The following is a 72089-nucleotide window of genomic DNA, read 5'->3' on the forward strand; positions in this document are numbered from 1 at the left end:
TCTGGTAAGGTAGAGAGAATGAATAGAACTATTAAGAACCAGTTGGCTAAAATGTGTCAGGAAACCCAACTTAAGTGGAACGTTCTCTTACCTATAGCTCTATTGCGAATCCGCAGTACCCCTACCAGAAGGATGGGCCTCTCTCCTTTTGAAATTATGTATGGACGACCACCTCCCGTACTTGGTAACTTAAGGGGGGATTTGAGTCAGTTGGGAGAAGGAATTACTCGGCAGCAGGTTGTAGAATTGGGTAAGACTATGGAGGAGGTACAGAAATGGGTACAAGATAGATTACCTGTGAATATTTATCCCCCTGTTCATAGTTATCATCCAGGAGACCAAGTGTGGATTAAAGAGTGGAATAATGTACCGTTAGGGCCCAAGTGGAGAGGTCCTTATGTTGTTCTTTTGTCTACCCCTACAGCGATAAAAGTAGCCGAAGTGACTCCGTGGATACATCACTCCAGGGTTAAACCAGCAGCAGTCGATTCTTGGCAAGTTACAGCAGATCCAGAGAATCCCTGCAAGATCCGGTTGAAACGCACTACTCAGTCGGAGTAACGAGGAATTATTGTGGATTACAAATTTTATTGTTACAGGTGTGAGTGAGAAGGCCATAATAAAGCCTGTCCTCTTACCAACACATAGTGTATAAGCCAGGAAAGTCTCGAAGGGACACCTGTGAAGACGAGCAGGACTCCATTCCCTGCAGCCCTCACATCCTGGAAGCTGAGGTTCCATCGCACGGACGAAGACTGAGGATGACGGCGAAAGATGTGCTTTTGATTGTGTTTATTTACATGTGTTTTTATATTCAGGAAGGTAGAGGTACCGACACTCCTAGCTGTGAGGTATGCATTAAGACTACGAGAACAGGTAACCATATTTCCCAAACCCTAATTTGGCATTCACAATACGAGTGTAAAGGAGATGTATCGAGATGTAGATACTTAAATATAGACTATAGTGTGTGCCATTTAGGAGTAGGAGAACCTAAGTGCTTCAGTCCGGAGTATCAACCTCGTACAATTTGGTTGACTCTCAGGAATGGAGATCCTCAGGGGACCCTAATTAACAAGACGGTGTTAGAATCCGTACATTCTTCGGGTGTTCTGCTATTTGATGCGTGCAAAGCGATATCGAGTGGTAGAAAGCCGTGGAATGTATGTGGGGATCTTAGATGGGAGAGGACGTATGGGTCTAATGATAAATATATTTGTCCCAGTAGTAAAAATAAATATGTGAGTCCTAGATGCCCAAATAAAGACTATAACTTTTGCCCATATTGGTCTTGTGTGGGGTGGGCGACTTGGGGACAGACAGTAGACAAAGACATGATAGTGACTAAGTTGCCGACTAGCCCTTATTGTAAGTCTATGGAATGCAACCCAGTCCATATACTTATTAATAACCCCGACAAGTTCCTAGATAAGTATGGCAATTTATTTGGGTTTCAGATATACGGGACGGGTTTAGATCCTGGGACATTATTGTTTATAGGAATAGAGACTGATACGGTATCCTCCCAGACTCATCAAGTATACCATTCCTTTTATGAAGAGATGAGTATAGATAATAAGATCCCCCATAACGCTAAAAACCTGTTCATTGATCTAGCTGAAAGTATTGCCGGTAGTCTTAATGTTACCAACTGCTATGTGTGTGGAGGTACTAACATGGGAGACCAATGGCCTTGGGAAGCAAAGGAGGTAATGTCCGGTTCTGAGGCAGTTGACCAATTAATATCTACACAAGCCGATTATCATATGAGTGTTAGAGGTAAATCTGAGTGGAGATTAAAGACCTCCATCATAGGTTATGTTTGCATAGCAAGGAAAGGAATAATGTATAATACTTCTGTAGGAGAATTAACTTGTCTAGGGCAAAAAGCTTATGATGATGATACAAAGAATACAACTTGGTGGTCGGCTTCAAATGTCTCAGAACCATCAAACCCGTTTGCTAGATACGCCAATTTAAAGGATGTGTGGTTTGATCTATCTATCACATCTACCTGGAGAGCCCCAGCAAATTTGTACTGGATCTGTGGTAAGAAAGCCTATTCGGAGCTGCCACAGGACTGGGAAGGGGCATGTGTGTTGGGTATGCTCAAACCATCCTTCTTCTTGTTACCGATTGAAACAGGTGAGACTTTAGGTGTTAAAGTGTATGATGTGAATCATAGGAAGAAAAGGGGACCCATAGAGATAGGCACCTGGGAAGATAATGAATGGCCTCCCCAGCGTATTATAGATTATTATGGGCCAGCCACGTGGGCTGAGGATGGTACCTTTGGTTATAGAACCCCTATTTATATGCTCAACCGTATTATAAGATTACAGGCGGTGGTTGAGATTATCACAAATGAGACATCACAAGCGCTCAATCTTCTAGCGAAGCATAACACCAGGATGAGGACAGCAGTCTACCAAAATAGATTAGCCTTGGATTACCTTTTGGCAGTAGAGGGAGGTGTATGTGGGAAGTTTAACCTAAGCAATTGCTGTCTTCAAATAGACGACGAAGGGCAAGCAATAGCTGAGCTTACTAGCCATATGGTTAAACTAGCGCATGTGCCTACTCAAGTATGGAAAGGGTACAATCCAAGTAGTTGGTTTGGTAGCTGGTATGGGTGGTTTGGAGGGCTTAAGGCAGTGGTAGGTGGAGTCCTACTGATTTTACTGTTGTGTCTACTCCTACCGTGTCTTATACCCTTAGTAGTTAGGTCTGTGCAAAGCCTGATAGGAAGTATAGCAGAGAGGAAGGCTGCTGCACAGATAATGGCGATATATAAGTATAAGGCTCTAGATCAAGGAGAACCAATGCAGGAAGATGAGTGTTAAAAGATTCACATCATAAGATAAGTCTGGTCTGGTTCAAGGTAACTTGCGGTGTAAGCAAAACTAAGGTTATGTGATGCCTCAAGTAATTGTAAAATATCAAGAGGCATCAAAGGGGGGAATGTGGTGGAATCTCGGTAAAAATAAATTTAGTAGGCCGAGATTACCACGTGGCATGTGTACGTGCATATGCTGACGTATCGATCAGTTGGTTGCACGTGGCAAGATACGATCAGTAGTGTACGGAGCATGTGCAAGAATACAGGATATAGTATTCCCCCTCCTCCATTGTGCTGGACAAGCCATGCGGTCAAACAGGAAGTTAATTCTTATTTGTGTTGATTGGTTAAGAGAATGTGCGGGTGGAGCTTAATATGGGAGGAGTTATATGCCTATATAAGGAGCCTGCACTATTGTCCGGGGCTCAGACTTTGCTGTATTTTGGTGACGCTAGTCCCTCTGAGTCCCGATCGGTGATCCAATAAAGAATCTCTTCCTTCCTGAAGAAACCTGTGTCCATCTCTCTGTGCTTGGCTTCCGTCAGTTTCTCCGGTATCAATATATTGGTGAAATAATGGGGGCATGTTAAGGCACAATATGCACCTTATGAGATTCCCTAGAGTGTCTACTTTTACCAATGGTAGGCCTTTGTGGGTTTTTATTGAACAGTCAAACTACTAAAATACCCCAAATGGAAGCATAGGCTCATTAAATCCGTCTCTCAAAATTCGACTGTGAATACTGAAAAGGACAGGTCTCCTATATGGCACTGTAGCTTCACAAAATAGTTCCAAAGACATACAATAGGGGTGTCATTTTACTCAGCAGATGTAACTGAATACAAAATAAAACTTTGTACAGGAATAGCACACACCAACTTTACAAAATACACATGAGAAGTTCTTTGTTATAAGTTTGTGTGCCAAAAACCCCCCAAAATAAAATTTTACTCCAATATTTAGCAGAGGTTGGCGGTGAAATGGCTAGAAAGTGTCAAAACAACCTTAGGTAAATAGCCTGTGGTGTCTACTTTATATAAATATATACTTTTGTGTGCCAATTTTGTTTTCTTTTATGGCTATTAAGCTTACAAGACAAACATACCAAATTCTAAAATCGCTCCATATTAAAAGTTTATTTTACTCCTTGTGCTTTGTGACCTGTAACTACCAAAAAAAAACTGAAAATCCCAGACACATTATATATTCTGTAAATCAGGACAACTAAATGAATTTATTTTTAATTACTTTCCTTAACCTGCACTAATTGTGCACACATTATTATTGCAAAAACTGTAAAAAAAAAATCAAAATTTTTCATTTTTTTTGCATTTTTCTGTATTTTTTTTATAATAAATAAGCATTTATGTATATATGTGTTACATCAAATTAAAGCCCTTTCTGTCCTTTAAAAAACGGTATATAATATGCATCGGTACAATAAATTAGTAAAATGCAAATTGCAGTTGAACGCAAACAGCAAAAAATGCAAAAAATGCCGTTGTCATTAAGTGAAAGACAAGCTTCTGAAGCTCTGCCCTCAAGGGGTTAAGGAATGTAAAAACCAAAGTAGGAACCCGAAAACAAAGAAACACAACAAAGAAAGGATTGGCAGATGGATGATGTATCCCATAAAATATCAGTCTTTAAAAATAAACAATAAAAGACACGCTCTAGATTCATAGTGGAGGATTCCAGTATCTTCATTGATAAGGCCTATTAACTCCTGTGGTTCTATACTCCAGTTCTTGCAACCACCGATGAGTCACACGCCCTTGGAATGTGGTTGCTGGGAAGAGTTCCAGTAAATGGATTATAGAGGGGGGAATGATACTGCACATTCCACGTCCAGACGCATCCGGGTTGCATCTTTATTGTTTTTACACATTTCATTTGTCATATGCTAATGATAGCTTTGTTAGTTAGTAAGGATGAAATTGCCAGAACACATGGTAGTTATTTTTAGCATTATATAGTGCAGGAAGAGTTGCATTTCTGAGGTATCTGAGGCCATGACACTATTAATTGACCTAACAATATATCGATTTGAACTGGGTTTTAATATCTAGACTGCCTGCTCTTGTTGATATTAAGATCATGGGTGGTATGACCTATTTGTTAGGCTGCTAGCATCAACTTATTCATTAATCTTACTAACACTTGCCCTGCTTCCAAACTCCTGCCTATAACTTCCACTTTATGTCTTCCTCATCCCGAATTCAAACTTCTCCTGACCCTCATTCCCAGTCATGTAACTGTTAATTACTGCATTCTTCAATATCTAGAAATGTAAATCATCCCTTTTGGTTTATTTTGCATAAATTGATGTCTTTTTTTATCAGCACCACTGTTAATTTCTGTTCTGGCCTGGATAGTGTTTCCAAAATTCTGTTTTCTTTTCTGATTATATAGAATGTTTGCATTTATTGAAATTCAAACCAAAATGTTTCTGTCTTTATTCTGCTTTTTACAGCATTAGTATTTAGTTAATATTAAACTCGGGGCCGGTGCTATCATAGAGAGGCACAGGCACCCTGGCAGGGGGCGTAAAAATCAGAATCCTGGGCCCTTGGCTTGAAACTCCATTTTGAAAAATGTAAACTGCCCATGGCCTGCTTCCCTGTTGCCCATTCCGTTCTGCTCCAATATGACAGCAGAGACTGTAGAAGTCTGTGACGTCTATAGGGCACAATTTCCAACTCTCTGCATCCAACTCGCAGGCTGTCCTAGCTGTACTGAACTCATGCCCACTGTTGCATTTGATAAGACATAGCTATTGGGACCCGGCAGCATCACCAGTGGGAATATACGGAGAGCAGCATTTTAGGAATTTTAAATATTTAAATTAACCCCCCAATGCCCCATTCCTCTAGCCGTATTTTACTCTGTTCCCATATAGTTCTAACAGGGGTTTAGGGGGCCAGGTGACAAAGGGCTACTGTGGAGGCAGCCCTGTCACACTGTCTCCCTAATCCCCTGTCCTCCTAGCCCTGTGTCACTTTGTCCCTCTAGCCCTGTGTCACTCTGTCTGAGAGTCACTCCCTCTCCCTCTCCCTAATTCCCTATCACACTGTCTCCCTAATAGCTGGCACCGTAGCCCTGTGTCACTATTTTTCTCCAGGCCTGTGTCACTTTGTCTTCCCTGTCACTCTATATCCCTAATACCCAGTATCCCTAACCCAATGCCATTCTGTCCTACTTGCTCAGTGTCACTCTGTTCCTCTAATCCCCTGTCACCCAGTCTCACTAGCCATGTGTCACTTTGTCCCCCCTAATCTCCTGTCTGCTAAGCTTTGTCTTAATCCCCCAGGCCTTTGTCACTGTCCACCTAGCTCTGTCTCTTTAACCCCTAATTACCTGTCCCTCTAGCTCTCTGTCACTCTCACACCCCCATCCTAAATCCCCCCATAATTCCCTGTTAGTCTCTCTCTAGCCCTGTAGTCACTCTCTCTTCTCCAACCTTTTGTCACTCTGTCCCCCTAGCTCTGTGTCACTATAATGTCACTTTGTTCCCTAGGCCTGTGTCACTCCACCCTACTAATTGATTGTTCCTCTTGTAATCATTTTTCCCAGTAATTAGTGGAGAACATGCAATACTTGCTGTCATGACTGAAAATATAACTAAAATCCTTCTAATACAGATACATAAAATCAGTAGAGCATTGTGCTAACTTGTTTCTGAAGATTTCTGCATTTCATAGTGCTTAGACACAACTCGGGATTCTGGGTAGCTATGAGGATATTGGAAGCTCTGTGATTATATTCATTCCACATGATTCTAAAAGTAAAGGGAAAAAAGTTCTCTATGAGAAAGAAAAAAAGGTATGAATTTCAGGCTGATTTAGATTGGCTAAAATTTTGTTCAGTCTTTGCTCGATTTCAATTTGGAAGATACTAGTAATTGTGACTTGATGTTATAGTGAAGGTATGCAAATCACTAAAATGGTTATGCATGAAACTTAATTTTTTTGAAAATTAAATCTAAATGCAAAAACTAAGGCAAGTAAATCTGACTTGCCTATAGTCGTATAGGGCCACCGAATATCTAGGCGCTATCCTGTTTTCAGTTGATTGGACAAGAAATAATTATTTTATGTGGTCCTACAAATTGAATGTTTCACCTTTTACACCATAAGCAATAGTATGCGAAAACTAAAGGGACAGATTTGTTTCATGGGCACATTTAGAAAGCCTTATTTGTTCAATAGTGTTTATAATCTAACCACTATTGCAAAACAGTCTTAGTATTCATCTGTTTGAATTTTATCAAACAGAACTTCATGTATAGTGCAGAATTTGTGTATGGTGAATGCACCTTTCTGTATGGCATTCCTTAGATACAGTTGTCTTATTTTCTTACTTTCGAGGAATATTTGACATGAGGTCTCCTTTACGCACTGTGTAAACATGTAGCATGAATGCATTGTACTAATGCTGTAGGCATGTGTTAACTTTATCAACTCCTGATCTCTTTCAGCCTTGAGCTGAAACACTGGATTCCTTTTAGTCATTTCTGCTGCTTAAGATTTTCTTTTTACAAGGCTATATACTAATGCAGGTCAAGTAAATAGAACCTCAGGGTTTATGGTGGAAGAAGGATCAAAGTCATTTTACTGAGGGAACCGTTCACAGCATTTGCACAGCAGCTTTATCTGTAGAGGGTGGTACTGGGCAAAGTGACTCGGGTTAACTCCTTTTCTACTGGTACAACAATGGAACAGTAAAGTCAGTGATTTCCAGTAAAAAAAATCTTTTAAAAAAATTATAAATATTTTATGTCACCATGCTTGACAATTAAGTTGAAATTCCATCAATAATATTTGCCAGATTTTCCAATGTAATTTTTTTGCATACAGTATTTAAAGAAAGCCTAAAATAAGTGTACTTGTTTTTTGTTTTTTTTCTTTACATATGCATGCTGTATGTATGGTGAGCATTTTCATTTTAGTGCCACCAGCCTTATATTCACATGTTGGTGGGTATTTGGGCTGATGACTGAGGATAATCTTCCAATCTGGAACTTTCAGGATACTGAATGATCTTTTTCTTCATTTAAACCAGCAGATTACTGCCTAAGGGACTGGAACAGGTTGGCACTTGTTGGTTATATTGTGTTTTCTGGGTATGACTTGTGTCCTCATGCTGAAGAGATGGGTAACTGGTGTTGGTGGTGGTATCTTTTTGTCAGCCACAATGCCCCACAGAAATTAGGATGACACATACTGTCAACAGCAAAAACCAGGAGAAGTGCTAGAAAGGCATTTTATTGTGCATAATAATTCAAGGATTTTACTATTACCATGACGTAAAGTCATGATTTTATTAATGACACGGAGGCGAGTATTATGCTGCACTCTTTCTTTATTTCCCTCAGCAGCAAAGAAAAAACTTTATAAATATAACAGTAGTAACATTAACAGTCTTAGGTGTATTCTTCCTAGTAACAGGAACAGCCAATCAGGAACAGCCAATCAGGTTCCACTTCTCCAGCATAATAGGCTCTGTCAGCCAATCCTGTTCCTCTTTATTTGCAGTCCCGAAGTAGTAAAGTGTCCAACCGAACATGAAACTGTACAGGAAGGAGTTTTCCCTTTCGATGTAGGGTAGATTAGGCTGTAAAAGAGGAGAAATATGGTAATATCTTAGCATCAAACTGGGTGTATGCATAATCATAGGTATTTGAGCTAGTGTTTGGTCAATGTTTGTCCAAGGGGATATTATTTAATCTGTACATACTGGTGAACGTATAGACAAAAGACTATCATAGTGAAGACTCACCTGGTTGCAACAGACTGTAATTTAATAGTCTGTTAAAATGACTTACTGTAGGTCAACTTACCCAACTCCTGTCTACCTTTCCACCGTCGCCGGGTGGGAGGGAGGGATAATACTCGCCTCCGTGTCATTAATAAAATCATGACTTTACGTCATGGTAATAGTAAAATCCTTGAATTTTATTAAGACACGGAGGCTCCTATTATGCTGGTTTAAAGCTGAGGAAACTACCGTTCCTGCGAAGTGTTGTATTGGTTTGAAGTAGAAATCACGGAAGGTGGTTTCTGAGGACCAGTCGGCCTCTTTCAAAATGTCTTCCAGGCGACAACCCATGGAAGAGGCCTTGGAAGCCATTGCTCCTCTTATGGAGTGAGGAGAAAATATGGAGGTGTCAATTCCTGCCGTAGTCATGATCCATTTGACCCAGTGGGCCAGGGTTGTGGTAGACACCGGTAGGTGTGGTCTTTGGAAAGAGATGAAGAGTTCATGTTTATTTGGGTCCCGCAACGTCATGGTGCGCATTTCGTAGAGTTGTAGGCATTTAACCGGGCATAAGAGAGGCTTGTCAGGAAAGGCTGGGTATGTCACTCTCTTTGTCGAGCTTTTTGTTCTCCGTGATATATCAAAAGTGACCCCTTCTGGCGTGTAGGACCGTGCGGTGATGTCTAACGCTCTAACGTCTGAGACCCTTTTGCAGGATATGAGGCATAGGAGCATGACCAGTTTTGCCGACAGTTGTTTCAACGATAGTGATGCATTATCCGGCCAAGATTCGAGGAAAAGGAGGATAGTGGAGACGTCCCATAGCACTGAATAGCGTGGTAGCGGGGGTCGTGCAAATCTGATGCCGCGTATGAGATGGCATACCAATGGGTGGCGTCCTATCGGTGCGCCATTGATGCCTTGGTGTGCGGCCGAAATGGGCGATCTGTAGAGGTTCACCGTACGGTATGCTTTGCCGTTTTCAAATAATGAAGTTAAGAACTGCAGGATCTAATTCAGAGGAGCCGATATGGGATCCAGGTTCCGTTCCATGCTCCAATTGTGCCATTTGCTCCAAGCAGATTTATAAGCTTGTCTCGTGCCGGGTGCCCATGCGCTCTTGAGAAGTTGGAGAGTTGATTCCGAAACCCCTTCGATTGAGTAGGGTTCCCGGAAACCAGCCATGCCGTGAGATGCAGTAATTCCTGTTGAATCAGGGGGTGAGGGGACCCGTCCGGGTCTTGGAGAAGATAGTCGAAGTGTGGGAGAGTGCGGGGTATGTCTACCGCCATTTCCAACGGAGAAGGAAACCATGGTTGAGACGGCCATAATGGTGCCACGAGCACTGTCGTTCCCATCTGTTGCCGTAGGTGTATTAGGCATCGGGGAATCAACGCAAAGGGAGGAAACACGTAGTTCCTTGTGTAGGACCAGTCTTAAATGCATCTGTTGCCAGTGCTTCTGGGTCTGGTTTCCAACTGAAAAATCTGGGGAGTTGTTTGTTCAAACGGGAGGCGAACAAGTCCTTGTCCAGAGGGCCCCATAGGGATTGGATGTCTTGAAAGACCCTGGATTCCAAGTGCCAGTCGCTGGAATCCCTGAGGTGCCTTGAGTACCAATCCGCCGTTGTATTGCAGAGGCCCGGGATGTACTCCGCTGTGACCGAGATGCCCTGTGCCAGGCAGAACTGCCAAAAGTCTCGTGCCAGATTCGCCAGGACCTTGGATTTCGTCCCGCCCAAGTGATTTATATAACGGACTGCCGATATGTTGTCCATTTTCAATAGGATGGCACATCGGGCTTGAGTCGTTGAGAAACTGCGGATTGCAAAAGAACCGGCCAGGAGTTCTAGGCAATTGATGTGAAGCGTAGATTCCATTTCGGACCATCTGCCACCTGTAGAGATATTGCCACAGCGTGCACCCCAACCGTGCAAGCTCGCATCGGATTCTATTACTATGTCTGGTGTGGTGCCGAAAATGGCCCGGCCATTCCATGCTTCCATATGGGAGAGCCACCATCTGAGTTCTGTTTTTGCCTCTGTGTCCAGAGAGATCATGTCCGTGTATGAGGACCCGTCTCTCAGATGAGAGGCTTGTAGGCGCTGTAGCGCTCGATAGTGTAGAGGGCCCGGGAAGATGGCCTGGATGGAGGCCGCCAAGAGGCCAATCACTCTCGTCAATTGTTTTAGGGAGATCAGGGGAATCTTCAGAGTGCGTCTGATTTCCTTCTTTATGGTGGCCAATTTCGCAGTCGGCAAGTGTAGTGTCTGTAGAGTAGAGTCCACTACGAGGCCCAAGAACTCTATGCGTTGTGTAGGGGTCAGGATGGACTTTTTCCCATTGATAAGGAAACCCAGGTTCTGCAAGAGATTCTGAGTCCATGTCAGATGGGTCTTGATAATGTGGTTGGATTGACCCATGATGAGGATGTCGTCTAAGTAGATTATTAGACGAACCCCTCGACTTCGAAGTAGAGCCACCACGGGTTTCAGGAGCTTCGTGAAACACCATGGGGCTGAGGATAGTCCGAATGGGAGGCAGGCGAATCTCCATTTTCTTCCTTGCCATATGAATTGGAGGAAGTTTTGGTGTTGACGTGCGATTGGTATAGTGAGGTAGGCGTCCTGTAGGTCTAACTTGACCATCCAATCTGACGGTTGGAGGAGATCTCGGAGGCAGTGTATGCCTTCCATTTTGAAATGGTTGTAGGCAATAAAAGTGTTGAGCTGTTTCAAGTTTATCACTGGGCGGACGCCGCCGCCTTTCTTGGCAACTAAGAATAGGGTAGTCATAGGGATCTCTAAGATGGCTTGTTTGTGTGCCAATTCTGAGACCTCCTTGGAAACAAGGGAGGCATCTTGTTGGGAGAATAACATTCCCCGTGGCGGGGAGATTTGTACTGGGAGGGACAGGAACTCTAAGGAATACCCTCTTACCGTGTTCAATACCCAGGCATCTGATGAAATGTGTGACCATACATGGAAAAAATGTCGGAGTCTGCCCCCCACTGCCCCTAGGGAAGAAGGAAGTAGGAGATGACTTACCATAAGGTCGTCTGCTTGGTCTGGTGCCACGTGACCCACGAGCAACCCATGGCTGCCCACGTTGTGGGAAGAAGGCCGGGATGTTGCGGTGCTCCGTGAAGGAGGTTTGTCCAGTGTAGGAGCCTCGGTTCTGTCGGAATGAACCCCTGTTAACACGGCCGGACAGACGTCTCCTGGCTCTTCCGGCCCCACCAAAAACCTTAGGGTGGAAAACTCTGCGCATGTTTGATTGCGCCTTGTCTAGGGCAGTAAAAGTATGTACAAAGGAGCCAAGCTCCTTGACAAAATTGTCTCCGAACAGGAGACCACGGGCCTGGGTGCCCGGCTCGGTAATAGCCATATTTACCAATTTTGGCTCTATCTTTAATAAGAACGCCTTGCGACGCTCTGTGGCTATCGCACAGTTGGCATTGCCGATCAGGCAAATTACTCTTTGAATCCAACCACTTATGGCGGTACGATCTAAGTCTTGGTCGTTTTCGACCATATCAAAAATGTTGGTTGCTGGGCCCAATATATCAAGTAATTTATCCTGGCAATTGCGCAGGGAGAAATCAAGGCCCTTATTAGGCTTCCAGCCAGTCTTGCCCAGGAATTGGACGATTTTTGGGTCTACTGCAGGTGTTCTGCAGGCCTCGTCCGGGACAGTAGGGCGTGGGCATTCTGCCCGTAGCTTATTGCGTGTTGCCTTATTTAAAGGCTTGCGAGTCCTTGATGCAACGTATTTGGCCACATGGGCCGAAGGGGACCAGTCTGCTGACCTTGGATGACGTAGGTCATCGGGGTCGAACAGGGGTTCCCCATAGGGGTCAACTAATTTGTTTGCATCGTCTGGAACCTTAAGCTCCATGTCAAACGATTCAGATGGAGGCGTATTATGCTCTCTGAGGCCATGGTCCTCGACCATATCATCGGATTCGGGATCTGATGGATCCTCAGTATCCATGAAGTTTTCCTCTTCAATCTCGCTGAGATCTGACTCAGAATCTAGTTGGGCTTTTGCCCGTTTCCATAACCTAGCCGATTTTGTCCGGCTAGTGGCTCTTTTGCGCGGTGGTATATTAGGCGCGCCATCTGTGACAGGTTTGTAGCTGTCCATCTGTGAGATTGAAGAGTGTTTGGTTTTTGCAGTGGCCTTACGGCCAGTGTGAGGTTGTGAAGGGACCACTACTGGCAAGGCCTGGGTAACGGTCGGCTGAGCCGATTTCTGTGCCTCAAGCAGAGCCTGTGTAAGAGTCTGCGAGAAAGATTCAGACATCAATCCCATGGCCGATGTGAGGGCCTTAGTCATAACATGAGACATAGTGTCGTCAATCAGAGACTGCATATCAGCAGTGGGAGCAAAAACAGCGGGGTTAGCCGCTCCAATTTCAGATACCCCTGTGGGTGTTTTAACACTCCCTGGTTTGGTGACAAGGGACCCAGAAGGGGTGGGTAAATCTTTCTCACCAGGCATGCTTAGTATGACACTGGTAGTAATAATAATATCTGAGCTGAAACTAAAATGGGTTGATTAACCCAAAGGAAAACAATATACCTTTAAGAACAAAAAATGAATTACTCACATAAACTTTAAACTAACAGCAGTAATTGTCTGACCAAAATTGAAGATTCACAGGTAATAAGTAGGAAAATAGCAAGGAGGGAGCAAAGAGCCGTCCGACCGCCACTACAGCTTTAACCCAACTCCGAGGTCCGGACGTTGGGGGTGGAGCTGTGTGTGAGCGCGGGAAGGCAAAGAAAATGGCCGCCGCGGGCGGCAGAAATGGAAAGAATAGGGAGATTTAGCCGGTAAGTTGTGCTCGCGGCGAATGTGTGATCACTATAAAGTGTACACATTCCAGCGCCGCGAGCAGGGAACCGGCATTTGAGCTCTTTGAGCTCCGCGGATGGCGGCCGCTCACGGCGCCAGTAATGAAAGGGGGGGCGCGAAGCGCCGAATGCGGTTCCAGTCGGCGTCCCCGAGCCGCTCGTTAAATTAGGCTCTGGGGACAGGCTGGACCGCGGAAAGGATTAAAGGCAAGAAAAATATAGCGAAATGAGAATGAATCAATAAATGAATTAAAATAACAGTAAAATACAATAACGGTATAATACTAATAGTAGTAATAATAATGAATAGTAATAATAATAATAATTAATAATAGTAAAATGATAATAATAATGATATAATAATCCCACAGTTAAGGAGCTGAGGGATCAGGTATACTTAACTGAGGGAGCAGCAAAGAAAGAGGAACAGGATTGGCTGACAGAGCCTATTATGCTGGAGAAGTGGAACCTGATTGGCTGTTCCTGATTGGCTGTTCCTGTTACTAGGAAGAATACACCTAAGACTGTTAATGTTACTACTGTTATATTTATAAAGTTTTTTCTTTGCTGCTGAGGGAAATAAAGAAAGAGTGCAGCATAATAGGAGCCTCCGTGTCTTAATAAAATTATGGGTTTCAAACCTCCAAACTATGCAGTACAAAAACTGTTCATCAGGTAATTGAAGAAATAGGCTTTAATGGCTAAGAATATGAATAAATAAAAAGTTCAAATGAAAATGGTGGAATGCAGAAATGTTCAAGCTTAACGTAAAATGTTATGCAGATTTGTTGCTCTACTCGCTCAGTCATTTTGAATGCGGCAGCCACATAGTACACATGCTCACTCCATGGCGTTTAGCCTCCCCACTGACAAGTACAGTGAAGTTGTTATTGTTCACACATGAGCATTCCAGTCCACTCGCCTTGGCTACCAGGTAAATTAACCATTCTCGTTATATTAACAATGTCTGGACTTTTTCTGGACAGACCTCGTATGTTGCTTGAAATGATGACCCACATGTTATTCACTGGTAGTGTTATAGATTATGGGTTTGGCGCATGTAAAGAGAACATTGTCTTCTGACTGCATAGTGCCAACTGTTACATTTCATAAATAAAAAATAAGATGTGATCTTCATGATTCTGGCTAGGTCTTTTACCTTCTTGAAAGGGCCATCTGAACACTGCAGAACACAATAGCATTAATGACGCGGTTAGTTGAGTATCTTCTTTTGGAACCTTTTGAAGAGAAATTTGAGATCACAACAACTTATATTTTTAAAGGACCACTATAGTGCCCTGAGGGTGCCCCCACCCTCAGGGTCCCCCTCCCGCCGGGCTCTGGTGTGAGGAAGGGGTTAAACTTACCTCTTTCTCCAGCGCCGGGCCGGGAGCTCTCCTCCTCCTCTCCGCCTCCGATCCTCCCTTTCGGCTGAATGCGCATGCGCGGCAAGAGCTGCGCGCGCATTCAGCCGGTCTCATAGGAAAGCATTTACAATGCTTTCCTATGGACGCTTGCGTGCTCTCACTGTGATTTTCAGTGAGACAGCCACTAGAGGATTTGGAGGCTGGATTAACCCTCAGTATAAACATAGCAGTTTCTCTGAAACTGCTATGTTTATAAAAAAAGGGTTAATCCTAGAGGGACCTGGTACCCAGAGCACTTCTTTAAGCTGAAGTGGTCTGGGTGCCTAGAGTGGCCCTTTAAGTCTGAAGTATACTGTATAAACAGTAAAAAGTACATAAAATCTAATTTCTTTTTTTTTTTAAATTCTTTATTTATAACAAGGCAAAGCACCACATGAATTCGAAAAAGACAACAGTAAACAGCAGTGACTGATGGTTATAACATCGCATAGGAAAGCATCAAATACAGTTACTGGTACATGAAGAGAGTAAATAAATCACTGAGCGGATAATCCTGACGGAGTCTCCATTAACGGTTGTCTGTTCGCCATATTCCAACGGGATATAAATAGTCATGGTGCAGCGCCTTGGGTTTTTAATTTTTAAGAAATATAAAAAAATAGAAAACGATCAATCCCCATACACGTTCGATCTAGCATAGCACTCGTAATTAGTAAGATGTAGGGCATGTGTTCATATCAAATAGACCGTCTATCCCCAGCAAAACATTCGAAGCCCCCGCGAGGGTGGACTAGCCAACCCTGCAACATCAATATGGTCTAACTGACCAACCGCATCTACAGTGCTGCATCGGTTCCCTATGCATAGGTCGTGAGAGTTTTGCTATAGAGGGAACAGAGTAAAGGATGATATGTGGTGAAAATGGAGACGATCGTAGAGAGAGAAGAGAGAGATAGATGAAAAAGAAAGGAGGAACTTCCATAGGGGGGGGGGGAAGGGAAGGGGAGGAAAAGATGTAGGGAGGGGGGAGTGCAATATACTGCTAGCCGTCGATAACTATGAATATTTTCCGTGGGTTTAGCGCTATATAGCTATAGGAGGTGGTATAGATCTAGAAGCCCAAAGCACTGGACAGAGGTCGGGGCCACCTCAAGGGTTTGAAGTTTAAGGCAGGGGAGGACCCTCACAGGGCGTTGTCTCGTGGGCGTGGAGCGGGGTCGAGTGTTCAGCCCTCGAAACGAGGGCTCGGGGGAGATATCCTAGCCGTCCGGTCTTAATCGCCTATTCCGCTATCTATCCACGGGGCCCAAACCCTGTCAAACTTTTTGAGGGTGCATCTGACCCGCGCCGTTAGCTTATCCATGAGGAAAGCATCTTTGATTTTCTGTATGACAGCTTCAAGCGAGGGAGCCTCGCTATGTAGCCAAGCTTGGGCGAGTGCCCTCCTGGCCGCTAAGTTCACTTTATGCAATAACGCCTGTTCCGCCCTGGACCAGTCGTCCAAAGATCTGGCCAGAAGGAACACCCAGGGGTCTAATGTAACTGCTTTGTCAAAGATATCTTTCAGAAGCCCGGCCACTAAGCTCCAAAATTTTTGTGCCTTGGGACAATCCCACCACATATGTAGGTACGTCCCTTGCAAACCACACCCTCTCCAGCATAAGTCCGTGGGCGATTTACGCATCTTGTATAACTTTACCGGTGTGGTGTACCACCGGAATATAGTTTTGTATGCTTGTTCCTGCATGGAGACACATATAGAGGAAGTGGCCGCAGCTTCCCAAATCTCCTGCCAATCAATGCCTTCCAGTTCCTCACCCAAATCAGCTTCCCATTGAGATATGTAAGTGAGGTCCCCCCATTCTTTCGTACTCGAACTTAAGTGAGTGTATAATAAGGAGATTAGGCCCCCAGGGGACCGTTCTTTGAGACATATAGTTTCGAAGAATGTGAGCGATTTCTGGGCACTGATCTTAATCGAAGGGGTTTGGGCAAAGTCCCGAATCTGGAGGTAGCGAAAAAAGTCGGCAGGGCGCAGTGTGGCCCTATCTTTCAATTCTTCAAACGTTACTAGGGAGCCACCTTTGTACAGATGGCAAAGACGCTGTATCCCTGTACTTTCAATGCCCCCGAAGTCTCTAGCCTCCAGTCCAGGAGTGAAGGCCGTGTTTCTCAAAAAGGGGGCTAAGGGTGAAAGCCCGGGTGATAAACCGTATTTAGTCGAGGTAGCATCCCAAATTCTCAGGGAATTCACAATAGCCGGACATTCGATGCAGGTCGAGGGTCGGTTTTCCTTAGGGACCCACATCAGAAATTGAGGTAAGTCGGGACCCATGAGAGACGATTCCAAGTCTACCCACCGCCTTTCCTCCGGAGGGGAATGCCATAGAACTACTTGTGACAGCTGCGCTGTAGTACAAGTAGTAAAAGTATAGATTCGGGAGTCCCAGGCCCCCCCTTGTTTTAGCCCTATATAGAATGTTTCGGGAGACTCTTGGCCTCTTATTTTGCCAAATAAATTTACCTATCGCCTGCTGGAGCCCGCCTAGGTCAGATTTAGTCAGCTTAACTGGGAGGGCCTGGAACAGAAACAAGATTCTGGGCAGCACGTTCATTTTCACCGAATGGATTCTACCAATCCAAGAAATTGGTTTGTCTACCCATTTCTCCATATCGGTGATCAGGGCACGTAGCAAAGGTGAGAAATTTTGTGTATATAGATGTGTTGGATCCGCTGTCAACTTTACCCCCAGGTACTTGATCTGGTCCCTCGCTATCCTAATCCGGTAGGTATCCCCGATAGTTGTTATATCTGTGTCAGTCATGCAGAGAGGGAGTGCGCTCGATTTAGGCATATTCACCTTGTACCCGGCGAGCCCGCCGTAGGTATCCAATATTTCCGCCAGTGTCCCCATAGAGCCAATCGGATCTGTTAGGGTCAGCAATATATCGTCGGCAAAACCCGACACTACGTACCGCTGACCCCTGATCAAAACCCCATGGACACCTGGGTTACTACGTATCTCCTGCAAAAGGGGCTCCAGGGAGAGGACAAACAGCAAGGGGGACAAGGGGCATCCCTGCCTGGTACCATTCCCTAGATGAAAGGGCGTCAGTGACGCCCCTGAAATCCGAACCCGTGCTTTAACGTCCGTATACATTGCCTTGATCATGGTAATGAAAGTATCCGGTAAGCCAAAATGGCGAAGGACCTCAAAGAGATAGGGCCACTTAACCCTATCGAAGGCCTTCTCCGCGTCGAGGGACAATAACAGCGTTGGGATTTTTCTAGTTGTTTGCCTCCAGATAAGGTCGACATTCCGCCTGGTATTCTCAAAGAGTTGCCGTCCGGGTACGAAGCCCACCTGGTCCGGATGTATCAATCTAGTGAGTAGGGGGTTTAGCCTAGTAGCTAAAATTTTTGCCAGGATCTTTGAATCATGATTGATCAATGAGATGGGGCGGAAGTTACCCGGGGTAAGATCATCCTTCCCCGGTTTTGGCAGAAGTACGATATCCGCCAGCGACATATCCCGGTCCGGCATGCCTCCCTCCATTAGATCATTAAACCACGACTCCAAATGGGGAACAAGTTCCTCATGAAAAGTCTTGTAATAGCTGCCCTCAAATCCATCTGGGCCTGGGGCTTTATTGCCTTTCAACATGGAAATGGCAGCGGCTATCTCCTCAGCGGATATGCGTGCCCCGAGGGCGGCAGATTCAACACCCCGCAATACCGGAAGGGATAAGCGTGCCAGGAAGGCCTGGGTATCCTCCGCTTCGCGTTGTTGGTCCAAAGCAGTCCCATTAGAGTGATTGTAAAGACCAGTGAAGTACTCCGTAAAAACCCGAGCGATTTCATTAGGATCCGTACAGAACTTACCCGAAGCACCCTTAATCCTTGTTATATGCGAATGTCCCTGTCTCGGGCGGAGAGACCTAGCCAATAACGTATCCATTTTATTGGATTTCTCGTAAAAGTTCCTCTTGGACCATGTCATAGCCCTAGCGTTGTCGTCAGTAAGTGCGTCGCGTATCGAGGATCGAAGGTTACGGACGTCCGACAGGTTGTCGGATGATGGTGCCGTTTTGTGCTTTTCTTCCGCCTTCCCCAGAGCCTCTAGCAAAGATGATAAAAGTTGTGTTTTACGTTTTTTCTTCAGGGAGGCCTCGCAAATTAATATACCCCTGATTACCGCTTTATGTGCGGCCCACACCGTGGCTGGTCGAATTCCAGCCCCCGTGTTTCGCGCAAAGTATTCCAGCAATTCCCTACGAACAGTTTCAACCACAGCCGGATCATGCAGTAAAGAGGTGTTCAATTTCCAAGACCACGGAGAGGCCACACACAACCTATCCAGGGTCAGCGTGACCTCCGCGTGGTCTGACCATGTAATGGAGCCAATCGCATTGCCCGACACCCTGGGTGCAGAACAAGAGTTAACTAAAAACAAGTCTATTCTAGAGTAGGTGTCGTGGGGCGCCGAATAGAAAGTGTAATCTCGTCGATCAGGGTGGTGTGCTCTCCAGATGTCTATGAGACCGGTATGATGCAAGAAGGAATGAAGCAACTTATCTTGTCCGCCTCTCCCGTGTGACCGCGGGAGTCCTCTGCAATGTCCTCTGTCCACCGCTGGGCATGGCATGGCGTTAAGGTCTCCCCCCACCACCACCATGCCAGGAGATAAGCCGTTCACCATCCGGGTCATATTGTCCCAGAAATCCACAGAGGGGTCATTGGGGGCATAGATATTGAGGAGGTGGATGGTATGAGAGTATAGATAGCCCGAAATTAATATAAAGCGCCCACCCGGGTCAGCCGTAACAGTACCCACCCGCAATGGGCATCTGTGATGTATAAGCACCGCTACCCCATTCCGTTTATTTAGAGCCCTTGCTTCGTGTACGGTCCGAAAAGTATAATCCCTAAGCGTGAATTTCGCTGAGGTCGGTATATGTGTCTCCTGCAGGAATGCTATATCCGGATTCTTACGTTTGAGATCCCTAAACATAAGGCGACGTTTGCTTGGAGCGTTGAGGCCCTTGACATTTAAGGTTAACAATTTCAAAGACATTGGTAGTTATTAAAGGGGTGGCCCAACCTCCTGACTACATTTGTCTGAGTACAATACTCAAGGGGTAGTAAACAATATAGTTCCGACATATAGCCACCCGGGTCCCACTGGCCGGAGCAGCACATCGAGGTGCAATAGAATATATCAACGTCCCCTCCCATGGGAAGACTCAGAGAGGGGGGGGGGGAAGGGAAGAGGGCTGTGAAAGAGGTGGGAGGAAGAGGGGGAAGGAAAAATCGAGAAAGTATGAGAAAGAAAAAGAAAGAAAAGTAACAATGAGAACAAACTCCTGGTCTTACCTATAGCCAGGGAAAATAGGGGAATATGTTGAAGCTCTCCCGGAGTCCATAAAAGGCTCCAGAGTAGCAAAAACATAGACCAACGAAAAGATAAGCACCCCTAGGGTGCCAATCTAAAAGTATCCTAGAAAAACAACGTGCATTTACTACGCCGATGCTAATGGTCCGGTCCTTAAGAGCTGGCAATGAGGGGTCAGCTATCCCGCCCCGTCAGCCCATAGCCGCCTGAATTCAGAAGAATGAGAAGGGAGGGACTCAGCAGGGGTCGCCTGTCGGACGGGGGAACAAATAACATCTTTACATCCCCGCAAGGGAATATCCCCAGCCGCCCCAGTGGGAGAGACCGCCCCCCATGATTAACCCAAAAGCTGTAAATGTGCAAAAGGGTCCAGGCCAGATTAAGGGGCAGCACAATTCGTACCCAGAGCCGGGGGAGGGGGGGGAGGGGGAGGGGGAGGGGGGAGGAAGGGGGGGGGGGAGGGCATATATAAGCCTAAGGCTAATGCTCCGCAACACAACGCGGCCGTGAACCATCACAATGTACTGTACAGCACACACCCCGACTGCATCTGAAAATCCCCCGCCCGCCCCCCAGATCCGTCCCAAGGTCCCCAGGCCTAGAATGCAAAATACATGTACAGTAATTGTTGAACCATGGATAGGGGAGAAGTGAAAAACAAAAATTATACATTTAAAACGCAAAATCGCCCACCGCCATGTCAGTCCAGCAAAGTTTGTGTAGACAGAGCCCACTAGCGACATGTTACAGATCCCTCCCCTCCCGGGGTCGCACTAGCAAACAGGAGCCGGGGCACAAACCAGAGGGTCCATAGGGAAACGTGGGCGAGAACCGGCAGCCGAAGCATAACAATGACAACGATAATAGCGGTGACCATAATAACAATAAATATAATCATAATGAAATTAATGAACGTAATAATAACAACAGCAATAATGAAAACCCTAGCCCGCCCCAAAGATAAGTTGCCCACCCGGGGCCGAGAAAAAAACCCGATCTTGCCATTCTTGGGGGGCCTCACTGCCTATAACAGAGACCCGAGTCTGACCCAAGAGCTAAAGGAGGGGAAGGAAATGCAGCCCCCGCAGCCCGCCGACCCAAACAACAGGGACCCCCCCAGGAAAGCTCACCGCCCGGAGCCACCGGTAGCCGACCAGCATTCGCGTAGAATAGACCGATCACACTCACTCGCCCGCCTCATACCATTCTCGAGGGAGGGCCTGAAGGACCTCCGCCGCCGCTCCCGGAACTGCGAAGCCCTCCGGAGGTCGGATCCCCAGCTCTCTCAGGAAGCCCGCCGGATCGCCATCTGCAAACAAGATTCTGGTTCTGCCATCTTTGAAGGCCAGCAACCTGAAAGGATGACCCCAGGCATATTTGACTGAGGCCTGCTGCAGGAGTTCGGTGATAGGACGCCAGTCTCGTCGCTTCCGCAGGGTCGTCGGGGTTAGATCCTGGTACAAGGCCAGGGCAGTCCCCTTGTACACTATGGGGCCTTCCCTGCCCCGTTTCATCAAAGCCTCCTTCGTCTGGAAAGACAGGAACTTAATTATGACGTCCCTCGGCCGCCTGTCATCCGCCCTTCTGGCCCGAAGCGCCCGGTGTGCCCGTTCAACGTGCCACAAGTAGTCCGGCACCCCTGGAAGAAGCGGCTTGAAAATGTCCAGAACGACGTCTATGAGGGAGCCTTCACCCTCCTGTTCCGGTAGGCCACGGAGGCGAATGTTGTTCCGCCGTGACCTGTTACCAAGATCCTCGATCACTGCTTCGGCCGTTAGCAATTGAGTTGACAGTGTATTGATCCGGGCAGCAGAGTCGTTATGGGCCCGGATAGTGGTTTCCATCCGGCCTTCTAGCTCCGCCGTCCTCGCGCCCAAGGCCTGGATCTCGGCCTTCACCTCAGCAGTATTCCGGACGATCTCGGTGGCCAGGTAGGTGCGCACCTCCGATAGTTTTGCTAAAATCTGACCTGTGTCCGTATCAGAGGCCCCAACCGTGGCGCTGGTTCCCGGGCTCGAGGGCGAGCGCGGCGTCCCCAGGCCTTCCCGTCCGCCATCTTGAATGCTCAATCGCGCAGCACGGGTGGCCGCGAACATGTCAGGGACCAATGTAACCGTCTCAGACGGTTTTTTCGTCTGCCTTCTCGGGTTCTTTTTTTTTTTTTTTTTTTTTTTTTTTTTTTTGTTTTAAATATTTTTATTAGAGTCGCAATTAATTGTGTGCAGGCAATTACGGATTCATAGAAATAACATTTGTTCGCCTGCGCAGAGGCATAAATATCCAAAATAACAGGCATTAAAGTAAATGTAATGTTTCTAAGCTTTGCGAGAGAAGAAATGCCATACGCTGTCAATCAGTATTTGTACGCAGTATGCTAACCGTAAATTCCTCCTAGTCATGCCTGGTCGTATGAGGCTCCTATGGCATATGTTATTGAATGTATCCTATGGTTGCCTGCGCAGAGGCCAATAATTCTCAGCCATCATGCCATGTTGTAGGTTAAGCTTCTAGTAACTTTGCAAAGTTATCTAGGTCTCAGACCAAGCGTGAAAGAGCTGTATATTGGCGCTGTATGTCAACCATTGTAACTATACGTAGTCCAGTAGTAGCTTTTATCTGGTTAATTATTCAGGCAACATCTAAAAAATGCATGCTTGCAGGAGTAAGCAATTAGTAAGGAGCATAAACATAGCATTAAGTCCTAGCTGCCTGGTCTGGGTCTTATCAATCTATTATGCGTAGTTACAATCCAATCAAACATATTAACTTGTACGTTACGCTAGCTGTTCATGTGTAAGCTAGTAATAGTAAACTTTAGCCTATCACTTAATTTGCCGCCCCTTACAGCGCGTTATAGCGGAGTATGCATTAATTAAGGAGCAGTAGTTTATGAAGCAGTAGTATAAGGTGTGAACATAAACGGTAGGAATCTAGCCAAAGCTGATACTTTGCTAAACTAGGATCTTACATGTTTCGTTAGTTCCCTAAGGGTATGGGAACTGATGCAGTGTTCGTATATGGAGGTAACTATGCATTGCTGAATTATCATGTCGGCCTGTATGGCCGTCTGTGAGGAGTCTCTCACTGTGTCACCATCGCACTGTCCCTGGGTCGCCCGACCTCCTTTCGTCCCCTCCTAGCCGGCCCCCGTCCGCCAGCCGGGTCCCCGCTGCACTGTGGGCACTCAGGAGCACAAACCGTCCTTTGGACCCAACCACCAAAATCCGCGGGTCGTCCGCTCCCTGCACCTCCCCAGCTTCACGTGGGTCCACTTGGAGCGTGCACTCTGCTGTCTCACCCGGTGCCGGCCACATATTTGGAGCTGGTGGCTATCCCCCCCGACCACCGGTCCGTCGGGAGGGCAGCGACGGTCCCGCCCCACCGGGCTCACGGCATCAGGGACCAAAGCTCTCTGGGGACCCCACAGACCCAGAGGTTCAGACGTCCACTCCACTAACGGTCGGGAGCTTAGCACAGGGGGTCTGTCAGGCGCCCGGCATCGCCAGGGTCAGCACGAGGTGCCCCGGTCAGTCTCCCTTGTGTAGTCCTCTGCGTTCTCTCTCCATTAGGGTAAGTCTGCAGGCGGGCCAAAATCGGGTGGCCTTTGCCTGTGTTGGGGAGCGGTATAGGCCCCATGCGGTATCTTCCGCCCTGGAGTGTGTCGTCCCCATGTGGCCGGGATTACCCCCACCAGCCGGGGGGGGGAGCGGGGCCGGGCCACCCCTCACATCTTTGCTGTCTTCAGTGTGGATGTGCCGGTATTCAGTCTTCCCTGGCCTGACGTGCCATTATCTGTGCGCCTACAGGTGCTGTACATTCCCAGGCTCAGGATGTTGCGTAGGCCTGTGTTAGGAGTCTCAATGTTCCCATTCCATTACCGGGTTCAGTGTGGTATCGTCAGGTAGCTTATGCGTTCCTCTACCGTAATATGCAGAGAAATCCAGCTTTTCTGTATTCTGTGTGCTGTTTTTTAACAGTTTTCCAGGGTTCAGGCCAGGAGACCTGAGGTTCTGCTGCCATGCAGCCTGGCGGCCCGGCCCCGCCCCCCCCTCGGGTTCTTTTTATCCATCACAGTTCCCCTGTTCTGGCACTCTAAGTTTCCAACAAATTCCGTCGAATTTCGGCTATTGTAGGCTGTTGGCACCGTGGCTGCAACGGAGCTCTATCCGGACACGTCCAGCTCGCTCCATAAAATCTAATTTCTACAGAAGTCTAGAGAGGCTGTTTAGTTTTGATATTTTTTCTGAAATGTTATCTTAAGAAAACAACTTATTTGCTGGAGAAAACAAGTTGTTTTTTCCAGACAACAAATCTGAAAAACATTAAAAATACATGGCCTCTCTGGGCTTCCATACATTTCAGCTTAACATACGGTTTAATTTTTTTCACTACAAGTACACTAACAAGTTTCACACCCCATGAAAGAAACTGAACTACTGACGTGTATTGTAAGTGATCCACAAAGACAAGGAGATGTCCATCAATGCACAATGGAGGCACTAAATCTGATTTAACTATGACTAGCAGTGAAGAATGAATGCAATGTACGTAGAACATAGAGTTTGCAAAGGAGCAATCATTCTTTTATTCTTAGGTGACAGAAGAAACATAACAGAGAAAAAAATGAAGTATCAAAGACTATCCAGTTATGAAGAACCTGCATCATTCAAAGAATTCCTCTGTAAAAATGTGCCGACTGGTTGAACATGGTTCCAAAGTAGTCATGAAATATCTCAACTGTCTTCAATGGTATTTGTTGAACAAGACGTAAGTATGTACTATATTTGTTATGTACGAAGTCTTCGAAAGAATTCTAAATGATTATGTATCGCCAAGAATAGAAACAATCTAGTGGACATCTCTTCACTTTCAACACACTGGAATCACATTGCAAATGTGCATTAAATTACCAAAATAGAAGAAAACTTTATACAGGTACAAATAAAATGCGTTACGAATTGCTGCAATGCTATTTTATTTTTCTGTGTAAGCAAATATGCAAATATTGCCAAATAGGTATAGCAACATTTGTAAACCAGCAAATTGTGAAATGAAGTAAAAGGAGACTGTATATATGTACATAAGTAAAAGCCCGTGATATAAAACTTAAAAGAACAAATGCAAGCTAGATGGGAAATAGCCCGGAGTGACACAAAATGCCTGCAGATAGGCGATATGATCTATGACTAATTAGAAAAAAGTAGGATGGGAAATAAGAGAGGCCCATTAACACAAACCTGAAAAGCATCTGTGAGACTAGTAGCTGTCAAATGAAAGCACACAGCACAGTGTCACATTTTAATTCGATTGGCACTGGAGACCCATTCTTAGATTTAGCCCTGTGTTTATATCATTGAATAGGTTCCTGCATTTGTATTCCATCCTAGATCATTCTTACATCCATTGATCTATTATTTGAATTGAGGATGGTTATTTTAATGTCATCTATGTTGTGGTTTGCAGTGCAGAAGTGTTGGTTAACTAATTGTCCATCATTACGCCAATAATGATGGATAATTCTTCAAGGTTTGTCCTATTCATGGTTTCTAATATCCCTGTGGAATAATATATACGCTCTATCAAGTATTTATTATTAAATACAGAACAAGGGAATCAAGAATGGCTTTCACTATGAGTGACTGCTCAAAGTGAGTAAGCACCACAATCCTCCCGTCTGTCTAGGTGACTAGTAGGTGTTGCCAAGGAGGTTTATACAAATGCAGATGTCTCTTGGATTCAGCCCTTTTATGAAATAAAACAAAGAGGACATTCAGTTACCCTCTAAAGCACTTCAGCAAACTGTAGAACTATAGGGATTTGGAATTTCCCTTTAACTTAGTAGATAAGTTCCCTAAACTATAACTATAACCGAGTTAAACTTGGTATAGGTCAAATGACTCTTCTAAAGAGAATTTGAGTTGACACACAAAACACACTAGCCTTTCAATGCTTCCCTATCAATTTTGATGATCTCAGCCAGTGAGGTGGAGTGGCGGCAAGGAGACCAGATTCCTGCGGGATGTAATTTTTTTTATATTTTAAACCCCTGCAAGGGAGGGTGGACACCTACATTGTATATTGGTTTCTTTTCATTAGAATGCAAGAAATTTTATTATATGTTCCCAAAAGTTACACAAATGTTTACTTGATTTGTACTGTTTGTTTATGGAGCAGACAGATGGTTTGATTGGTACATTTCGGACTGTCTTCTAGTGAAATGAAAGACATTGGCATTTCCTGCATTTTTGCATAAAAATAGATGGGGCACACTCTAAAGGTGTGCATTTGAGGATCATAATTTAACATAATACTGTATTACTTTTTGTTTTGGGGCTTGTTTTTGTAAGGTCTTATACTAGTATGATGAGAGCTGTGAATTTAGAGATATACCAGGGATTAACACACTAGTAACAACATAAACATATACAAATGCTTCAGTAAATACAAAACAGATTGCAAAGCATGAAATAAACACTGATGATGGATCATGCAATTCAGCCCTCCACCCATTAGTAAATCTCTGGTATGAACTTAATAAAGCAAACAACAAGTACAATTCAAAGAAACTCAAACAAGGTGAAAGTGAACATAGAATACACTGGAAAAAAATAATAATTTCAAGGTCTGTGAAGATTGTCCGTCTGCAGTGTGTCAAACTTTTATATACTGGTTTTACAAATTGATTAACAATGCAACAGATATACACAGACGTGTTCGTTAGAAAATGAATCGTTGCATGTGGGTTCCACAAATAGTAAGAATTTAATGTTGAGGTCCTGTTTGTGATTGAATCTAAATAGATTCTCATTGGGGGCGTGGCTTGGAGGTCCGCGAACATGGCTGCCTAAACCGTGAGCTCCCCGCCGGCCTAGCACTAAACCTCACCGACCGCACAGCCAAACGCTCGTAATGGGGAAGACTCACCGCACATCGAATGCCCAAAGACCCGCGGACACCCTGAAAAGTGCTCCGAACCCCTCCATGAAGCAATACCTCGTGGCACGGGCGGACCCGGACCACCAGGCCTCAACTGACTCCACGGCCTCGGGCTCTCCCCGCCCACGGTCCCCACAGGGAGAACATACACCAACAAACTCCCAATCCTTCACCCCTGAACTGATGTCCATACTCCAGCAATTACCCACGAAAGCAGATCTGAAACAGGCTAATGCTGAACTCCACACCTCCATCACTACAGAGCTCCATGCACTGCGAGAGGAGATACAGGGCCTCAGCCAGAGAGTGGCCCAGCTCGAGGCAGACAGTGACCACATGTCTGCATCTCAGGCAGCAAACACTGACATGCTGCAATCTCATACGAAGGTACTACAGCAAATGGCACTGCATATTGAGGACTTAGACAACAGGGGTAGGAGACAGAACATCCGCATCAGGGGGGTACCTGAGGGGTTGGACAAGAACACCCCTATCCAAGCCACCTTGTCGGATCTATTTAACAGACTGCTGGCCCGTCCGCTTCAAACGCCCATAGGCTTTGTACGTGCACACCGCGCACTTAGGCCCCAGGGACCCCCTGAAGGCCCTTCCCGCGACATCATCTGCTGTCTGGAGAGCTTTCCCCTGAAAGAGGAGATCCTTCGCAAAGCCAGAACCGCAGAAAAAATTCTGTTAGAAGGTTCGGAGATCCACCTGTTCCCCGATCTATCTCCAGCAACCCTGGCATACAGAAGAGCAATGAAGCCCCTAACCAGGCAGCTACAAACCGCCCAGCTGCGGTACCGCTGGTGTTTTCCCACAGGACTGCAAGTTGCGACTCCTAACGGCCCCTTCATGGTCCTAGGGGAAGAAGATACCCAGGCTCTCCAGAAGGAGCTGCACCTGCCACCGGAGACACTACCCTGGCCGAACCCGCTGAACTTTTACACCTTCACCCCCCGACCGCAAGGTCTGGGTCCCCGACCCCAGAGACTGAGGCCACCTCGCACACAGACGATTAGACCAGTGGGGATGCCCAACTGAAAGCTGCCATGCCTGCTCGAAGTCTAGACCTTGGAACTGTTACCCTGATACCATAGGCATGTCACGAACTCTAGACTTTACACTGGGGTACCCCTGAGGCCCCACCACTAAATGGACACTGCCGTGACTTCTCGACACAGCAAGTATTGCTAGAGCTGCGGCTCCAGATAAGGGGGAGGGAGGGCATACTAGGGAACACCTAAGAGTATGGGGGGACTAACCCGGGGGGGGGGAGGGGGGGATACTATTAACCAGCTTTATTATCGTGGGCGAGAGTCGCATGAGGGGCCTTATGCCCATGTGGAGAATAAATGTGCCCCTACCGCCCGATGGTTAGACCCCACAACACCAACTTCCAGACGCACGCCACCGAGACCGGATCTCACCCACAGGGGTGAGGGAAAGCGGAGAGAGGGTGGGAATTGCCATTAGGGTGATGAGAGATTGGGAGGGAATGGAGATGTGGGTGGGGGGAGGGTCCCGTGCCAGGCCACTAGGTGACCTACACGGTGAAGGTACAAATGGGACCCATGTTAAATTGTTGAATTGTTTATTTCCTATGGCTGATATCCTTGTTGAAGTTATTACTGTTCTTTTAAGGTGAGGTTGATAACTATGTTTCATTCCTTAATAGATAGTGCCGTAAGCCGGGGAGACGGAAGGTCCTGACTGGGTGGAGCCCCGAGAGGCCATAGTGGTCAGCGACGACCGATTAGCGAGCGCACTTGGTCCCCTGGGCCCGGCCCACTTGGGAATTCCGGGACTCCTTCGACTGCCCTACTGGAGTGAGAGACAAAAATCAGGTGAGCGGTTCCCCTCCGCCCGTTAACGGCCGGAGGGGCCCCAGCCCCCCGACGCTCTTTTCCAACGCCGCTGTTTACAGCGACTGTATATATTCTACCCCTGACCCCTCCCACCCCTACTACCCTACACTTCCCTATACCCCCCTTACCCCGTCCAAGTACTTGACCGCCGGACGGACGAGACTACATATCTATACCTGACTGACAGGGATCGACCATGTCCACTGCCCCAGCCCCCATAACGGTTCTCTCCCTCAATGCTAGAGGTTTAAACAAACCCGAGAAAAGATCGGGAGCCCTGAGAGATTTCCTCTCCCATAAGGCATCCATAGTGTTTCTACAAGAGACACATTTCAGACTGGGATCACGACCAACACTGACCAACCAGCACTACCCCATCGGATACTACAGTGACTTCCAAGGTGGGAAATCAAGGGGGACGGCAATACTGCTCCACAAACGCATTCCGTTTAAAGAAAAGGGGGTGTTGACCGACCCAGAGGGACGATACACTTTTATAAAGGGGGAGATAGCAGGCTCCATGTACACTTTTGCCAACATCTACGCCCCAAATTGTAGACAATATCGCTTCTTGGCCCGGACACTCCGCACCCTTAGGAGTTTCACAGAGGGAGTACAGGTGCTGGGGGGAGACCTTAACGTGGCTCTGGATCCCAAATGGGACTCCTCCCTGGGCCGCTCTCACGTCCCCACCCAACATCTCACAGCAATCAGAGCCCTTTTGGCGAGAGAAAGGCTCGTGGACTGCTGGAGAGCCCTGCATCCCGATGAAAGGGATTACACTTTTTACTCACATCCCCATAACTCCTACACCCGAATCGACTACCTCTTCATGCCACAATACTACCTACCGCTGGCACTTCGGGCTGACCAGGGCACTGCTACATGGTCAGACCATGCACCGGTGTCGGTCACCCTGAAGTCCCCGCTATTCAGACCCACGATCTCCAAATGGAGGTTGAATGAGGCCCTACTAGCCAAGCCAGAACTAACGGCCGACATAGAAACTACACTGCAAGAATACTTCACACACAATGGAAATCAAACGTCCCCCACCATACGTTGGGAGGCACACAAAAGCGTTGTTAGGGGACATTTCATACAAAAAGGCACACTTCTCAAGAGACAGAGGGAGGCCCGCATGGCCTCAATACTAGCGGACATACACCACCTGGATACACTCAATAAACGTCTACAACTCCCCACGCACCAGGCAACACTGCTTACTTTACGGAGAGAACTGACAACACTCCTACACTCCCAATACCACAGGGATGCATTGCGCAACAGGGCTTTCTTCCACGTAAATGGCAACAAAAGTGGGAAACTGTTAGCACGCATGCTCAATAAAAAGAGACAAGACACTTACATAGACCGCATCCGGGACAAGGGGGGAACCCTACACAGGCACCCCGCTAAGATACAGGAGATCATTAGGGCATACTACCAGGAACTTTACGCGATTCCGCGACCGCACACGGACTCACACTCCCACAGACTCAGGGACTCTATAGACGAATACCTCTCGGCCCATACAATCCCCACCCTACCAACAGACATAACGGATCAGCTGGACGAACCCATTACCCCTGAGGAACTTGCGCTTGCGATCAAGAGCTCTAAGCCCGGGAGGAGCCCAGGCCCCGATGGCTTGCCCCTAAAATACTATAAGAGATTCGCAGACATACTGTACCCCCCGTTAGTGGACATGTTTAATGCAATCAGAGAGGGACACGATCTCCCCGAGCAGGCACTCACCGCACACATCACCATCATCCCTAAGGAGGGAAAGGACCGGGAGCACTGCGGGAGCTACCGGCCTATCTCCCTTATCAACACAGATCTTAAACTTCTCGCAAAGGTCCTGGCGACCAGGCTCCAAACACATGTGCCCAATCTGGTACACGCGGACCAGGTGGGGTTCGTGCTGGGTCGGGAGGCCCGGGATAACACCATTAGGGCCCTCACGCTTATGCACAGGACATCTGGAACGGACTCGGGCCTTCTCCTACTCTCTACAGACGCGGAGAAGGCCTTTGACAGGGTCAACTGGGACTATATGTTCCGGACGCTGACACATATGGGCCTGGGACCGCACCTCCGGGGATGGATTGGAGCCCTTTACTCCAGGCCAACCGCGCACGTGTTGGTCAACGGGGCACTCACAGAGGCCTTTCCGATACACAATGGCACACGCCAGGGCTGCCCCCTCTCCCCGTTACTATTTGTGCTGGCCCTGGAGCCATTCTTAAACACCATCAGATGCCACCCTGACATCACCGGCCTCCATACAGGAGATACACACCACAAAATAGCCGCATATGCGGACGACCTGCTATTCTTTATTACCAACCCTGAGGTCTCCCTACCCAACCTAGTGCAGGCGTTCCGGGCATATGGGTTCCTCTCGGGCTTGAAAATTAACTTTTCCAAATCGTATGTACTAAATATCAATGTACCCGCGCATAGAGCTGACCACCTGCGTAGGAGTCACAACTTCCAATGGGCTTCAGACAGGATACGTTACCTAGGCACCTGGCTGACAGTGCACACGACAAATTTATACGCTGCCAACTTCGCCCCCCTGCTGACCCAGTTTCGGAAGGAGATGAGAGAGTGGGCCTACCCCCATATATCCTGGCTAGGTAGGGTGCAAGTAGTAAAGATGAACTTCTTACCGAGACTGCTTTACCTTATCCAGGCACTACCTATAGTGATCCCCACCTCCTTTTTCACGGCACTCCGAGGGGCACTAGGGACCTACGTTTGGGACGGGAGGAGACCCAGACTTAAATATACCCTACTGACACAACCCAAAGACAAGGGCGGACTTGCTCTACCAGACTTTGCCCTATACTACAGAGCGTGTCACCTACAACGTGTGGTAGAGTGGTCCAAACCGGGGGTTCACAAACTCTGGAAAATAGCAGAGGAATGCGACGCGGGCATACCAGCCGCCCTCCTTCCGTGGCCCCCCGCAAGGGGGTCAGGGAAGGAAACACGATACTCGGTTTACACTAAAGCGACACTGACGGTGTGGCGAGGCAGTGTCGGACGACATGCCCTCTCCACATACCCATCCCCACTACTACCCCTAGTTCATAACCCAGACTTCCAACCGGGCTTAGACCCGAGGGCCTTCAGGGCACTAGTGAACGACCCCATGCCCCGCCTACGACACATTTGCACTAGAAGAGGGATGAAAAGCCTGACAGAAATGTGTGGGGAGACTTCCCAACCCTTCCTAACGCGTTTCAAATATGAACAGTTGCGTAATTTCGTAAAGTTACTCCCACAAGGCCAGGCACTCGGCAGAGATCTCACGGTCTTTGAACGACTATGCTCTGACCCGGACCCCTTACCACACGGGGTATCGCACCTGTACTCCCTTCTCCAGTCGCACACACCAACTACACCTCCGAACTTCATGGGCAAATGGGAGGAATCCCTGGAACGCACCTTTAGCGCCCCGGAATGGGAGAAGATGTGCAATATCATACACCACTGCTCCATATTCAGTAAGAGCCAAGAGACTGCCTATAAACTGCTCACACGCTGGTATCGCACACCGGCCACAGCACACCACATAGACACAAATGCATCTCGCCTCTGCTGGAGGTGCGAAAAGGAAATAGGCACACTTAGACATCTCTGGTGGGACTGCGATCTGATACAACCCTTCTGGCACACAATTCACGCTATCATTGCCCGCTTTTCGGACAATCCCCCACCATATGAACCAGCAGCTATGCTGCTCCACCACACAAATGTCCCCACATCCAAATATAAAAAATCACTTACGATCCGGATCATAAATATGGCTAAGCAGACGATCCCAAGGTACTGGAAGACGAAGGAGACCCCGTCCTTACCCCTCTGGTTTGCTCAAATGGAAGACCTCAGAGCCATAGAGGAACTCACTATGTACGCGGCTGGTCCGCAACAACAAACATACCTAGACATCTGGACGCAGTGGATACTGACGACAGCGAAACCAGAATTCCAGACGATACTGACGACCCTAGCACCTACAGGCCCAAGACCGACAGACACAGAGACGACATACTAACCCTATACCTCCTTCCCTATCCAACCCACTCCCCCCTTCCCCGACTCCCGTCCCAGTTGATACGCACCGACCAGGAAGGTGCGGAACCCTAACCATGTACTGAAGGCCTAAGTAGGCCGGTTACCCGACAGGGACAGGGTGAGGCTACAAAAGAGTGTGACTATTCTCGTGTGACACTCCTGGACCTTTCGGGGTCCATAAGACCCGAAATGTATGTTACAGGTTAGAACCCGTCCTAATTCCTGACACAGTTGTAATTGGAAGTCTTCATCAGAACCCGGTCCCCTAGACAGGACCACTTAATATGGTTAAGGACCTGCGAGTCCGATGCTGTTACGGGCCTGCGCGCCCAACCTCATAAGTTTGATGCAATACCCTATACTTTCTCATGCTCAGACACATGTTGTGTCCTAAACGAATGTTTTATATGCAAATGGAGACCTGCGAGTCTCATTTTGACCCGTTTGACAATAAAAATTATATTTACAAAAAAAATAAATAGATTCTCATTAAATGATACATACATTTTGTCCATTGCTATAATGAAGTAGAATATGTTATTAATACTATACTAGCCAACAACATATTAGAAGAAAGGTAGAGGTCTAGAATTGCTGGGTTTTTCTCTTGAAAAACCCACCAAAGGTGGCCTTTGGAACACAACCCTAGCATGGATACATTAATGGTGGTTGTAACGGATCGACGGGCACCCCGACTGGGTACCTTCGTTGAAGGATGCTCCTAGCGCTTCCTGAGGACTCCAAGCACTGCAGCAGACACCACAACCACTGAACCAGAGACGCATACGAATGCTCTCAAGCATTGAAAGGTGTAAACAGCTGAACAGGAAAAGCATAAAATCAGCATACACTCCTGGCAATCAGCATACAATCCAATTCCCCCAATAACGAGACGACAGTTCATTTTGAGGTCAAGCAGAACTAACTGTACTGGCCCATACAGCCTCTTTTATTCACAATCCACAAACATAGGACTGTCCACAGGGTTTTGAAATACAACCAATCAATCCGTACAATACACACAGACACTCCCACACAAAATCCTCCCCTCTGCCTGTGATATGATTATTGAGCACAACGGGTAATATAATTATCACAGGCAGAGAAATACAGTTTTATAAAACATATCACAGGGACCCCAAAGCATGCAACCCCATAAAAAGTATATCCTCGGAACCGGGGGATCTGGGTGAACCACATATCCAAAATTCACCCAGATCCGTTCAGTAGTTTGGAAGATACAGTTTAATGCAGATTCCGCAGAACATATACAGGCTATATGAACAATAATTACTGTATAATGTGTCCCCTGTTGTATAGTTTAAAACTACTGCACGATGTCTTTGTGCACCAAATACCGGCGAGATGGCACCATGTAGAAAAGTCCAAACAGTGTCTGTGAGTTAAAATGGCCACCATCCATTGTTCTCACCATGTGCTTCATCCATTGTTCTCACCATGTGCCTCTGATACATGAAATGGCGGCCACCCAGTAACTCCACAGTATGTCCTCAGATGGTTCTTAAAGGGCCAGCAGCAGCATAATAAAATACAATATGCCCAAATACTGTATTTAAAGGGCCAAATCTCCCAGGGGCCATAGTCAGCAGGCAGGAGGCGGGCAAACAGGCTTCTCCAATGCCCAGTGGTGAGGTTGGTTTCACCACAGTGGTCATTATAAAGAATGGAAATACTCCAACATTCTGTGCGTATAAAAGCCCTGAGTCCACTACGTTTTTTGCACAGGGTACTTATTGCCCACACCATTGTACAATACATTGTCTCCCCTGTCAGATATTTTGTTTACATCACATTAAGATATATATTATAATTGCAGTAAGGGAATCGGGAGATATCAATGTTTGAATAATGATCAAACAACCCCCAGATTTCATAATATTATGGCTGCTTCTTTACATCTAATTTCCAAAGCATAAATGAAGAGCTATCGGTGTAGTCGGCCATGTTTGTCTATACAGCACCCAGACCACTTCAATTCAATGAAGCCTGGATGCCATGTCCCTGCAGTTTTAATCCTGCAATTGGAAACATTGTCGTTTCAGAGAAACGGCAATATATTAATTTCAGAGTTAACGTATCTTTAGGTGCTCTCAGGATGACTGCTACTAGAAGTGTTTCTTAACTATAACCAAGTTAGACTCTCCTAAAGAGAATTTGCATTGACACACAAAACATACTAGCCTTTCAATGCTTACCTATCAATCTTGATGATCTCAGCCAGTGAGGTGGAGTGGCGGCAAGGAGTCCTGCGGGATGTAATTGGTTTACATTTTACACCCCTGCAAGGGAGGGTGGACACCTACATAAGTAGAACACTGTGACATTAGAATACATGTTTGTACATAGTGTTCCTTTAAAAACAAACAGGTAAAGTCCTTCCATGTAAATTGATACATTTTTATATGGCATATGAATGTGTCTTCTGGGGATAGCTCAAATTCCTTGACAAGCAAGTTCTACATTTTTTTTTTTAATTGCCTACATGCAAAAGTGTTTTTTTCCATAATGACTTTACTAAGCTTAGAAATCTGTTTTGATGTTCTAAAATGCTGAAGGGCTTGCGTTTTTCTTGCCATGTATGTACATGTCTTGGTAACTTATGCACCCAGTATACGTTACATGCAAACACACCACGATAGAAAAGCCGTATGTAGCATTTCCATTTTTCTTTCTAAAATAAAATCTCTATACTCTAGTATTTTATAGTTTTCTGTCCAGTGATGAATGCTCAGGGTTATTTACGAAAGTGAGAATTGCTGGGAATTCAAAGTGAATTTCAAAATTTAGGCCAAATGAGCAGATTTAGGAAATTCCTCAAAGAGTGCTCAGTTTGGCTTTTAAAAATTTAATTTTGAATTCAATTTTAATTCCTGGCAATTCTCACTTAAGTGAATAACCGTGACTGTATTTCTGAGCAATCTTCAACTCTCTGGTGGGTGACTCTCTTCAATTTGCTATTTGAGAGTCTTCTCACATTTAGAAACATACACTTACCATTTGTAGAAAGACTTGTAGATTGTAAATATTATTCTCAAACTCCTTTCTTATTCTTAAACTCTCTGGGGTTTACTCACAAAAACTGTAAATGTGTAGAAGTAACAAAGGAATTAAAATTTTAAGCCAAATAAGCAGAGTTTATTTATTTATTTATTTTAAAAGTTGAATTGGAGACTTTGAAAAAATAAAATAAAATCTGCTATTTTGGCATAACATTTGCTATTCTCTCCAATTGCCGGAGTTAAACCTTAATTTACAACTATTAGACTGTTTGTGGGTAAAAAGAAAAAGAAATTTTTTTTTTGCAAGATATGGACCCCTTCAATAAAGTCACATATGGAGAATGGAGATCACGTTCTCCTCATATTTACTTAATGGGATACTCCATTGCCAAATGGCAAAAAAAACAAGAAAATATATTCTTATTGTTCAATTTTTCATGCATGTATTTATTGGGTGTATATCTTAAAAAAGTTGGCAAAGGCTGCAGATCTCATGCATTGCAGCTTGGCAAACCCTCCTTTTTTCCCAGAAGAGACTTTCAGTCTCCTCATGGGGAAATAACCCAATAGCCTCTCAATTGGTGCCCTCGTGCACATGGACACATTTTTGCATGTGTGCATGCCAGCTCATGGACGAGAACATGTCGGGTCTGAGGTCTGGAGGAGCTGGTCTGAGTTCTGTGTGGGAGGAGGCAGGCACACTTCTGTTAACTGAGGGGAGCTAATGGCAGGAGGATACAAACCTTGATAGCCAGAAATAAGCACTTTTGTAAACTGGGGATAAACTCAGGGCCGGTGCAAGGATTTTTGACTACACAGGCGAAGATGCGTTTTGCCGCCCCTCCTCCCCCCCCAAAAAATACGTCTTCACCTGTGTGTCAAGTAACCCCCCTCCCTTTGAATTTCTTACCCCCTTCAGAGTTTTATATCCTATCATTCGAATATCTTACTCCCTTTTTCTCCTTTATGTGTCTTACACCCGCTTTGCTGTGTTTCATCTCCTCGTGTATCTCTTACAACCCATTTGTGTATTTTTTACTTACTCCAGCCTCTTTGTCTGTCTCTTTCTTCTCCCCAGCTCCTTTGTGTGTCTCTTTCTCCCCCAGAGTCCCTTTGTACGTCTCTTTCTCCCCACAACCCTTCTGTCTGTCTATGTGTCCTCCCTCAGCCCCTCTGTGTGTCTCTTTGCCCCGTGTGCATTCAGCCTCTGTGACTTTCTTTGTGCCCCCCAGCATTCCTGTGTCTTTCAATGTCCCCCTCCCCTATACCTTTGATTGTCCCGCCTCCCCTCCTGTGCCTTTAAATGTCCCCCACCTTTTATTGCCTCCCCTGAACCTTTTATTATCCCCATCCCCTCCTGTACCTTTTATTGCCCCTCCATTTCCTCCTGTAATTCTTATTGCCCACCTCCCCTCCTGTAACTCTTCTTGTCCCCCTCCCCTACTGTAACTCTTCTTGCCCCTCCCCTACTGTAACTCTTCTTGTCCCTCCCCTCCTGTAACTCTTCTTGTCCCCCCCACCTGTAACTCTTTGTCGCCCCCCTGTAACTTTTATTGTCCCCCCTCCTGTAACTCTTCTCTCCCCCCTGTAACTTTTATTGTGTCCCCCTCCTGTAACTCTTCTCTCCCCCCTGTAACTTTTATTGTGTCCCCCCTCCTGTAACTCTTCTCTCCCCCTGTAACTTTTATTGTGTCCCCCCCTCCTGTAACTCTTCTCTCCCCCCTGTAACTTTTATTGTGTCCCCCCTCCTGTAACTCTTCTCTCCCCCTGTAACTTTTATTGTGTCCCCCCCTCCTGTAACTCTTCTCTCCCCCCTGTAACTTTTATTGTGTCCCCCCTCCTGTAACTCTTTTCTCCCCCCCGTAACTTTTATTGTGTACCCCCTCCTGTAACTCTTCTCCCCACCCCTATAACTTTTATTGTGTACCCCCTCCAGTAACTTTTCTCCCCACCCCTGTTACTTTTATTGTGTCCCCCCTTCAACTTTTCTCCCCACCCCTGTAACTTTTCTCCCCACCCCTGTTACTTTTATTGTGCCCCCCCTCCTGTAACTTTTCTCCCCACCCTGTAACTTGTATTGTCCTCCACTCCCCTCCTACCTTTCATTGGGCCCCCTTCTCTCTCCATGTAGCGTGGTTGAGCGGGCGGTATGTGGTAGAAGATCCCATTTCCTGTCCCGGTCTGACAGGAAGCAGTTTGTTGCATCTCCTGTCAGACCGGGTAAACCGCCGCCGGCCCGCCCTCCCGCTCGGCCACTCTACACGCAATGACCGGCAGGAGAGGAGCACTATGCAGGGTGCTCTCCTCCTGCCGGTCACCCCAGGATTGCGCCCCCCGGGCCGGTGCGCCCTAAGGCGCCCGCTTGTGCCGCCTTATGGTAGCGCCGGCCCTGGATAAACTAGGTTCACCTCACCCATAGAGCACTTTAGCAAGCTTAAGTACTTTTGTGGTGTGAAGTGGTCTTTTAACCTGCCTGCCTCTTCCTCCCCTTTTATTGTCTCATCTACCTTCTTTTTCTTCCATTCTTCCTATCTCTTCCATTTCTTGCTCCACCAATTTCCTTTTTCCTCTTTTTTTCTTTTTTCCTTCTCCCTCTTTTTCTCTATAATCTGCTAAAATTGAAAGATTCCTCAGCATTGTAACAATTATTGATGACAACATACCTTTTTACATTTTAAATTCTATACTTTATTGCATTTAGAATTATTCTAGACATGTGCAATTCGTTTTGTTCCGAATGCAAATTCGGACGACTTTCGGAAATTCGGACATTTGGATGCTTCCAAATGTCCGAAGTGCCGAATTTCCAAATTTCGGAATGTTGAACCGAACCGAATTTCCGTAGTGCCGAATTTCCGAAGTGCCGAATTTCTGAAGTTCTCAAGTGCTTTGGATCTCTGAAAAGTGGCAAAACAGGAGAGGGTTGGGGAGGGTTAGTGGTTGGGGTAGGGTTAGGGTTAGGGGATGGGGTTGGGGTAGGGTTAGTGGTTGGAGTAGGGATAGGGGAAGGGTAGGGGTAGGGTAACCCTAACCCTATTCCTAACCCTACCCTACCCCTAGCCCTCTGCTAACCCTAACCTTACCCCTAACCCTACCATAACCCTACTCCTAACCCTGCTCCTACCCCTAACCATACCCCTAACCCTACCTCTAACCCTACCCCTAACCTAACCCTTCCCCTAACTTAAACCTACCCCTAACCCTACCCTAACTCTACACTTTCCCAAAGTGCCGAATTTTTGGAATGACGAACTGAACCAAATATTTTTCCCATGCACATCCCTATATTGTTCTATTGTTTAATAATGGTTCTGTCTTTGATTGTTTTATGTCTGTAGGGGCCATGCTCACTCTTGTTGCTGCTAGTCTTCTGTCCATTTGTCCCTGGTCAGATTGCTCATTATCTGATTGTGATTGTATTTTTTTCAAAGACCATCTCATTAAAAATTACTTAAATTAGATAAAATAAAACAACACACATCTGTTCTATTTTGGTAATCCACTTTTTTCATGCACATGTTTGCATGTCAGATTTGGTTGGCTTCAACCAATGACAACATACATATTAACAAATACAATAAAGAGTGGAATATTTGCTGAATCAAATGCTAGGATTTGAAGAATCTTCCCATAGGAGACAAATGGAAGCTCTTGATACAGAATGTCTTGAGATAGAACCTTCTGCAACTTAGTACTTGGTGTCAGTGAGTTATTGTCTCACTATGTCTTTCATTATACAACTGAGCATATGCAGCAAGTCCCCAATCAGTCATGAGAAATCTGTATAAACCATGTGCAATTAAATAAAACTTTAATAAAATCTATGCTGCGTCACTTAATCTAACGGGATTTTTATGCTATCTATCTGAACCATTACTGCTTTAATTATTCTCCTTTGCATAATATAGCTACTGTAAAAGCCTTTTCGGGACCAGATGCAAATCCTTCTGATATGTAAAACACCCAACAAAAGTTTAACAGACTCTATTTTCTAATTCCTTATTTCTTCTTTAAAAATAAACTTAAAATACAAAAATGCCCATTTTTTTCGTGTACTGGGGTATACAAAGTATGGACCCTGTCGCATTAGTCACTTGCTAGATTGATGGTATCAAATATGTGCTGATAAAGCGCAGAAAATGAGGTGCACATAGCTGTTTTAGGTGGGGCACATTTAATCTTTACTAGTAATTCACAAGTATATCCAGAGGTATTGACGTTATTATTACAAAACTGAATCGATGCCACACAACCATCTGTGTTGGTCTTATGCTGGACAGAATTTAATGTTTGTACATGTCTCCCAGTGGAAATGATGACCCGTGCCCTTGACAATATGTACTGGACAGTAACCTTCTCCTCTGTTTCTGTTTTTAGACAATTCTAAAGCAGTGGTCTAATTATGTTACCAGGTAGCCTTTTAACCCTGGTAGATACATACTACAGTCATGCTCTAATATACAATACGTATGTTTGTCTTTCAGTTTCCCCACATTAGTCTAGTCTTGCTATACCTGTTGGTTCACTACCCATCCCCATATGCGAATGTAACTTTTTTTTTTTAATTCTAAGTTTATTTAAATAACATACCTCATTTTAGTTTTGTCTCAATTCATGGTTCACCTCTTTTTACCTTGATTTCACTCTTCACAATGATGTACTGCATGTTTTTTTTTCTCCTGCTTCCTGTATGCTTCCTCCATACCAGCATATTTGTACAGACTATTTGGACACTTTTTTTCGATAGCACATGTTTTCATTGTTGCATGCCCAAACTTATTCTTCTCTTACCTGAGAAACAAAAAATGCAAAAAATAAATTTTCCGTGTTTTCCACCTCAACACAATACATCATCACAAATCATCAGATGATGATCCATAATTTACTCTGTAGACTTCTTTCTCACATGTTTAACCTTTAGATACCATGCATGGCTCTGATTACTTTACAAAAGCTCTCTCCCTATTTAATTCAACTTTTTAAAATATATTTAGATATTTTTTTTTATATTTTAAATAAAGTTTGAACATGGAATCATCTTAATACAATATTAGGTACTCTGTAGTATCATATCTCAAGACTTTATGGCTACAGTACTGGCTCACTAAGTGTATAATATGCAATGTGTGCTCAATATAGATGTAAACTTTTATCACTTTTTTTCCTGAAAATTCACAATCATGATCATCAACTCTCTCAATATTTGGTGCTTAATAGCTGCCTGACCCTGTGCTTAGCATGGGGGATTGGAACAGTTCTAATTTTTTAAAAAACAGTGCCTCATGTCAGCAATTTTATTTATTGATGAATCCATGATTTTGCCATTTTAAATTACAGACAAATGTATAAGTTGCAACTTAGTAATACTAGATGAGAAAATAAAATGTTAAAATTAGACATGTGCAATTCGATTCAGTCCGAATTAAAATTCGGATGAATTTCGGACATTCGGATTTGGATTTCTGAAAAGTGGCAAAACGAGTAGGGGTAGGATTGGGGTTGGGGTAGAGTTAGGAGTAGTGTTAGGAGTAGTGTAAGGAGTAGTGTTAGGGGTAGTATTAGGGTTAGGGTAGGGTTGGAGTAGAGTTAGGGGTAGGGTAGGGTTAGGAGTAGGATTGGGAGTAGGGTTAGGGTTGGCCTAAGAGTAGGGTTAGAGTTAGGGTTGGGTTAGGGGTAGGGTTTGGGTTAGGGTTGGGTAAGGAGTAGGTTTAGGGATAGGGTAGAGTTAGGGTTAGGGTTAGGGTTGGGATATGAGTAGGGTTAGGGTACCTCTACCCTAACCCTAATCGTAGTCCTAACCCTACTCCTAACCCTACTCCTAAACCTACCCTAGCCCAACCCTAACCCTACCCTAACCTTACTCCTAACCCAACCCTACTCCTAACCCAGCCATAACCCTACCCCTAACCCTACTCCTAATCCAACCCTAACCCTACTCCTAACCCTACTTCTAACCCAACCCTAACCCTGCTCCTAACCCTACCACTAACCCTACACTTATCAGAAGTCCCGAATTACTGAAGTGCCGAATTTCAGAATGCCGAACCGAACCGTATTTTTTGCCCATGCACATCCCCTGTTAAAATGTACATTCTTTCCAAAGATGTCAATGAGTTTGCATACATCAGCTGTATGTATATTTAGAGTTTATTGGAATAATTAAGTGAATCAATAAAAATCTGATATTTAGATTCAATCTAAAGTAGGCATGTGCATGGGGAAAATATTCATTTTGGTTCGGCATTCCGAAATTCGGGACTTCATCAATTCGGGACTTCGGCAATTCGGCACTTCGACACTTCAGAACTTCGGAAACTTCGGCATTTGACCACTTCGGCACTTCGGAACTTCGCCACTTCGGATCTTAGACACTTCGGAACTTTGGCAACTTCGGCACTTCGGTACTTCGGAACTTCGGCAACTTCGGCAACTTCGGAACATCGGCAACTTTGGAACTCCGGCATTTCGGGACTTTTGTTGCAGCCGCTTGGTAGATAACTCCCTAATTCTCATGGTATTAGGAGCTATCTACCAAAAGGCTGAAAGACCTAAATTGGTCTTTCAGCCAAATGTACTAATACTAAGTAAAGATTACTTAGTATTAGTAAATTATGCCCCTACTCGCTATACCGCGAGTAGGGGCATGTCTAGTAAACAGTGAGCAGCCTGTGGCTGCTCACTGTTAAAAAAAATAAAAAAATAAAAAAGGGTCCCCCCTCCCTGAGCGGGTGGGAGCCCTAAAGTAAAAAAAAGGGGGGAGGACCCCACCGGCCCCTACCCCTGAGCGGCAGTGGGTGCCCTAAATAAAAATTGGGGGGACACACACCTAATGTCCTCCCCCCTGGCCCCCACCCCTGAGCGGTGGGTGGGGGCCCTAAATACAAACTGGGGGGGACCTATTGTCCTCCCCCCTGATCCCCACCCCTGAGCGGTGGGTGGGGGCCCTAAACAAGAATAAGGGGGGACCTAATGTCCTCCCCCTGGCCCCCACCCCTGAGCGGCGGGTGGGGGCCCTAAATACAAATGGGGGGACCTAATGTCCTCCCCCTTGCCCCCACCCCTGAGAGGCGGGTGGGGGCCCTAAATACAAATGGGGGGACCTATTGTCCTCCCCCCTGGCCTCCACCCCTGAGCGGTGGGTGGGGGCCCTAAACAAGAATAAGGGGGGACCTAATGTCCTCCCCCCTGGCCCCCACCCCTGAGCGGTGGGTGGGGGCCCTATATGAAAATTAGAAAAAAAAATTTAAACCCCCTCCCCCCACAGCGTGGGAAAGTTCTTATTGGTGGATTAAGTAACCAATCAGAGAGTTATGAGTCAAATTACACATCGTGGGGAAATTCCAAAGAACTTTCCCACGCTGTGTAAAATGACACAGAGCCCTCTGATTGGTGTATTTCAAACCAACCAATCAGAGTGCTGTGACAGGTAAATGTAGAGACTTACCTGTCAGTCTCTTCATTTACCTGTCAGAGCACTCTGATTGGATGGCTTAAAACCACCAGAGTGCTCTAAGCCTAATTGCAGGGCGGGGGAAGGCTTTATAAGCCTTCCCCCGCCCTGCAGAGCTCAGTCTGTGCGGAGCCCTCCATGGGTGAAGATGGATTATTTATTTTTTTTTATTTATTTTTTTTTTATTGCGTTGGTTATAATGGATTTTTATTTGGCCTTTTTCGGGGATGAAAAAAGAAGATTTTAGAAGAAAGAAAACATCGAATGGTAAGTTTATTTTTATTTTTACAGGTATTTAGTTAAAGGTCCCCCCTCATTATTTTTAGGTTGAGGGGGGTAGGTAGGAGTTTATATTTTGGGGGGAGGGGGTGACTAGGGGTTTGGGGACCCCTAGTCACCTGGGGGTTAAATATGTATTTAGGGCCCCCACCCACCGCTCAGGGGTTGGCTGCAAGGAGGAGGACATTAGGTCCCCCCCCAATTTGTATTTAGGGCCCCCACCCACCGCTCAGGGGTGGGGGCCAGGGGGGAGGACATTAGGTCCCCCCCTTATTCTTGTTTAGGGCCCCCACCCACCGCTCAGGGGTGGGGGCCAGGAGGAGGACATTAGGCCCCCCATTTTTTATTTAGGGCCCCCACCCACCGCTCAGGGGTGGGGGCTGGTGGGGAGGACAACAGGTCCTCCCCCCTTTTTTTACTTTAGGGCCCCCACCCGCCGCTCAGGGGTGGGCGTGGGGGGGCAATAGGTCCCCCCTTTAGTTTAAAAGCTCCCACTCGCACTTCGCCACAGGCTGCTCACTGTTTAATATACATGCCCCTACTCGCGGTATAGCGAGTAGGGGCATAATTTACTAATACTAAGTAATCTTTACTTAGTATTAGTAAATTTGTCTGAAAGACCAATTTAGGTCGTTCAGCTTTTTAGTAGATAGCTCCCTAATCCCGTGGGAATTAGGGAGTTATCTACTTATTCATTCCTGTCATTACATTGACAGGCTAAGTAACTTACATTTTATATGAATGTGTGTTACTTGATTGTTGTAAGTGTTGCAAATGCTTACAGCTGAATCCTGGCTATGTTTGTATACTTTTTATTTAAAATTGTTTACAATGTAACATTCTTCTTCTTTCACTGGGTAAGTATATTAGTACTTAGGCAATACTGTGCTTCGGAACTTCGGAACTTCGGCACTTTGACACCTCAGAACTTCGGCACTTCAGCAATTCGGCACTTCGGCACTTCAGCACTACCACACTTCGGAAATTTGGTAATTTCGGCACTTCTGGACTTTGGCAATTCGGCACTTCGGCACTTCGGCATTTAAACTATTCAGACATTCGGAAGCACCCGAATGTCCGAATTACCAGAAATTCGGCAGAATTTTAATTCGGACCAAAACGAATTGCACATGTCTAATCTAAAGCCTCTAAATTATTTGAACATAATGGACTTCAATTATTTTTACAAAACTATTGCATTAGATTATCAGCATTTGCAAAAAAACATGTACCACTTGAAACATTTAAGCTAGTCCTCATAGAGATGCATTGACTTTACCTAGGTGCTGCACACAGTTCAGCACTGAACTAGGAAGCACCTCTGGTGGCCGTCTGAGTGACAGCAACAAGAGGTGTTACTAGGCAGCAATGTACACGTTGCCATTTCTCTGAAAAGGCAATGCTTACATTGAAAAACTTGCAGGGACATGTTATAGACACCTAAACCTTTACATTAAGCTATTGGCCCCCAGTGCTATTCATCAGTTATTTTATTTTAGATTGGACAGCAGTGGGAATTATACCATCGACAGTCTTCTGTGGGTGTATAACTGAGAATTCCTGATGTGCTGTTTCATTAGATTTTAAGGGGCTCATTTAGTGGTTAATGATAGTTTTGATAGGTGACTTACATAGTGAACTTATTCCTTTTATCCCAGTAGGTAGCCCATCCACTGGTGGAAATTATGGAGAAGTCAGTTAAAATCTGTTATCATAGTCGCCAAGTGGGTTCTTTAAAGAATCTACAGACTTGTACCTGAGAATAATAGATCACGCTGAGGAAATAGTAAGTTTCAATAATTTACACTAGTCATGATATGTTTTACTCCAAGAACCTATTTGCAAAGATGGCACTCATTAACTTCTAGTTAAAATTCTTACTTACAAAAATATGTTTGTTGTATGCAGTGGATACTTGTATAACATTAACAACCAGAAAGGGTGTCAGTTAGTGTAGCTTTACATCTTGCATTGCGTAAAGTTCAATGTACTATTCTACCCACACTCAGGAATTCCAAGGTGTGATTCTAGTCTTGCACGTGATCCTATAACGAGGTAGGAGTTTGCAATAAAGTGAGGGTCATATTGCAGGGATTGTCATGTGTAAATGATTTTTTTTTTTTGTCCAATAAACTTAATAGTACATATACTGTTATTACTATTTTCCAACACATGGATCATTATTATTAAAGGAAATAGAATACTCCATCATATACATTTTGACAGATATTTGACAGATTTATGGTTCTATGATATTTTGCAATGCAGATGTTTACTTTATGCTTACACAAAGCTTGGGAAAAAGAAAGAGAGAGTTCAGGAATAATGTCAATGGTCATCACACTTTACTTTATTGATTCAGTTATTAATGGCTCCTCCTGGCACAGTAGTACCCATAGAGAAGGCAAAAGGTCAAAGCATTTAGTAGGAATCTTTTCAATGTCCATTTTAACTTTGTAAATGTAACACATTAAGCAGGCTTCATAAATAACCTTTTTTTATCATCTGTATCTTGTATGTATCTGTTAGGCTGCAATTAATTGGCCCTGTCTGGCAAAGTGTAGAGCCAATGGTGATTACTGGCCTGACCAAAGTATCTAATGATTTAATTGCTGCTAAATCCAGTGGTTGCTACTCACTTCTAATTGTCCTTGAACTTTCTGCTGATGTTGACACTAGTTATCATCAACAACGTCTTGTCGTCCTCTGTATTCTCGGTCTATGAGGCTCTGCCCTTTCCTGGTACTCCTCCTACCTCTCCGAGTGCTCTTTCAGTGCTTCTTATTCTCCGCATCCCCTCCCAGTCAGTTATCCCACAGGTTCTGTCTTTGGTCCTCTACTACTCTCAATCTATACTGACTCCCTTGGTAAATTCATCAGCTCATTTGGCTTTCAATATCACTTCTAAGATGATGACACGCAAATCTATCTGTCTTCTCCCGATCTCTCGCCATCCTCCTTGATTTATGTCTCTGACAGCCTATCTGTTATTTCTACCTGGATGGTTGCTCATTTTGATAAACTTAAAGGGACACTATAGTCACCAAAACAACTTTAGCTTAATGAAACAGTTTTGGTGTATTGAACATGCTCCTGCAGCCTCACTGCTCAATCCTCTGCAAATTAGGAGTTAAATCACTTTGTTTATGAACTCTAGTCACTCCTCCCTGCATGTGACATGCACAGCCTTCCATAAACACTTCCTGTAAAGAGTCATCTAAAGTTTATCCTTTCTTCTCATCTTTCCATCTTCAAGTGCTGATGGCCTGCTGCTTCCATGTCTGTCTCTCTCCAAAGCACTACCATAAGCTCTACTTTGCAGACTCACTGCCTTGGTATGTTCTTTGGCGCCAACCTTTCCTTCAGCCCTCAAGTCCTAAATCCTGCCATTTCCATCTCAAAAGCATAGCTCTGATCCGCTCGTATTTAATGCTGGATGTGACTAAGGTGGTGGTCCATCATCTTTTGTCTGAACTACTGCAATCCACTTCTCAGTAGTCTTAAGCATTCCTAGCTTGCCCCATTACAGTCTATAATAAATGCAATGGCAAGGCTCATCTTCCTGTCTGCCCGCACGTCCTATGCCTCCATCCTCTGTACATCCTTACACTGACTTCCCATAAGATTTAGGGTTATATTTAAAATTCTAGTGCTTGCTATTCTCACAAATACACAAGTGTGTCCCATTCAGACCCCTACACTCGGCCGACCATGTGTGTCTATCCTCTGTTCGTACTCACAACTCTGATGCCCACCTTCAAGACTTCTCTAGTAGAGATGTCGCGCACATAAAATTTTCCGTTCGCAAACGGCGAACGCGAACTTCCGCAAACGTTCGCAAACCTGCGAACCGGGCGAACCGCCATAGACTTCAATAGGCAGGCGAATTTTAAAACCCACAGGGACTCTTTCTGGCCACAATAGTGATGGAAAAGTTGTTTCAAGGGGACTAACACCTGGACTGTGGCATGCCGGGGGGGGGGGGATCCATGGCAAAACTCCCATGGAAAATTACAAAGTTGATGCAGAGTCTGGTTTTAATCCATGAAGGGCATAAATCACCTAACATTCCTAAATTGTTTGGAATAACGTGCTTTAAAACATCAGGTATGATGTTGTATCGATCAGGTAGTGTAAGGGTTACGCCCGCTTCACAGTGACAGACCAAACTCCCCGTTTAACGCACCGCAAACAACCGCAAACAGTCCATTTGCACAACCGCAAACTCCCTATTTGCACAAGGTTGGATACCAAGCTAGCCATGTCCCGTTCCTTGTCCTCACTGATGTCATTGAAGGTCTCTTCCTCCACCCAGCCACGTACAACACCTAGGGTCCCCTGGCAGGCCCTGAAACGCACACGTGTGAAGGAAACTGACTGCTATTATTTCACAGTCAAATTTCTAGTTGTTGTTTTTTTTAATGTACACTACTGTTACACCCGATATGAGTTGCACTGGTGTGACACTGTGCCCTGGCAGGCCCTAAAACGCACACGTGTGAAGGAAACTGACTGCTATTATATTACAGTCAAAAAATTATTATTTTTTTAAATGCAAGCTATTGTGACACCAGATATGAGTGGTGGCACTGGGCAAGTGGGCACAGTATATGCTGTGAGCCTGACACACACGCTGGCAGGCAGGCAACTGCAATTAGATTACAAAAATACAATGTGTGTGTACTCAAACCACAGTGCAATAAGTGCTCAATAGGATATAAGCAGAAAAGAACCTCCCTGGACAGGGTAGAACTTCCCAGAAGACTTCCTCTTGTCTTCAATTGTTTTTGTATATATGCAATTAGATTACACCGGAAAAAAAAAAAAGCACACTGATGTTCTAGCCCTAAAAAGGCTTTTTTGGGGTGCTGTCCTTACAGCAGAGATCAGATGAGTCCTTCAGTACTGTAGAGGACACTGAATACACTCGCCTAGCTATTGATTTCCCTATTAAATCAGCAGCAGCTACACTGTCCCTCCTCTCACTAAGAATGCAGCTTCCGGGGGGCGGGGCCTAGCTGTCATGGAAGAAAGACGCACTTCATGTGAGCTCCCTCAATATCTCACTTTAAGCAGCTATCAACAAGCGAATTTCACCCCAGAAGGGGATGACCCAGCAATGTTGCTCCTACCTGACCGACCCGACATGCTTAATAGCGGTCAGCAACTCGACAGAGTCTTACTTACCTCCGCGTGGCAAGTGTGCCACCGGGCGGGTGAGGCGGCCGATCTCCCAATCCTGGGATGCCCAGGAGCAGCTACTTCCCAGCAGGAGCTCCGTTACCCCCCCCCCCTCGGACCGGTGGGGGTTATCCCGGTCCACCCCTGAGAGGCAGTCTGGAGCTAATGGACGCACAGAGCACAGCTGCCCAGGCTGACATACTCATCTGCGACTCTCCCAATATGGCGGCAGGTGCGTGTCCTCCTGGTACCAGCAAAGCATGGCAGGATATTGAGTCTAAGCTGGACAGACTCTTTAATCAATTGTGGAAGCAAATAACAAGCAGGAAGCCCCAACAAGCTCCACCACAGCCCTAACAAGCTCCACCACAGCTGAGCGAAGCAGTCCCCATGAAAATCCACCAACGCAAAAGGCGTCGAAGACGGGACCGGAGGCACAAACAGAAATGCAGAGTCTGTCCCACGTCAAGCACTCGCCTCCACCTTAAGCCACCACAATCCCGCACCGGACGTGAAGCACCACCGGGACAGATCCGACCACCCGACAAAACAAGCTTCCACCACCTCAAGCCGCGAACCCGGCACTCAGCCAGAGACTTGCCTTTGTTGTTCCAGGTATCAGGGACTCCCAGGGTCTGCACCTGGTGCCCAGAAGGTATCGGATGAGCACAAGCAGTAAACAGCAGCCTGCCAAGCATGTCCCACTATAGCCAATCCTCCACACCATGCCTTTGATCACATGAACTGCTCTCTGCACATTAACTAATCGTAAAGTAGCAAGCGTTTAAACATGTCATTATTTCACCTCCTAAAGAGTTTATTGTCGTAGTTCCTTACATGCCTTTACCTTAACCGTTCATGCATTATGTTATTCACTAGTCTCATCTCATGGGGCAACTCACACTTGATTTATAACTAGTGGTGGAGCTGCTGATATAATTACACAGTTGATAACGTGCAAGCTACACCCTAAACATGACAGCCATCTTTCACAACAATGTACTGCTATATACTCATACCCTCAGTGCAACTAGCCATGATATACGCACATTCAGCCTAGCATGCTCAACTATAACACACTTCTGTCTAAAAAATAAATAAAAAAATAATACAAAAAAAAAAAGAATGCAGCTTCAGAATTAATCTAAATTGTATGCTGTCTAGGAGGTGGGAGGGTCTGGGAGGGAGGGTCTGCTGCTGATTGGCTGGAATGTGTCTGCTGACTGTGAGGTACAGGGTCAAAGTTTACTCAATGATGACGAATAGGGGGCGGAGCGAACATCGCATATGTTAGCCATCCGTGGCGAACGCGAACAAGCTATGTTCGCCAGGAACTATTCGCCAATGAACTATTCGGGACATCTCTATTCTCTAGGGCTGCACCATTCCTATGAAATTCCCTTCCCTGCTCCGTTAGACTCTCAGTTCCTTTAAAAGATCATTAGAAACTCACTTCTTTAAGGAAGCTTATTAATTAAACTGTTAATACATTTATCTCCCCCAAAAAACTTACTCTTCATTGTAAACTATTCTAGTAATCTACTTTTCCCGTACATGAAAAGTACTAGAGAAGAATACCAGAGACCGTATCTCCAGAAGGATCTTGATACTTTGGAAATAGTTCAGAAAAAGGCTTCTAAACTGGTTCATGGATTGAAGGGTAAAACTTACCAGGAAAGATTAAAGGATCTTAACATGTATAGCTTGGAGAAAAGAGGAGACAGGAGTTTAATAGTTTAATAAAAAATTAAACTTCAAAACTATTTCTTAAAAAACAAATCATTAAAATCTGCCATTTGTTGCCCGATTGGTGTGGACTCTCAACTGGACATTCACCTACACCTCTCTTACATCATCCTCTGAGTATTTCTCCGTCTACTCCCTAATTCCTTTTCCTATTAGGTGTTATCTGTTCTACCTCTTACATGGTTGTTCTGAATTTTCTCTTATTATCTTTTGTGTATTGACATAAAATCTCAATAAAAAAATGTTAATTACAAAATGCTCCTAATTGCAGCTCCATTAAACCTCAAGCCTACTCTCATGTGACAAATAATAAAGTGAAGTGTAATGCAATGATGTTCAGGCACACAACAGCTTATTCATGGAAGCTTTTACTAGATCAAAGCATACATGAACAATGTTATGGTCTCATGATGAGGCCTTTGACAAGCTAACCCTAGTAGGCAAACAAAACACTTTGGCTGTACCTTCTCTAGTTTGTGTAAGCATTAATTAAAGGACCACTATAGTGCCAGGAAAACATACTCGTTTTTCTGGCACTATAGTGCCCTGAGGGTGCCCCCACCCTCAGGTACCCCCTCCAGCCAGGCTGGATGGAGAGGAAGGGGTTAAAATTACCTCTTTCTCCAGCGCCGGGCGGGGAGCTCTCCTCGTCCTCTCCGCCTCCTCTCCTCCTCTTTGGCTACAATGCTTTCTTATGGACGCTGGCGTCTTCTCACTGTGACTCCCTTGGTGCTGGGGATCCCTACGCCCCGATCCGCCTCTCAGCTCTGAATGCGCATGCGCAGCAATAGCCGCGCGACCATTCAAACCACCCATAGGAAAGCATTACTCAATGCTTTCCTATGGACGTCCAGCGTCTTCTCACTGTGATTTTCACAGTGAGAATCGCGGAAGCGCCTCTAGCAGCTGTCAATGAGACAGTCACTAGAGGCTGGATTAACCCAAATATAAACATAGCAGTTTCTCTGAAACTGTTATGTTTATAGAAAAAAGGGTTAACCCTAGCTGGACCAGGCACCCAGACCACTTCATTAAGCTGAAGTGGCTTGGGTGCCTATAGTGGTCCTTTAACCCCTTAAGGACACATGACACGTGTGACATGTCATGATTCCCTTTTATTCCAGAAGTTTGGTCCTTAAGGGGTTAAGGCTTGGATGGTGATGTGCAGTCTCTTTCTTTAAATGCGTAAATAATAAACTGAAATCCGGAACCATGGTAGTGTGGTTGTGGTTGTCAACGACCACCTACCACTTTTTGGTGGGTTGGAACTCAGCCCAATACATTTTGCCACACCCAGTGGCTACTTGGGGAACTAAAAGCTGAACTTGCCATTTTATTCTGGTGACAAATACGCAGCATAAACTATTTACGCATGTATTGGCACTCTCCCATCTCTAATGGTACCGGTATCAAGGTAGCCCACAAACACACCTTAGATAGATATAATAATAATATGTAATACCACACTCAAAGTTTGATGCAAAAGACTTAATATTTATTTAACAAATTTCACATCTAATATAGGTACTGCAATAGCAAGTGTTTTCACAATCCTATGCTTAGTAGTAGAGCTATTGCATACTCATATTGTTCTCTTTCAAAGTAGTAAACAAAGGCACAATTACATATCAAAAACTAAAATAAATCGCACTAGAGTATGTAGATGTATGTATACACTTATCTATGTCACATAGAACAGTGATTTAAAAAATCCCTTGTTAGTATGTGTGACGGACCACCTGCCACCCCGACTGGGTGCCTCCGTCGAACGATGCTCCTAGTGCTCACCAAGGACCATCAGCACTGCACTCGAGACCATAACCACCGCAAACCCCACGAACCGCCGCAGCTTGGTTGGGGTTTTGCCGTCCTCCACCCACACTGGACCCAAGACCGGGCTCCAGCTTCCAGTGGGTGAACCTCTCCTTAGTCCAGAGAGCGAAACAGGAACAGGAACAGCTCTTAGAAGAGCTAGTGATTATACTCTGGGGAGTATAGTGATTATAGCAATCCCCAGAGCCAAGACTTCATGAAGGGTAGAACAGGTCTGTTTAATGCAAGCCAGCACTCACAATGTATACAATTCCTCAGGCCAGAGGCACACTCCCTGGGCCTGATGGAACACAGGCACACAAACCGATCAGGTCAATACAACAATGTCCAACACTCCCACCTACAGTACACAAGCCCTCCCCTCTGCCTGTGATACAATTAACTAAGGCAATGGACTAACTCAATTAAACAGAAAAAACATACATTTTTACAAACCCCAAAAAGTACCCCAAAATACAACATATCCCCCAAAAATACAGTCACATCCCCTGACAACCCCAATCTGGGTGAACAACATATCCAAAAATTACCCAGATCGGTTCAGGGGTTCAGGAATTTCCTGGAAGTCTTATTTTTTTGCCCCACCGTGCACATGGTACCATGCCCAAAACAGTTCCATACATTTGATGGCAAAACACTGCTGGACAATTTTAGATGGCCGCCGCCACATGTTTGAATCTGTTCCAGTTAAAAGTCCAAGGGGCAGAAACAGTGCCTTTAAAATCCAATATGCCCAAATAGTGTTTTCAAAGGGCAGCATATCCCAGGGGCCATAGTCACAAGGCAAGAGGCTGGCAAGCAGGCCTCTCCAAATCCCAGTGACGAAAGTGCTTTCGTCACAGTATGCTTCCTGCACTACTGAGTCACACAATGTATAATATTGAATTTTAGTACACCCATATGAGTTAACAGTATCTTATTGCACAGATACCAAAATACATATTGAAAAATTAAAAATTAAAAAAGAAAAAGAAGGAACAAAAAGGAAAAATGTAAGAAAATGTAAAAATATTATTTTCAAAGTCCCAGTGTGTACACACTACAAAAAGCAAAAATCATAATCCAGATGCTGTGGTTCAAATAAGGTCCTCTATTGGACAGCTCTCACCCCTTTAGGTTGAAATGTCTTCTTTATGTACAGTCCGATACGCCTGAAATTTCCAGGGAATGCCTGAGCCCTGTCTGCCTGGAAACTGCTGTGAGGGATGTCTGGGCTGCGCGCTTGGCACCTCAACCGTGCCTTCGAAGGCCCTGGCAGCATAGTTCTTATTTCAAAATTGCATTCACTTAACCATGATTCATAAAGAGGTTTCAATTGTCCCTATATTTTCAGATGACCTCTCATTCCTCTTGTGCAAATTACATATGTATCTGTAGCACTGTGTCCAACTGTGATACTACTGTTTCACATAGACTGTAGGAGGTATTTTCTAGGTTCCACTAGTAACTGATAACATTTAATGGTTTAGGGTGGAAGTTATCTTTGTGGCGTCAAAGGAACAACTCTCTTCCTAGGGCAATCAGCACACTAGCAATTAAGGGTATTGCTGCTTAAGCTCAGGTAGGTTTGGTACGATAAAACAAATAAACTACTGCTTAAAATGCAATTGTCTGTAGATAATATTAGATTTATTCTTCTAATACATAATATATAACAAAGTAAAATTAATTGAGTTATTGGAACAAGTAAAATGACTAGTGGAAGATCCCTAGACCTGAGCTATGTCCCACCAGAAATTCTATGCAGCATGTGTGAGCTTAATTTATGTGACTTATAATAAATTATTATTATTTTTGTGTGATTTCTTTACTTTTTCTTTTTTGCATGTTTGGACAAAGTGGAAAGCTATGCAGAGGATAATGATGACCGTGCACCACCCATTTCACTGAAGATCAGGGCGTCATACATCATTTGACATACAGCATGTTTCAGCAGATAGATGCTTTAAAACATGTGAGTCAATACATGCATATATTATTTATTCAGATTCATTGAATAATCAGGTGGATATCAGGAGGATCATAACACTCTAAATTGTTTAAATATTGTTATGCATTTTGATGGATTTTATTTAACACTTTTGGGGGATTCACTGTAGCTTAGTAATGCTTCTTTTAATTAAAACTATACAATAAAACTTCAATAAAACATATTATTTATATCTATACTATTCCCGTTGCTTTCCTGTGATTATTTGTGAATTGACCGATTGCTTGAATTGTTGGACTTTCTGTTTACAAGCAAGCACCTCACTTTGGGTCATTCTGATCATCTGTAGCTCCATTTATGTAGATACCTACCAAGCAGCTTCATTACCTATGGTCATTTTGTTTTTACATTCCATAGCTTCTTGTTTCACCAAGAAAAACATTTCAGAATGGTTCGACTTGAATTAAGAAATGACGAAGTGTCACAAAAAAATAAACATAATAGAATGACTGACACACTCCAACTTTTGTTGTCATGATCCTTTCCAACATTTCAGCTAACTGAAAAGCTTTCATCACAGGCTACAAAACATGTAGAAACAATACAGGCAACACAGATCAAACACTGTGCAATATAAAAACAGGGAACATAGAGCAAACACAGTCAAGGCTATTCACAAAAGAGAGAATAGTCAAAAATTTAAAATTAATTCAAAGTGAATTTGAAATCTAATGCCAAAATAGCTAGGCTGGGAAAATTCTCCAAATACTTCTTCCAGAATTTCACATTAGTTCTTATTGAGATCCAGTTAGATCCCCTTCTTTTTTCAAGTAAGCTGATGGAATATCATAGAGCATCTGGAAATGCTAGCAGAATGCTTGGTTTTATAGGGAGAGGTATTAGCAGTAGAAAGAGGGAAGTGATCATGCCATTGTACAGAACACTGGTGAGACCTCACTTGGAGTATTGTACGCAGTACTGGAGACCATATCTTCAGAAGGATATTGATACCTTAGAGAGAGTTCAGAGAAGGGCTAGTAAACTGGTTAATGGATTGCAGGATAAAACTTACAAGAAAAGCTTAAAGGAACTTAACATGTATAGCTTGGAGGAAAGACGGGACAGGGGGATATAATAGAAAGTAACATTTAAATACATAAAGGGAATCAACACAGTAAAGGCGGGGACCCTATTTAAAAGAAGAAAAGCTACCACAACAAGAGGACATAGTCTAAAATTAGAGGGGCAAAGGTTTAAAAATAATATCAGGAAGTATTACTTTACTGAGAGGGTAGTGGATGCATGGAATAGCCTTCCAGCTGAAGTGGTGTCAGGATCGGGACAGGGATCCAACACGCAGAGTACAAAGTGTAGTAGGTACGTATACCGGACCTTAGAATGGCCGGACTTAACGTAAGGAGTAAGTAGAGAATGGTCAGAGGCAAGCCGAGGTCGAGGGAACGAGAAGACAGGTAAGCGAGAGACAAGCCGGGTCAAAGGATAACAGAGATAAGCAGAGTGATACAAACAAGCCGGGTCAGAACCAAAGAGACAATAGACATACAAGAGCACTGAGTGACTAGACTGGCTAGAACCACGACAAGGCAATGAGCAAATGCGGCAAGCTCTATTAAATACCCCGGTTCTAGGAGGTTATCACACCCCCGACGAGTCCTGGTTCGTGTTCAGGGTTTGAGTGACAGGTCGAGCCGGCTTGGCGTCATGACGTCGGCTACTGAGCGTCACGTCATAAAAGGGCGTGGATCCCTCGCGACCGGCGTGTAACCGACCGGAGGAACCGCGAGGAACGGAGGAAACAGCCCTTCTGAACGGGAAAACGTCTAAGTCTCTCCTCTTATCAGAGGTAGAGACTACAGGTACCCTGACAAGTGGTAGAGGTTAACACAGTGAGGTAGTTAAAGCATGTGTGGGATAGGCATAAGGCTATCCTAGACTGAAGATAAGGCCAGGGACTAATTAAAAGTATTTAGAAAATTGTGCAGACTAGATGGGTCGAATGGTTCTTATCTGCTGTCACATTCTATGTTTCTATCGTATTCATGATATTGTGCATGAAAAAACGTAATTGCGTGCATTTCAAAATGGCATATACATCGAAACCTATGTCATAGCAACCTATTAGTGTCAAATAAAACCCATTAAAATTCACAATTATATTTAAACACTTTAAAGTGTAATAAACCTTCTGATATCTAAGCGATTATTCACTGAATCTGAATCATACCGACTAGTCACAATTAGAACAATACACTTATTTGAATTGAATGGATCAATTATTTTATTTTATCCTATAGCCAATATTGTTGTAATATTACAACAGTGCACTGATTTAGTCACTGATATATTAATTTAATCTGTGTGGGGACACAAGGTTAAGCAAATACTTGTCCCATAGTCTGTCATGAAATAATTAAAGTGTGTGTATAACCGGAATTGTTTCCAAAACAATTGACACAATGCATTATATAGCATACTAAATATTTGAGACACTACACACTATAAGGATATACAGGATGTTTTTTTTTTTTTTTTTTTTACTGATTTAAGACTCACAGATATAAGAGATAAATGTTGTGAAAATGGAGGTTCCAGGCACTAACATTTGTTAACCCTTGGTCATATAGAGATAATATATAAATATATGAGTATTTACATTGGGTGTGTGTAAATCTTAATAATGCTCAGATCACTATTACTGTAATATGATTACAGAGGGGAAGTTCAATGTCATTATGAGTCAATCTACCACGGGGGTGGCGAGCTATCACTAGTTAGAGACATTTACCAAGATACTGAGCTGTGTCTAAATGTATTGTGAAGTAATAACTACTACAGAAATAGCACATTAGACTTTGTCATCAGAAAATGGTCAAGTGTCCAGTTTTAGTTCTATGGAACGAATGGTTGTAGGATAGAAGTATAAAATTAACCAAAGTAGTTAAATAGGTCAAATGTGTAAATGTTCATGTGCACAGCTTCCTTGAATGCCTGGTTCCAAACCGCTAGATCACGCAAGGCCCAAATATTTTGCCCACACCCCAAAATAAAAGACCCAGGATCTGCATACAAATATGGTCTCTGTTTGATGAAACCTGTGGCCATTCCCTGTACGGTGTTGGAGCTAGATGAGGAAGGAGTTAAGTTGTAAAATCTAAGGAAAAATATTTTATATATGTTTTAAAGATATACATAAAACACTAACCTCAGATGTCGTGTCTGGATTAGACATCAACTTATTTTACTGCTTGTAAATGTTTAGGTGAAGTCAAAGCTCTTTGTGCAGTTATATATTAGCTTATTTGACGTTTATTGTATGATTTATATTAGGCCTCTTTTTCTCTTCCATGAAGCCTTGGACATCATCACATAGCCCTTACTTGGGCTCTTATGTGAATCCTACACCAAATACACAGTTTTAGTTGCTGTGCATGGTCCTCATCTCTGTGATGATGCTCCTACCCCATTGACACTGTTCATGTACGAGACTTGAGAGAATATACACATATTTATATGATAACAGATGTGAAATTAGTCTCTTGTAATACCTTTTTTATTGGACTAACAGAATTTTGGAAATACAAGCTTTCACAAGGATCTCCATTTCTCATGTCTAAAGCAATTCTCAGCAAAAACAACACATAGAATTCAAAGTTGAGTTGTGATACAGGGGTTAAAGCGACATGAGTGGTTATACGACACAGATCTTAATACAGGACTATAATACAATTTTACAACCTCTTTTTTCTCCTTATCAGTAACTTGTTCTGACTTGATGTGTGAACCATGTGTACCTATCGGTATACTGCAAAATCTATGCAGAATATTTATATTATGTATAGATTTTGCAGTACTCTGATTGGTGCCATTTTGTTTTGTCCCCCCAATTTTTTTTCCCCAAAATAACAGTATGAGTGAAATTCATGTGAACCAAAACTTCACACAAATGAATTCTAAATCGACTGACACAACACTTTTTTTCAGTAACAATTTATATATATATATATATATATATGTGTATGTATATATCATACAACATTCAGCACGCTCACTCATTTACTAAACAGCAATTTCAAAGCTCACAGTAGGTAATAGTTGGCGTTTTTGTTTGTTTAAAACATCTAACCTAGGCAAAAAGGCAAACATAATGCGGGTTAGTTACTGCATACATTTAAGAAATTGTTATAATGACAGATTGTAAATTGCTGACTAAAAACATACACACAAACTTTGCTTTCAAATATTTGTATCTATTTTTTATTAAACCTTTAAATATTGAATACTATTACTATTATGTATTGTAGATGTCATGATCTTTTACATGTAATGTAAATATTTTAACCCATGTAAACATATTATAGGTCCTGGGTTGTATTTTTCATTAATGAGGTGAGAGGTTAAGTTAAAACAAACCATTTAGTGTATAAACTATGAGCATGTTAGCAAAGTACTTTAACAATAACACATATTCCGTTAATGGGTGATGTTTGCTTCTAGTGTTTTGTAGAATATTCCACCTGCTGTATTACTATTCCTTTGATTCCACAGACAGTTCACAACCAATCACTTTTTTTTTTGAAAATATTAACGTATGTTTAGCATATAGACATGTAATAAAACATTGATTTTGTGTATAAATAGCTTTTAAGACGAATTAAAAAATAGAATTGTGTAACTGTATAACATTTTTTTTTATCAATGATGAAAAGCTTTAAAAGACAGTACACATTGTCCTCTATCCTGCAATATTTCAGATAGGCTATTAAATGATGATAAAAGCAAAAATATGATTTTTCTCACAGTAGGAGTGACAAAGTAGATAATACAAATAGTCAAATTGCCTGCTCATACATATTTGTAAGGACTCTGAAGGCATAACCAGCAGTACAGCCTGCATTTAAGCATACTGTCCACCTACAGTAATAAAGTTAAATTAGATATTTCTAAAAGAAAGGTATTTAAAGGGTGCTATAGCAATATTTTTCAGTTTCTACAATGCTAGTATAATGCTAACAGTATACTGGGAGAGCCCATTCCCTACCAATCCCTGATTGTAGGATTGCAATACCCACTGAAACTTCCTTCCCCATTGAATGTGGAAGCAGAAATGTTCAGTACACTTGCAGACATTAAGCATCCAGTTGCTCAAACCAGAGGAATCAATTCCTTTACAGACTAGTAATTGTTCCTGGAGTATAAAAGATGGCGATGGAGGCATTATGAACTTAATTCTATTTTGCAAAGTAAATGAAAGTTACAATATTTATACATAACACTGAGATTAAATGGGCTAGGGGTGCTGCCTTTTTGAAAAAAGTATATGTTTTTTTTTTTTTTAACCTAATCTTCTTTATAGCCTCGTGGCCATCTGCCTACCAGCAATTTTTGCATGATCTTAATAGGACGAAGTCCTAGACACCGAGATCTTTCTCAGATTTCACAATATTCATTAAATCGTCATTTTTTTTGCCATTGTTGAAAATTACTTTTCAGGACACTTAAGAGGCTAAGTCTAGGTCTGGGGCATGCTATATATATATATATTCTAAAGGGAATTATTACAATGTGAATTCTGGGACTACTGCCATTAATAACCTTCCTCTGTTTTTAGTAAAGTGCCAAAGCAAACACAATATTTAAAGAGTTTGTTAAACACAGGAGCTCCTTCAGGCACCTCTTTGCATTGATCATGGCTTTAGCAGTTCAGTTGTTTGTTCACTGAATACAGGGACATGTTAAGCTGCAATTTAAAACAATAAATGCCATACAATTACCACCTTAGTACATTTCTTAACCCCTTAGTGACCAGATCATTTTTCAATTCTCTTACCGTTAAGGACCAGGGCTGTTTTTACATTTCTGCTGTGTTTGTGTTTATCTGTAATTTTCCTTTTACTCATTTACTGTACCCACACATATTATATACCGATTTTCTCGCCATTAAATTATCTTTCTAAAGATACCATTATTTTCATCATATCATATAATTTACTATAACAAATATTACAAAATATGATGAAATAATGTAAAAAAAACAAAAAAATTCTAACTTTGACCCCTAAAATCTGTTTTGCATCTACAACCGCCAAAAGACACCCGTGCTAAATAGTTTCAAAATTTTGTCCTGAGTTTAGAAACACCCAATGTTAACATGTCCTTAGCTTTTTTTGGAAAGTTATAAGTACAAGTAGCACTTTGCTATTTACAAACCATTTTTTTTTTTCAAATTTAACGCAAGTTACATTGTAACACTGATATCTGTCAGGAATCCCTGAATAACCCTTCACATGTATATATTTTTTAAAAGAAGACAACCTACGGTAGGAAAACTTTAAGGGTCACTGCCAAAGAACACCCCGATATGTGTTCAGCAACATCTCCTGAGTACAGTGATACCACCCATGTATAGGTGTGTCGGGCTCTCTGAGGGCTAAAAGACATTATTTGGAGGGTGTGCGTTCCAGTTTTCCAACTTGGAATTTTCACAGCTGGTCATCATGCACCCATGTCCTATTTGGGACATTTTTGAAGCCGGCCAATGTAATTTACCCCCATCAAACCATATATTTTTTAAAAGAAGACACCCTAGTGGTATTTTAACACTTTCCATGCACTAATTCCAGCACCAGTCTTTGTCAAACTTTTGGGTAGTCATTTTTGTGTTATTTTTCTCTCACATTGTACTTTAGGCATTGATGATCAGTTCTTGTTATGTGTTACTGACAAAGAACACCCCAATATGTGTTCAGCAACATCTCCTGAGCCCAGACAGTCCCCCTCAGAAGAAGACCGATCGCTGGCGTGGGAACGGCAGCAACCGGTAAGTACATAAGAGGGACAGGGAGGGTAGGGGTTCATTTTCAAAAAATGTAAATAAAAAAATATATATATTTTAACTGAGTGCCTTGACCCCTCGAGGAACTCAGTATAGGTAGAGTATCAGAAGCCTGCCTGAAGGCTTCCGATATTCTTGTCTACACTGCCGGGCGCCAAGTGCGGCAACCCAGAAGTGATCGAGGCATCGTGTATCGAAGCATCGTGTAATACCCTTAGAGCATCTGGAAGCGATCACGATCGCTTCCAGCGCTCAAATTTACGTCCGCGTTCCTTAAGAACCGTTTTATGTCGGACGTACCTCATACATCCGCAGTCCTTAAGGGGTTAATGAACCAATAAAAGCAAAACATTTTCTTAATACTTAAGGAAGTGATTCACTGGGGCAGGAAGAAAATGTGCTCAAAACAATAGTAAGACACAATAGACCAGTCTTTATGAATGCTGTATAAACAGTGAGTGGCAAAAATAGTAGCAGAATTACCAACAAATGTAAGTGCTCTCACAGATATAGCTGGATCTAAAATGGCAATAAATGGGAAATAATAGAAGATAGCAAAGCTCAATTTATTAAAGATATGTTACAATATAAACACACTTTTAAAGAAGAAAAAAATATTTGCCCACAAATAATTTTTCTAAAACCCATTTGATTGGACCATTTCTTCATGTGCCACTAAGATCTCCTTCAAAGGAGAAATGTCACATCCTGAAATTTACACTATTGAATAAAACATTAAACATTATCTATAAATTGTTTGATTGTTTCTTCTAAAATGTATATTATGTAACATTATAAAGATGAGAAATGGAAACATTGTTTAATTTGTCCTCTTTTCTGACTGGGAGCTAAGATGGAGGCACCCAGTTGCAGGATAAAGAGGTGCGGAGTTCTACATTTAATTTTATTTTTCACTACTCACAAAATACATATGTGTTAGATACAGTGAAAACTTTACATAATCTAATGGAAATCCGGGTAAGTGAAAGTTCAGACCTGTTTTGATTTTGCATTACCAATGTTTGGTCCAGCACCCACAAAGTCATCTCATGTCACTGAAATTATTATTTAGCATGTAGGCCAAAGGGTTATTTAATCCATTCATCTATTTTATCAGTTACTTTGATGTTCCATCCCTTGATGTCTAATCTGAAGGGTTTATGTAAACTAAAATAGCTGATTTGGAAAATTTCTTCAACTCATTGACAGTCAAACCTTGGCTAATTTAGCCTCAATTTTGCAAACTGGGTTTCAATTCGGTGCTATTCATTACTTGTTTTTGTTTTGTTTTTTACTTGTTTTTACTTGTTTTAATTTACTAATATTTCAACATTGGTTTGAATAGATAATATAATTTATGAAAGGCAAAATATATATATATATATATATATTTGTAAACTTCCCTATAACATAAAGATTGTTGTTAAATACCAAAAATGTCTGAAATAGTAGTAAATATAAAACATTTTCCGTACGTTTCCTAATTTCCAAACACTAAAATGAGACAAATATACTATGTCTATGGTTCATGTTACGTTTCCCTATTTTAAATCATCCTTTTACATTCCTTGGAGAGGAAGGTTGAAACCGGAGCACTGTTTCAATTTACTTCAAAGTAAGATTGCCACATGCTTAAAACCTCATCACTACCTGTTTGTTGACCTGACTAAAAAAGATTAAAAAAGCTGAAAGGTGAATGTGCTCAATTGAGGTTCAAGCAAAATAGTTCTTCTTAAAGAGACACAACAAACAATGTAATTTTAAATTGAATTTATAATCCATTAACAATAAACAATGGCACATGTTTTGTTTCCTATTTGAAATAATATAATAATGTTTTTGCTACATCACTACAATGTCAGCTCAGAGGTGTTTCTAGGGATGTTGCCAAAAAAAACAATAGAATGCCTATCAACATTTAGCACTTTGCAGCCAAAATAGAACCATCATAATGTGATTTCTAAAACAATGTAGGGGTTAAAGTTGGAAACAGGTGCGGTAAAGGGAGGTTCTGAGAAGGATGTACGTTAATATATGTGAGAGGCGCCATAGAATTTTCCCTTTGACCCAAGTCCCAGTAAGTCCCATGATTTTTGATTTTTTACTGTGTAGTGCTCAATTTACAGCTGTAGTTTGATTAGCTGTATTGAACATGTTATATCTTCAAAAAACACCCTCTTCCTATCACTGATGACAGCAATTAACCCTTCTCACACTAGCTAATCCAGCTTCATTGCTACACTGTGCTTTAATGAGGTCAAAACTATACTGAGGGGGGGGCGGGGCCGGGCCGCCGGGCCGACCAGACGCCATTCTCATGAGCTCCTGATCCATGCTGACAAGAAGGCGAAAATATCGCCGCAAACTGCCTAAAAAACACAAAGCCCCATCAGAAATGTACCGATGAAGGCACCAGCTTACCCCCGATACCCGACACTCACCGCAAACCGGGCAAGTAGAGAAGGCCGAGCGCGGCCTACACGGAGAGCCGGAAACCCAGCGCCCACTACGGGTAGCACAACCAAGCGGTCCCACTGAGGACACCTAGACGGGGGGAGTACCTCGGCCCGGGGCACGGCCCTGCCCCCCCCCTCGGCCGGGGGGGGATACCCCGGCCTCCAGGCGAAAGTGCTGGCCGCAACGGGAGCCCCCGCACGGCCCAAATACAGACCGCCTGCACTAGCACGGGCTGCACGACAATCAGTCAGCCAGCAACTTTAGAAGTCGCCGCGGAGGGGCTGAAACATCAGAAGCACCCTGATCAGGCGCAAAGAGACTCGGGCACACACAGAGACTACCTCAACACTGGCAAATACTCCACAAAGGCACTGCTGCTGGGTCGGAGGACCATTCGAGACCGCCCATATCTGTTCCATATCTGTAATGCCACCACCTTACTTTTTTCCTTTTACCACTTCAGGGTGTATTACTATTCCCGGCCGCGCGTGCACGGCACAAGGCCCTTTTAAACCGCTGGGAGACACTCCCTCTGGTGATTAAATGGGGACTTCACGTAGGCCCTTTTTCCCTTTTTATGTCTCCCCCTTTTGGAAGGAGGGAACAACTTTGTTACAACACATGACGTGACCTATACTACGCTTTGCACAGTCTTATGTCATTACTGTTTGACCAAATGTACTTAATTAGGCTCCGAACCAGCATACCGGCAATGATGGACCGAACGGCCCAAACAAACACTGGAAACCTGTGCCACTAGTGACCACTACAACTGCTCCAACGCTTTAAAGTTAAACAAAGGCTTCTACTGCCTTAGGCTAACAACTCGAGGACGTTGACATAGACCGAGTAGGCTGGATATACTAGATAGGCACCTTAAGATGTAATAGGCTCTGCTATAAGGCCTAAATGTACCGTCTTACTATCATGAGCAAACAGCACCCAGCAAACAAAACATAATTAATCCCTGACTACACGTAACAGAACCTACCACTTTTCACGTCACCAAAATCAGAACCGCCGGACATAACTGGCTATTTAACCGATGCCAAGACTTGACACTGCTGTGCTATTCGGACCTAAATTAAAATAAAATAACGTATTGAGACTGACATACACTGAGACATACTCAGGTTAACTGTGCAGTAGCCTCATATTATTTTCTGTTATGTTATCAAACAATGTGCTATACCGTGTAATTGTAAAGCTACAGATTACTCTTGAAACACATATTTGCCTTTACTGCTGTATGTTAAAACTATGCAAATAACCCTTGAATAAAAAGAAAAGAAAAAAAAAAAAACTATACTGAGGTGGAGAGAGGATGAATGGAAATCATATGTATCAAAGATAAAGTGAAACAATCAAATCAACTTGGTAGAAACGCTCAATAAAGAAAAAAATACGTTTTAATAAATAAATAAATACATTAAACTCTACTTTTATATAATGCATATTATGGAATACATAGAATTGGATTACTTCTCATAGTAAGTAATACAGTGATCTTTATGCTGAATTATTTTAGTTTGAAATGGATTCCGATCAAAAGAATACACTGTTCTGCCTAATGTGAGACAATTGTTACAGACTATGGTAGCGCTAGGATGAATTCATAAATGCATGTTATGCAGTCACTGATGAGCATAGGAACTCTACAGAGAAATCATATTGGTGCTTTGTCTGTGCCATAAACATCCGTGTACATATCTGATATTATTTCACAAATACAATAGGGAACTATTGTATCATGAACTTTAGAATGTTTGTCTGTTTTTAGGTTACAGAATACTGCTGGCATGTCTGGTAAGCTGGTAAGAGATGTGTCTAACGTTGACATGTCCAATAAGGATACTAGGCGTATCCTCATGGGGTTTACAGGTGTGGGTAGGGATTAGTGTTTATGTTTGGGATAACGTGCAGTGTATGGGAAGACTTAATTATTATGGCTTTTCATTGATTGCTAAGACTATCCTTTCTTGGTCATCAACATTTTTTATGTGTTTGGTAAAGGCGTTTGGTCCTCTTCTGATACCTGCATTTACTAAAATCTAAAATAATCTGTTCTTCCACTGTTTACTAATATTGATTACCCATTGATTGGCACTTCAGTGTGTCCAGCCAATCAGAACACAGAATCCAAATCCTGTTCAGTAACTAAAAAATACAAAAAAGAGACAGATGCACTAATGTCACCCATATCTCTGATGTGAATTAAATGTTCATGACCTTAAATGTGCTGTTTAACAGGAAATTGTTAGTTTTAAGTGTTACTGTACTTAAAAAACAACCCTGCATCTTATTAGTAATCATTGTATCATTATTCTTGAAGGCTTTACTGTCATTCTACTGCAATTGAATTATGTGGGATTATGGATTATAGTACTTTAGACACAGGTGTGGAGGGTGCCACATATTTAACCCTGTCAATATGGATTAACCAGCCCTATCATCTTACAAAACAAATGTATTATTTTGGTGATAATGCAGGCAGAAACAATAGTGAACAATTCCTAATCAATCAAAGGAGTTTAAATGAATGAATAATGACACGATTACAAACACTCAGCTCTGCAGAATGCATGAAAAAAAAAATATATACAGGTTACCAAAGTAAAGTAAAGAAACCTTTCATAATGCCCAAATAAAGCATCATATAATTAAATAGAATGTAACATACAAATAAATAAAGAGAGAAAGCTGATATTGAGCACAAATATCAATTTGCACAAATACATCTCAATTCACAAGTAGTGCGTAAATCTTCTAGAAATATGAATCGGATCAATATTTTTTTTTCTGGGCTCGTGATCAAATATGAAAAAGCTGCATCAAATAATATGACATTAATTTCTTGCTAAATGCTATTATTTTTAAATAAAATTCAAATATTTTTTTTTTTTTACATTTGACTTGGCTTAAAAACACCACTGGTTAACACTAGTCTGTTTATTAACATAAGAGTTTTGCCTCATTTGAGTTTGCTTTGCAAATCTTTCCATTAATGCAGGTTTTTGTATTACTATCCAGTACAAATTGTTCAAAAAAGTACTTTTTTTTTTTCTCTTGGCAGGAATTGCCCACATGCTATCTGCATGCTCTGCACCGTAACTTACCAAGGGAAGACCTTGACATTTATATTTGTAATGGTTTGCAAATCCTTTGCTGCAAAAGCTCTAGCAGGCTGCACAGTGCTCTACCAGCACTCTGTAGATGTTTTAACTTACACCAGAGGAGGACATGGCCTATTCCTCGATGTGGACAAGGAGGTGCTCCGACAGCTGAGGCCCTATATCAGCTTGTATAAAGTGATTTCCATGCACAACTGGGCTGCAAACAACACAGATGGCACAGCAAAAGTAAAGAAAGGTCTCGAATAGAGGAACAAAACAACAGTCTATACAACTTGAGCTACGGCTGGTAAACAATCAACAGTGCATTAAGTTGAACAAGATGGTGGTGAAGGGGAGTAAGAAAATGGTTCAGGGAGCATTGCAACAATGATGCCGATCCTCCTCAATGCGATGTTTGGCAACCTACTAGCCAAATTCCAGAAGTCAATAGGTAACATTAGGAGAGACGTACAGGAATTTGGAGCAAGCAACTCTCATGTAGAAGCGAAAAAGGAAGAAACTTCCATGAAATAAGAGAAATGCTCCGTAGGCAGAATATACCCTACAGGTGGAGGTACGCAACCAAACTTTTAGTTCGCAGGACTTGCAAGACGAAGGTGCACACTAGTGCCAAAACAAGCGCCCGGCAGTTTTGCTTCTTTTTTATTTTTAATGGTGTTTTATAGCACAGAGTGATGGGGATTTAGTGCAAAAAAGTTATGATGCAAAACCACCAAGAGCATCACAGACTGTCTGGTATGTGTCCCTTTACCAAAACTCCAACCAGAACATCTAGTGAAATTATCTGAGCCAATTACAGTTGAGGAAGTATCTGCTACTTTGAAATTCCTTCCATCCAGCCTAGTCACGATACCTGACGGTTTCTCAAATACTTATTACAAAAGATTTGCCTCTATTCCAATACCTATCCTGGCATCCTTATTTAATTAAACCATACATTTTGTAATTGTCTGATATATTGTCAGCTCCCCCCCCCCCCCCACCTCCTCCGTATAAGTTTGTAAAGCGCTGCGGAATATGTTGTAGCTATCTAAATACCAATGATAATAATAATAATGGAATTAAAGCAAACTGTAGGATGTGGCTGTTATAAAAATAGTCTACTGGCTATAGTGTTGTGCTGTTTTTTTTGTTGTTTTTTTAAAACACTGCTAAAGCAATTTGTGATAATTAGGGAAGCTGCCTTGACTCTGCAAGATCACATATAAACTATTGAGTTTCAAGAATATACTTCTGCTTTCTTTTTGTGATTTGCAAAAAAGAAAAATTCCAAAACTTCAGTTAGTGAACTAGTTAATGCATTAGTACAGACATTTCTGTATATCAAATGGCTAGTTATGTTTTTATTACATCCCATAGTGTAGAATTCTTAAACCAGAAAAGCCCCATTTTTTTGTTGAAAGGTTTTTTATATAAAGATTATTTCAGAGGTTCTGAGAAGAGTGGAGCCATCTCTATATAACACCAAAGTAACATTTAGCGCTCTGTTAATGAGTAAATAAGGGTGGTGAAGGGTTCCACCTTCAAAGAGGACTTTGGGTTGTAAGCTCTGACCACCCATACAATCAAACCCCTTTGAAAATGTATTTATGTGTTGTTTTAGAATAGTGTATATTTTCTGCAGAGAATCCTGGGAGGAAAAGCCCTGTATTACTGTATGGGAGACCCCATGTAGCGGTCTGTGCATAAAAGCCGTGTGTGGCCAAAATAAAATCAATTGACTCCCAGAACTATGTGTCGTCTAGTTGCTGGGGGGGAAGTGACTTGGATTATTTTACAGCTGTGAGGAAGGAAGAGCGGAGATACCGATGCTAGGTATTGGAGCTCCGCTACATAGATCATATCTGATGAGACAATTGTTCTCAATAGGCTGTATAGTAGTATATATACACTGATGTATAGTGGTATACATACACTGATCAGCCACAACATTAAAACCACCTGCCTAATATCATATAGATCCCCTTATGCTGCCCAAACAGCTCTGTTGCGTTGAGGCATTTACTCCATGAGACCTCTAAACGTGGTATCTGGAACCAAGAAATTAGCACCAGATCATTTAAGTTGTGCAAGTTGCAAGGTGGAGCCTTAATGTTTTGGATTTGTTGTTCGAGCACATCCCAGAGATGCTCAATCAAATTGAGATGTGAGGTATGTGACAAAGTGCCCTTTGTCACTTGTGCCTGGAGAGGACTAATTGCCAGCCTCTTGCCTTGTGACTATGGCCCCTGAGAGAGTTTGCCCTTTAAAAACGTTATTTGGGCATATTGGATTTTATTGCACTGTTTCTGCCCCTTTGATTCCATGGGAGAATGTACCTCTTCCCCTCCCCCTTTTTCCTGTCCCATTGTTCTCCAGCAGGGCGTTGTCCCAGGGACACTGCCAGACCAGTTGACACTGGCTTTGTCCCTCCTCAATCTCATATCAGCCCTTGCTATTGTTTAACCCCATGGCAATCCAACTGTATTCATGAGATCTGAGCGCTTTTCGGACATATTGAGCGCTCAGATCCAAGCTATCAGGGGATATGTTGGACATATAGGTTAAACATTGTATTATATAAGTTATGTATTTTTATGTTGTTTTTGTAACAGTTTTTGGACTTAGAGATATATTCTGCACCTGGAGATAATTGGCTTACCACACCCACTTAAGCCAATTATCTCCAGGATAGAGGAGAAGGTAGACTGGCCAAATAGGACTTCCATCTATCTTTTGAACCACTGGACCAAATTGTATGATTTTTGAATATGTTTGTATACTGATGATGCTGGTTCAGTCCTGTGTACCACAAGGTCCACGTGGGTGGTAACCTTGTGGGAAAATGTGTATATAAGAAGCAATAAAGCCTCAGTGCATTCTGTTCCTGTTTGACCCTCAACACGTAGTTTTGTCTCATGATTGGAGGGGAACTGCTATAATCACACTGGGGATTGCTTTACCTTGTATACTCCCATGAGCTTTAATCACTTAGCTCTTTTAAGAGCTGTTCCTGATACGCTCTCCTGGAGGAGAGGTCTTTCCCACACGGTCCTGTAGGACAGAGGCTGATCCAGGGTGGAAGGAAGACGGCGAGACTCCAGTTAAGCTACGGCGGTTGTGGAGACTGCGGTGGTTGTGGTGTCTTGTGCGGTGCTTGTGGTCCTCGGCGCAAGCTAGGAAGCGTCAATCAACGGAAGGTACTCGGTCGGAGTACAGGTGATCCGTTACAAGGTATTTGGAGGCCAAGACAACACCTTGAACTCTTTTGTCGTGTTCCTCAAAAGAGTCCTGAACAATATTTGCAGTGTGGAAGGGTGTATTATCCTGCTGAAAGAGGAACAACATTGCCATGAAGGGATTTTATTTTCACAGCACAGTCTGTTTACTTTAGAGGTTTTAATCTCCTGATCTGTTAAGTGAACTTTAATCACAATAAAGGGGCTATTGTAGGCTCTAGCGGGCTATTGACAAACAGGAGAGTTAAAATTCTGAACTAAAACCATGGTGCAAACAGGGAAGCTAATAAATAGACTGCAACAGTCTCTTGATACGTCCACCGTGTCAAATTAACATCCACATGAGTGCCAGAACCCAAGATTTCCCAGCAGAATATTGCCCAGAGCCTAGCACTGCCTTCACTGGCCTGCTTTCTTCCCATAATGCATCCTGTTGTCATCTTTTCCCCATGTAAGCAATGCACATGCACCCAGCCATCCACCTTATCTAAAAGAAAATGAGATTCCAGCTTCAATTAGTTAAAAATGTTTTCCTAGGGCTTTAAGTCTTAAGAATCCCTTTATGAGAGAGCATGAATCATATGGTTTAAGGGGCGCTTCAAGCACCAAAACAACTTTAGCTTAATGAAGTGGGTTTGGTATGTAGATCATGCCCTTGCAGTCACACTGCTTAATGCTTAATGACATTTAGGAGGTAAATCACTTTGTTTATTCATGCCTAACAGTCTCTTCCCGGGCTAACTCATAAAGCCCCCTACACACTTCCTGAAAATAAGTCTATTTATTAGCTTTACTTTTTGTACCATAGTTTTAGTTAAGAATTTCGAATCTCTTGCTTTGTCAATAGCCTGCTAGAGCTTACAGTAGCCTCTTGTTTGTGGTTAAATTTCACTTAACAGATCAGGAGATAAAAACCTCTAAAGTAAACACACTGTGCTGTGAAAAATGTTTAAAAAAAGTTCCCCATATAGGCTGTGTGAGAAATAGTCAGGGAAGGCGTGACTATGGCTGCATGAACTAAATGATTAACTAATAACTGGCAGACAATTGAGCAGTGAGACTGGAGGCGATGACCCTTTAGTACTAAAACCACTTCATAAGGATAAAGTTTTAATTCCTTACGTTCCAGCAATGTGCTTTTTTTTTTAATGTTTCCTCAGAGTGAACAGAGACACAAGAGCCTTAACACATAGGTCATGTACAAAGCTCTACTTATTTACATGAATTCTACATTTTCAGGTCATCATTCAGAAAATATTGAGTTCCAGGTGTTCACACAGAATAAAAGTTGTATAAAAGGCCACACTTTCAACATAAGAGACCACATCCAGTAAGGGTTATATTTAAATAATACGTCTATTTAAAGAGGAACCATGGCAAAATAATGATATCCTGTTTCAAAAATTAGGCATTTTTTTCTGGGTTACAAAATATTTGCTACAGAAATAATCTGCTTCCTCAATCAAAGCAACAAAAGTAGTTACATTTTTTTACAAAAATGTACAATAACTGCAAGGTGGCTTCTTACCCCCCTGTATCTTCGTTGCCTAGAGTCCAATCTGCAAGTCCTTGTTTATTGTACAGTGCTACAGAATCTGATGGCGCTATATAAATAATAAAATAATAATAATAATAATAATAAACCCATTGATATGTGTGATAAACCCATTAATACAGACAGAGTTATTCACTACATACAGAATATCTGGGAATTTAAACTGAATTCCAGTGAATTTCAAATGTAAGGTAAAAATAGCCAAAGTGAAATCAGAATTTGCTTTGAGGTTTTTTTCAATTCAGCTATTGTTACCTAAATTTAAAAAAAAAAACTTTTTTTCATGTAGGCTTTTAAATTCACTTTAAATTCAGTTTGAATTCCGA

The 72089-nt window shown here is 43.4% G+C and overlaps 1 long non-coding RNA gene across 2 annotated transcripts; it reads left to right on the forward strand.

Annotated features, from left to right (window-relative positions):
• Nucleotides 1-24829: 24829 nt before the first annotated feature.
• On the forward strand, nucleotides 24830-54748 carry LOC134585573 (uncharacterized). 2 transcript variants are annotated; one of them, XR_010086532.1, is made up of 3 exons: nucleotides 24830-24981; nucleotides 54086-54177; nucleotides 54456-54748. It is a non-coding gene; the product is annotated as an uncharacterized LOC134585573 (long non-coding RNA). The 2 variants fall into 2 exon arrangements; XR_010086533.1 differs by lacking the exon at nucleotides 24830-24981 and adding an exon at nucleotides 45523-45642.
• The last annotated feature ends 17341 nt before the right edge of the window (nucleotides 54749-72089 follow it).

The sequence above is a fragment of the Pelobates fuscus genome, chromosome 2 (genome assembly GCF_036172605.1).
Source record: "Pelobates fuscus isolate aPelFus1 chromosome 2, aPelFus1.pri, whole genome shotgun sequence".
Lineage (NCBI taxonomy): Eukaryota > Metazoa > Chordata > Amphibia > Anura > Pelobatidae > Pelobates > Pelobates fuscus.